Genomic DNA, 72,089 nt, shown 5'->3' on the forward strand with positions numbered 1-72,089 from the left:
TAAACAGAACCTTGAGTTCCTAAAAAGAATATAAATGATCACAACTAACTGGATGAGGTTCTTCCCCTCCTTTTTTCACTGTTTTCAGTTTGCCCAAAGGAAAATTACTACAAAAGGTCACTGCACTAGAAGAAAATAGCTCACGGTGTTCAACCCAACAACCTTGCCATTTAAAATCGAACAAGCTTTAATAGTAATCCCACTGCAAGCCTTAGCTCTAATCTTGCTGCCACTATTGCTGTTGATTTTCCTTTTTTTATTGTTCTTTGATTTCCATTTTGGTTATTTAATGAAAGGATGATGAATTCCTGACCTTCAGCTCATGCACTGCCAGGCCTGGCACTTGATAATGTACTATGATGCAATACTGTACCCTCAGGGTCTTCATCTGTTGTATATTAACCTTCTAAGTGGAACCCATTTGAAGAATATAAATCGATTGCATTCCACTACTGTACTATCACCTTTTTCTAACTTGGTTACTGATTAAGTGTTTGGAGCTAATGAGGAACCAAACATTCTACTTGCTTACAGGATTCTTTCACAGAAGTGGGAAATTTTCAAAGTTGTCAATACATGACATAACTTACCCCGTGTGATACTTTTACTTTCCAGAAGGTTTACAATGATTCATCTGATGGTGGCTCCCTTCTTTTTTATATGTTTTATAAGTTAAACCTAAAATAAAGATTTTTAAACACCTGCTTTTGCCTTTGCTTGTTTATTCATAAGCCATAAAGGACTGCAGTGATCAGTTAATACGACATAGGCCAAAGGATTTCCTAGAAGGAAGGCTGTTTTGAACAAAAGTGTATCTTTTAGAAAAAACATTCCATTTTTGTTTTAAACTTTCAGTTGATGGAAAATAGATCCCAATTTTTGGTAAGTTGTTACAATGTTTAATTACCTTCACAGTTAACAATTCACAATTTATTTTGAGTCTGATTTGTCTAGGTTCAACTTCCACTCATTTTTCATTGTATTATACCTTTGCCTGCTAGATTAAAGAGCTCCGGTCTACCCAATTTCTGTTTCCCATGTAAGTAATTGTAGGCTAATCATGTTACCCCATAATTTTTTCTGATATAAAATAATAAATTCAGCTCCTTGAATCTTGCATTAGAAAGGAATGTTTTCCACTGTTTTCTTGTGGCTCTTCTGTGAATTCTTTACAATTTCTCAACTTCCTTTCAAAAATGTGCACACCAGCACTGACATTGTATCCTCCTATGTAGACAGCGCCAAAAGCCGAATTAAGCTATTTCAACTTCAACTACGCAATTGACACAGCTTAAGTTACATAGATTAATTCAAGCTTTGCCCTGCTGTGTACATGATATCTGTACTGGGGAGTTATTTCAAAATATCTCCCCTTATGTCAAAATAACAAGGCGAGCAGCCACACTACCATCCTGTTATTTCAAAATAAGGTGCTTGTTATTTCAAAATAATAATCCTGCTTATGAAGAGGAACTTATTTCAAAATAGTTATTTTGGGAGTTATTATTTTGAAATAATGTATTTTGAAATAACCCTGGTAGTGTAGACATAGCCTAACTGTTTGCCTTTGTTCACAGAAAGACTTACAAATATGGAACAAGCTTCCAAGTCACACTTCAACTATTCAGGTTTTGTCCACCTGTTGAAGAGTGATTGGCTTCGAAAGAGTAATCATTGTTCTCCTATATGCCAACAGCAAATACTACACCTTGGAACCCATCAGACAACTGGAATGAGGATGAGACATGGTGTCTCATTTTTGAAAGCAGGAAAACAAAATGTACATTTTATTCAGGATTTTACATCAGGTAATATGGTTTAGAATTAGTCACCGAGCCCCATCTCAGAGCCAGCACTCTATACCCCCTGCTGCAACTCAAGCCTCAGCCCTGACCCCACTCCCAGAGCTAGCATCTATACCACCTGCTACATCCTGAACCTCCTCCTGCACCTCAGGCACCTCTCCCAGCTCTGATCACCATCACAAAGCCAGCACCCCCTCCTGCATGCCTGACCCCTTTCCCAACATTCCCTTCTGCACCTCTGAACCACTCCAACCACCCTCCCAGAGCCAGCACTCAACCCTAGCTTTGAGCCCCATTCCAGAGCCAGCACTCCATATCCCCTCTTGCACCCCATATCCATATCCCCTCCTGAGCCCAAAGCCCCTGCTGCAGGCCAGTAAAAGAGAGGGTGGGAGGGGAGAGCAAGCAACAGAGGGTGGGGGGGCATGGAGTGAACAATGTGCGGTTTTGGTGAAAGGGAGGGGTATTGGGGAAGGGACGTGGTAGATCTTGGGTTCCACTTACATTTCAAAAGTGATCTTGAGCATAAAAAAATTGGGGACCACTGGTGTACAACTTTAGTGCAGTGCTGTTGTGCATATGTATTATGATACTGCACCATGTGTGCAGCCTTCGAGTCCCTTCCCTTCTCCTCACTGCATCAATTTCCCCCAAACAACCAAGGGAAATGGTGGTTTTTCCATCTCTTGATGTCTCCCAGTAAAGACCAAATGCCTTTCCAAAACGTGCGCTGGTTCACAACTCGCTACTGTTCCATATAGGAGGCCTCTGATATGCAGAGGGTCATATTCAATGACCTAAGCATAGCTTAGGGCTTTAAAGTCTGCAAAACTGTGCAAAACTGAGTGTGGCACAGTGAGAAGCCTCTGATATTTCCATGTGTAGCCTGCTTGATCCCTAGAACTGACACTGAGTGATTTGGGGGAAGATACACGGGGAACAGCTCAAGTATACAAAGGGGCTAGCCAGGGGCTAGTCATTAGCCCTGAAGGGCAGGTACAGGTATGGCAGTGACATCACAAGGGCCTTTTACAGCACTTCCACTTATTGGTTAAAGGGGGTTGGGAGGTAGTGACCTCACAGAGAATCCTGACAACGGTTGGGTAGGACAGGCTGCAGGACAGGAGCCATCTCAGAGCCCTCAGGGCTTTGCCACAGACAGTCTACTTCCTGAGGAGTGAATGAATTCAGGATCATGTATGTGCACACAAGGAGGAGCCCCTTTGGAGTTTTCTCCTTTCCTGCTACCAATTGAGCAAGATGACAGATGACACCATAGATAAGCTTTGAATAGAAACTAACAGTCGTTAGTTCGAATTAACTTTGATAGGCGCTACACAGGCAAACTGCTAGTTTGAACTTAATTCGAACTAGCGGAGCACTTAATTCAAACTAGGTAAACCTCATTCTACGAGGACTAACACCTAGTTCAAATTAACTAGTTTGAATTAAGGGCTGTGTAGCCACTTAATTCGAACTAGTAGGAGGCTAGCCCTTCCCAGCTTGACCTGGTGGCCACTCTGGACACAACCAGGGAAACTCGTCTGCCCCCCTCCCGGCCCCGGAGCCCTTAAAGAGGCACGGTCTGGCTACAGTGCCCTGGCCAGGTAAAAGCCTGTCAGCACCCAGACAGCAGACCCTGCACCTGGCACGGCACGAGCCAGCCACCCACTGCCACTCAGCCCTCCACCTCTTCCCGGGAACAGGCTGGCGGCTCCCAGGAGCCTGCCTGGGGCCGCAAGAGACAGGCGCCCGCCTGGTCTAGTGAGGAGATTGTGGACCTCATCCAGGTTTGGGGGGAGGCTTCCAACGTCCACGACCTCCACACTAGGCACAGGAAAGTGGCCGTCTAGGGAAGGATAGCTGCCACCCTGGCCACCAAAGGCCAAATGCGAACCCAGGAGCAGGTTTGCATGAAAATCAAGGTGGTCCACTTAGATCCCCGACCCTGAGCCCTGAGCTTAGAACATAAGAACAGCTGTGCTGGGTCAGACCAAAGGTCCATCTAGCCCAGTGGCCTGTCTGCCGACAGCGGCCCACGCTAGGTACCCTGGAGGGGATGGACCGAAGACAATAACCAAGCCATTTGTCTCATGCCATCCATCTCCAGCCTTCCACAAACTGAGGCCAGGGACACCTTTTCTACCCCCTGGCTAATACCACTCCATGGACCCAACCTCCATGACTTTATCTAATTTCTCTTTAAACTCTTTTATAGTTCTAGCCTTCACAGCCTCCTGTGGCAAGTAGTTCCACAGGCTGACTATTTGCTTTGTGAAGAAGAACTGTCTGTTATTAGTTTGAAGCCTGCTACCCATTCATTTCATTTGGTGTCCTCTAGTCCTTATATTATGGGAACTAATGAAGAACTTTTCTTTATGCACCCTCTCCACACCACTCATGCTTTTATAGACCTCTATCATATCCTCCCTCAGCCTCCTCTTTTCTAAGCTGAAAAGTCCCAGTCTCTTCATATGGGACCTGTTTCAAACCCCTGATCATTTTAGTTGCCCTTTTCTGAACCCTTTCCAAGGCCAAAATATCTTTTCTGGGGTGAGCAGATCACATCTGTACACAGTACTGAAGATATGGGGTACCACAGTTTGATACTTCCCCTCCTCCTTCTTCCCCTGGCTTCCCCCTCCCCTCTCCCACCCTCTCTCTTCCCATCTCTCACCTCCTTTTCCCAGTCTCCCCAGAGGTTAATCCCCCCCCCTCCCAGTTTAGTTTCTATTTTTGGACACACGTGTCCTTTATTTTGTACATCAGGAAGGGGGGCTAGGGAGGGGTAAGTAGAAGGAGGTGAGGAAGAAATGGGGTACAAGCCCCCGATGGGGAGGACCGGGGTGGCTCTGCGGGCTCCTCGGGGTGGAAACTCTCCTGCAGCCCCCCGATTGATCCTTCCGGATGGCAGCCTGCGGCAAGTTCAGCTGCGCTGATGGCCGAGTGCTGTGATATGCTGAGTTTGGGCACTCAGGGCACTCCAAGCCAGGACTGCTTTGCTGTCCCTCATCGAGGTAGACAAGCAAGCAGGGGACCCTGAGAACTGTCTGTCCGGGGTGGAGGTCGGGTCCCTTTAAGCACAGCCATTGGCTAGCCTGAGACAGCAGCTCCATGCTCTAAGTCCTAACCTGATGCCCTGCCGGCACTGCTTCCAGCCAGCCTTAACGTTGGTTCAGGGTCCGCTCAATGTGGACATGCTAGTTCGAATTAGCAAAATGCTAATTCGAACTAGTTTTTAGGTCTAGATGCACTAGTTCGAATTAGCTTAGTTCGAATTAACTACAGGCAGTCCCTGAGTTACGCAGATCCTGCAGTTACGAACGGGGATTTTCTCGCCCCGGAGGACTGGAGCGGCGGGACGCCTGGTCCCGCTGCCCGCCTCCTCTGGGGCGAGAAAAGTTGCTCCCCATCTCCCTGGTCTGCTGGGGGAGCCAGCAGACCAGGGAGACGCTGAGCAAAGCCGCAGAGGACCCGGGCCGGACCACAGCGCTGATCTGGAAGCGCCGTGGTCCGACCCGGGTCCTCCACCACTTTGCTCCGCGTCTCCCTGGTCTGCTGGGGGGGGGGGGAACGCAGCTAGTGCCCCCCCCCCAGCAGACCAGGGAGACGTGGAGCAAAGCCCAGGGCCTGTGGTAGAGCAGGTGGGGCGCTGCCGGTTGGTCCCGCAGCACCATTCCTTGGCGCTACTGGACCAACCCGGCAGCACCTCAGCTGCTCTGCCCCAGGAGTCCTGATTCAGCCGCTGCTGATCAGTTTCAGCAGCAGCTGAATCAGGACACCTGGGGCAGAGCAGCTGGGGTGCTGCTGGGTTGGTCCAGTAGCGCCGAGGAGTGGCCGCGCTACTGGACCAACCCAGCAGCACCCGAACTGCTCTGCCCCAGGCGTCCCCAAGTCAGCCGCTGCTGAAACTGACCAGCGGTTGACTACAGGAAGCCCGAGGCAGAGCTGCTCTGCCCCGGGCTTCCTGGAATCAGCTGCTGATCAGTTTCAGCAGCAGCTGACTTGGGGACGCCTGGGATTCTTAAGTTGAATCTGGTGTCCAGATTCAGCCGCTGTTGAAACTGATCAGTTTCAGCAGCAGCTGAATCTGGATGCCAGTTCCGACTTACATACAGATTCAACTTAAGAACAAACCTACAGTCCCTATCTTGTACGTAACCCGGGGACTGCATGTAATTCGAATTAAGTTAGTTCGAACTAGTGCTGTAGTGTAGACATACCCCCTGTGATTATGTAGCTCAAAATGAAAATATTACTTTGTAGGAGCAGCGTGATCCATTCATAGGGTCACTGAACCAAAATCTCCAGGAAGTGCTACATGCCACTTGGTATCTCATAGTCAAGCAGTTTAGAAGGCTGGGTGACCACTTTATAACACAGTCCAAGAGCATACTTCCAGATGAGCAGAGTCATTTCATTCTGCAAAGGGAGAGGGATTGAGGAAAGATGCTTTGGGGATGGCATCCCTCTCTCTGTGTGACTATCTGATTTTCATCCTCTGTAAATGAAGAAACTCCCTTTATTTCAGTGGGCTATGGATCAGGTCCTCTGTCCCTGAGATTAGAGGTTAACATCTCAATTAAAGCCATGAACCACCAAAACACACACATGCCTATAATTAAGCACATGAGTAGTCCTCTGCTTAAAGTTAGACATTTGCTTGAGTGCTCTGCTGAATGCTAGATCAGAGCCTAATCAATTACGAGTGAGGTACAGCAAGGAGAACATCTATGGCACTGCTGTGATACTTTTCTGCAAAGCTGGGAAAACAAAACAGCATACCCTCAGTTCATGCTATCAATGGGAAGGTTACCTCCATACAAGAAAAAAATGCAGTTAAATTTTACATTTCACAGGAAATTGGTGAAAATTAACCCAAAGCCAGATAATCCACAACTGCAGATTTACAGAAGTGTCCCTAAATATAATCTATGAGACCATACAGTCCATGCCTCTTTATAGTCCTGGTGTTCATGAACATCAAACTAGATTTATAATATTTGTTTAATTTATCTTGCAAGTAGCTAAAGGAAAAGGCTGCTAAATAGCTTAGTATTAATCACACACAGCACACATCAGTTGAGATGTGATTTAGAAAATTTGTCCTTTTTATATCTTTACACATGTAATTTACTAGCTACACAAAACACATCAAAATGCTATACTCATTAACCACGCTACTCATTAGATTCCCATAATTTATTATGTACTCTACTATTTCCCATTAGATAAACTGATATCCTTTATGGTCTTTATGCAAAGCTGAAAGTCAATAATGATCAATTTAATAGTGCATTGTAAAGTAGCTAAGCACTTTATGATGACCCTTGGTTTTGGTACTCCATTGCCCTTTAAACATGTGGTAAAGAATAAACCAAAGTCCAGTTATAAGCATAGTATGGAAAATACCTTGAACATAGATGCATGGTGTGTTAGATCATGGTTAGTGTATTCTGCATGACACAAAAGCTTTCATGCTCTCTTTTAGCAATCTCACAGTGCAGGAAATACAGAGAATTAGTATTTCAAAATGAAATTGCATTTTCAAAGTTAAATTGCAATTACAAACTTTGGAGAAAGTAAATCACTCACAAGATAATAAATAGCCACGTGAAGTCAGAGGGACAAATTTTCCTCTCAATTTCATACTTGTAAGTCTAGGTTGATTCTATTGAAGTATTAAGCCAATGGAGGCACAATTCTGATCTTCTTGAAGTTTCTAGCTATTTTACCATTGCTGTTAGTGGGCAATAGTAGCAGGCTTTAACGCTGGCATAATTAAATGTAGCTAGCACTGATTAATAGTCAGAACACTTCCAACGCAGAGAAACTCAAAAATACCCATAATTTTTTAGACTTCACTTTTCCAAATTTGTCCATCTAAAAAAACAGATGAACTTAATGTATCATAACATTTCTTACTAGCTCGTCATATTCAGAGGAAGAAGATGCCACAAATATGTACTTTCTCATGTGCTACTTCCATTCAGTCATGGGAGAAAATAGATACTATAGTATCAGAGGTTATTTTGAAGGAATATGGCGTGGTGTGGCTATTTATTTTTCTTTCAAGTTCTCAAACACCTGAGATGAGAATCGTTGTCCTAGATGACAGCTTGGCATCCAATGTCCAAAAATATTTTCCCTGTTATTTTGCCTTATCTTTCCAATGCTTCTTTTATCTTCATCATCTGTATTCAGAAAAGCAAACAGAGATCTGCAAAGAGTGGGAAGAGAAAAGAAGATGGAAAAAGTAACTGAAACAAGGGAAAGTTTGCTGTCATTTGATTGAATCAAAATGAAATTAGTATTCTCTGTGAATGCAAATGAAAGCTTTGCAGCCACTGTGGTGCTAACTGTATAATTACATGTTCTCAGAACCAAGTAGATTGCAGTTATCAGTAACAGTTGGGGAAAATGGCAACGATCAGGAAATGTCATTTAATTGTTACGTTTGCAGTCTCCTTTGCAGACAGAGTGACTAGAAAGATTTAACCTTCTTCACTACTTCCTTTTTCTTTTCTCTCCATCCATCCCCTTCTGCAATTGTTTTTTGGCCTTCCTCATACCTTTTTCTTCAATGCACTTCTGTTTCTCTTCCCTTTCTTCCCTTCAGGAACATCGAGACTACAGAGCTTTTCCGGGATACTGGAAGTATCCCGGAAAAGCTCTGCTGCATTCAAGGAATGCATTTGCTTTTCTGAAAAAAAAATCGGAAAAACAGACGCGTTCTTTCAGCATCCCCATAAATCTTGTTTTACAAGGAAGAAGGGATATTCTGAAACAGGGGGGGGGGGGTTCGACATTTGGCCCTGCGTAGATGAGCCAAATGTTGGGAAAGCCTCTTTTGGAAGAAAAGTAGAAAAAGATATACAAATTGCAGTTCGCAATTTGAGTATCTTTTTCTGACTTTTCTTTATAGTGTAGACATAGACTTCTTCACATTTACTTGGTTTCCTTCAATACCTCTTCCTGCTTCTTTCCATCTTTTTCAGCCTCATCCTTTGTTGCTTTCCCTCTTTCTTCCCAACCCCCTTCTTAGATTTTAGCTTCCTTGTATCTTCTATATTGCCAAAAAAGAGTGTTTCATAAACATAAAGCAGCTACACTGAAGGGGTATGTCCACACTAGCCCCCTAGTTCAAACTAGGAAGACTAATGTAGGCATTCAAAGTTGCAAATGAAGCCCGGGATTTAAATATCCCAGGCTTTATATGCATCTTCCTGTCCGGGCGCCATTTTTAAATTCCCTTAGTCTGAACTAACTGCCCACGGCTACACGCGGCAGTCAAATGTTAACTCGAACTAAGTCCTTAGTTCGAGTTAACTGTTACACCTCATTCCACGAGGTGTAACAGTTAATTCGAACTAAGGACTTAGTTCGAATTAACGTTTCACTGCCACGTGTAGCCGCGTGGCAGTGAGTTCGGGCTAGTGAAATTTCAAAATGGCGAACGGATGAAAACATGCAAATAAAGCCCGAGATATTTAAATCCCGGGTTTCATTTGCAACTCCGGTCACCTCATTTGCCTACCTAGCTTGAATTAACAAGCTAGTGTAGACATACCCTAGGTAACTAAATGATCAGGCCTGCTGGCAGGAGGGGAAAAAGGGGTCCACTGATTCAAAATGGGCCAGGGCTACTGATGACTTTTGTTGCTACTACTGCAGTAGCAGTAGCCCAAGGTTCAGGCCCTTAAATTGTCACTGGCATCCCACTCTAGGAAGCATTGAAGTCTTCCTGTGGGAGATTAGCCCCAGCACTCCTTTCCACCTGAGGACGCTGCCCCTTCTGTGGGTTCAGAGCAGCCTTCCTCTCACCTTGCCCAAGGGTGATCACCTTACAATATATTTTAGAAATGTGCAGGTTTTTATGTCTATCTGTCTTGTGGGTCTATCCATCTGTGAGTCTATTTGTTCAAGAACTCCTCGTAAAAGGTAAGCACTAGAACCACCCCATTTGGCATGCAGCTTCCTCTTACCAAACTTAAAGCAAGGTCAGGGTTTGATTGTGTCAGGACAATGGAGAATGCATGGAATTTGATTGTTTCTCATACAATGGAAAGAGATGGGTCTCATAGGAGGGAGTTATACTGCAGAATGACCTTGGGGGGCTGAAAGAGGCCAGAGATGGGAGCTTGGACAGCTACAGCCCCATTGAGCCAGTAGGTAGCCGGGATGGAAAAAGGAACAGCTATTTACTATATACTTCAGAAAATTTGTCTATTTGTGTGTGTGTTTGTCTATGTGTTTGCCTATCCCCCAGCTGGGGTACATGCACCCCTCCCTCGGCTGTGCCCACTGCAGCTTTAGCTGCCATGGACAGGTGCTTCTCACTTGGCCCCAAGCTACTGCAGTAAGAGAGGGCTGGGGTTGTCCTCTCTCCCCAGGGCAGACTGCACACTGAACCTCTCATCTTCAGCTCCATCCCAGAGCAGTGATTTAAATGAAGAAAGACAAAACTGATTTGAGTTAAGGATCTGAGGAACTCCGGGTAAATCTTCTAGTATGTAAATATTTAGGAATAACTTCCATAAATTCTCCATTGTTTTTGATATTCAGAGCATTTGAAAACCACAGTTGGTGTTTTCCTTTATGCCAGGCAACAAATATCCTTCTCAGTCTATTGAGAATCAAATTGCAGGTAACATGCACAAAACTTACAAGTAATAGAAAGTTTCCTTTGCACTGAAAACGGCTAACAGGATCATACATTCAAAATGCTAAGATAAAGAGACATTCTATGTAAGTCAAAACGAATGAGAAAACATACAGCAAAATGGACAACTACAGCTTGTAACAGCATTGCAATAAGTATTTAACTAAAAGTATGGAACAAAAAACAGGACTATGAAGCACTTTAAAGACTAACAAGATGGTTTCTTAGGTGATGAGCTTTCGTGGGCCAGACCCACTTCCTCAGATCAAATAGTGGAAGAAAATTGTCAAACCATATATACCAAAGGATACAATTAAAAAAAAGTGAACATTTCTATCACTAACTAAAAGTATGTTTGACATGAGTTGCATAACTGTAGCAATTTCCAAGAGGTTTTTGGGCTCGCTTCCCTCTCCATTTGTCTAGTGGCGATGGTTAGTGTAGCACGCAGATTCTGCAACTTTCTAAAGAAATGCACAGACCAGTAACAAACTCTTCTGGGATCAATGCTGCCACAGTGCATGGAGTGGGATTTTCAGAAGTGTTCATCATCAGCTGCTTTCTGCTCCCCTTCAAATCAATGTGAGTTTCATCAAAGCTCCATCCACTAACTCATAGATAAAAGAGCATTGCAAAGAAGCAATGGAAGAGAGCCAACAAAAGCACTAAAGAACTGAAAATGTTTTCCCCTTCTTTCTGTCATAAGATGCAGAAGCAGCCAGGGAAGATTGCAGTTCATTCAACAATACCTAAGAATAGAGCCACTTGGTCTAACAGAACCCCATGTAATACAAAATGCATCAGCACATCTGATTAACAAGACAGGTAGCTGTGAACATATCATGCCAGCATGCTCTGTGCTCTGCGCTGGCTCCCTGCTGAATGCAGAATCAGTTCAGAGTCTTTACCTTGATAATCAAAGGCCTGCATGGAACTAACCCGAGCTACCTGAAAGAGCCCAGCTGCAACAATGCAAACGTTGGTCAAAATAAGGGACTCCTGAGGAAACTTTGTTGGGAATTGTTCGCTGAGGAAAAATGCTGGTTTATTGACACTGTTTGGGAGAGAGGACTTATTTTGACAATTTTCTAACTAAAAAATAAATAAATAAAGAGTTGAAATCATCCAAAGGTTTCGTTTTGATGACTTCTGTGGAAAATTTCCATTTTTGCAATTCAAAATTACTTTTTATTTAAAAACTCAAGCTAATAAGAGTAAAAGGTTAATTAAGAAAAAAGTCAAAGTTGAAACAAAATGTTCTGATTGGCCAATACCACTGCCTCCCATGCTCTACACATCCCTAGTCCCCCAGTCCCAAAATTAGTTTTTTGGCTCATGAAAATTTTCAGGATTGTGGCTTTTCTTTGTGAGTCAGAATAGGAACAAAATTTGCACCTAATGAAAGTTTTCATGGGCAGGGAAAACTGTTTCCCCATCACTCTAATAGTCATCACTTCCATGAGGCAGATCTTCACTACAGAACTCACTTCTGCAAGAGGAAAGCCAGCCATGAAACTAACCTCTTTAAGTGTGCATCTACACTGCACCATAGCCCAAAATAAGATGCAGTTTGAGCTATGCAAATTATGTATCATTACAAAATAGCTTATTTTATAATTTGGTGCTGTCTACAAGCACCAAAGTTTGAAATAAAGTACTATTCCAAAATGTCCCATACTCCTCATGAGGTGTCCAGTGCCACTGGAATAGCAAGCCCATTATATTTAAAAATAATGGGTTTGCTATGAAGACGTGGGATAGCTATTTTGTGATACTCCGGTATCCCAAAATAGAGTTGCGGTGTAGATATTGCCTAAGGGATAAATACAGAACTGGATACTTTGACTTGGGGAGGAATGTGTGTCTAGAACTTACTGTGGGACAGCTATGATCTAACCAGGCTATTTCTCCAGAAGGATGGGGAAAGAAAGATAAATGCATTTGTCATTTCTGGTTTGCTATACTGGAAAATATTCAGACACTCTAGCAACAGCAGCTAGATAAACGTGATCCACCTCTGTCTGCTTGTTTTTCCCACAGTCATATGAAACAGATAATATGGGATAGTACTACCTCATTAGGGGTGTGTCTAGACTACAGGGTTTTGTCAACAAAAGTGGACTTTTGTCGACAAAACTAAACCTGCATCTACAGTACCGCTGAGTTCTGTCGACATAACGTCGACAGAACTCAGCAGTTTTGTCAACGCTGGTAAACCTCATTTTACGAGTAATAACGCCTTTCATCGACAGAGTTCTGTCGACAGAAGGCATTATTGCATCTAAACTGTCCTTTGCGTCTACACTGCCATGTCGACAAAGCAGTTTGCTTTGTTGACAGAACTGGATGTAGTCTAGACGCTCTTTATCGACAGAAGCTTTGTCGACTGTATCTGTCGACAAAACTTCTGTCGACAAAAGCCTGTAGTCTAGACGTACCCTATGATATGTGATCATTGTGTACACATGAAGATAAAAATATTCTAAATCCTGGTCAGTGGGAAAAAGCTTCTTCCTCTACTCCAGATTCAGTTGACAATTCAACCTTAGACAATAATCACCACTGGTATTTCTGCAATTCTATATATTTCCAGGTTACCACCAATAGCCAAATGATTGTCTTCCTTCCCCTTTACTTTGAATTCAGGTCAGGTGAATACTAGCAGCATTTCATACAGTGTATCTGTAAAAGAAAACACTTTAAATAATTTGAGTTAGGCAGAACTGTTTCAGTCAGTTATGAAACCCTCCTATTTATCCAGAGGTTGTTTATGATTTTTCCTTCCTATCTGTAAACTGAATGCTCATCGTGAAATCTACTATATCCACTCTACCTCTCCTAGTTAAAAGTAGAACAACTTTCCTTCATATTTTAAAATTAAATTATTTCTAGATTGTATTATGCTTCCAATCTCTTTTTGTTAAGAAAATTACCTTTCATATTTTCATGCAGCATTCTGAAATCACACAAAAGAAATAAGTTCTCATATTTGAAAGCAATGATGGAAAAGGTAAAGAGATGGCTAGCAAAATATCAGAAGATCCTATTTGCATCAGATTTCTCCGCATGAATGCTCACAGTTCCAGCTGAAACTAAGTTTCTCCATAACAGGAAAGGTAATTAATTCAAAACAAAAGATACATTAGCCCATACATAAAATATAGAAGAGTAGTAATGGTTCAAATCCCTACATCATGCAGTTATAATTCTATAGTATTCTGTGTTAATATTATTAACAGTATTTTATTTTTAAATAATGTAGGTTGCTTCATTGCATCTAAATGATCAGTCCTTATGCAACAATAGAGTATGCTAGCAAAAACATTTAAAAATTCTTTAAAGGAATTTAATTTGTTTCCAAGAAAAAGAACAGCATTTAAGGTCTTAAAAAGAGAAATTTCTTTCTAATAGTTTTCCGTCTAAAGTGTAATGGGCAATTAGATGGTCAAGTAAGCAGCAGGAATTGAGCATGCTTCTGCTCAGGTAGCCCTGGAGAATGACATACAGTAACTGTTATCTTCAGCTTTTATGGTGTTATCCTAGAATAACTCAGTGAAAATGGATTGCCGCTGGCAAGTCATGACAGGAAAGAAGTCTTCCTGACATATTTTATGTATGGATGACATCATGTCTACGGATAACAGTCTTTACCATCCATCAAAATTATAGTACATAAATAACTGTGCTAAACACTGAGACATTCAACAAGGGCAAGTAGATAGTAATGAATATAAATTAGAAGCTAGAATTGTAGAAAATTCTGTGAGGCAGCTGATCTGCCACTGACTGACATTTTAATTAATAACTAAATGACTACAAAAATCAACATGGTATTTGTTAAATGGATTAAAAACTGACTAATAGGTCCCCAAAATGTAATTGTGAAAGAATAACAACAATCTAGCAGGACTCTTTCTAGTGAGGTCCTGTAGTAACAGTTCTTGTTCCTATGCTACTTAATATTTTTATCAATGATCAGGAAGAAAAAAAACCAATTACTGATAGGCTGCGTCTAGACTGGCATGATTTTACGGAAATACTTTTAACGGAAAAGTTCTTTCGTTAGAAGGATTTCCGCAAAAGCGTGTCTAGATTGCCACGGATGCTTTTGCACAAAAGCATCTGTAGCCAGTCTAGGCGCGATTTTCCGCAAGAAAGCCCCGATCACCATTTTAGCCATCGGGGCTTTTTTGCATAAAACAGTTCTTCTCTGTCTACACTGGCCCTCTTGAGCAAGTATTCTTATGCAAGAGGGCTTTTTCCCGAGCGGGAGCGTGAAAGTATTTGCGCAAGAAGCACTGATTTTGTATAGTACAAAGTCAGTGCTCTTACGCAAATTCAAGAGGCCAGTGTAGACAGCTGGCAAGCTTTCGCTCAAAAGCTCTTGCTTTTGCACAAAATCTTGCCAGTCTAGATGCACCCATAAAGTTTGCAGATAGTACAAAGATTGGAAGAGTGGTAAATAATGAAGAAGACATGGCATTAATACAGAGCAATCTGGATAGTTTGATAAACACAGAGTAAGCAAACAATATGGGTTTCAAGTACTGTCAAATGTGAAGTCTAGGAGCAAAGACTGCCGTCTCTACTTAAAGAATGGTGGACATATCCCAGAAGCAATGACTAAAAGAGATTTGGGAGTCATGATGGATAACCAGCAAATATGAGCTCTCAAAGGGCATGTCTACACTGGGAAACTATTTTGAAATTACTAAAATGGACTTAACTCCCAATTTAACAAAATCAAGATAGTGTGTCCCCATTTCAGGAAAGCATTGAAATTAGTTTGAATTATTCCAAAATAGCGCAGCCACATTGACTGGAGCCCGCCTTGGACTTAGAGCTCCCGGAAGCACTCAGATGAGGGCACTAGAGGGTATGTCTACACTACAAAGTTAATTCGAACTAACGGACGTTAGTTCGAATTAACTTTGATAGGCGCTACACTAGCGCTCCACTAGTTCGAACTTAATTCGAACTAGCGGAGCGCTTAGTTTGAACTAGGTAAATCTCATTCTACAAGGACTAAGCCTAGTTCGAACTTACTAGTTCAAATTAAGGGTTGTGTAGCCCCTTAATTCGAACTAGTGGGAGGCCAGCCCTCCCCAACTTTCTCTGGTGGCCACTCTGGCCAACACCAGGGAAACTAGTCTGCCCCCCTCCCGGCCCCAGACCCTGCACCTGGCATGGCTCGAGCCAGCCACCCGATGCCCCCTCTTCCCGGGACCAGGCTGGCGGCTCCCGGGAGCTTGCCAGGGACCGCAAGAGGCGGGCACCCGCCTGGTCTAGTGCGGACATCATGGACCTCATCCATGACCTCCGCACTAGGCACAGGAAAGTGGCCGTCTAGGGCAGGAGAGCATCCAGCCTGGCCACCCAGGAACAGGTGTGCATGAAAATCAAGGGGGTCCACTGAGACCCCCGACCCTGAGCCCTGAGCTTACAATGGCCATCCTGGGTCAGACCAAAGGTCCATCTAGCCCAGTAGCCTGTCTGCCGACAGCGGCCAACCCTGGGGACCCTGGAGGGGATGGACCGAAGACAGTGACCAAGCCATTTGTCTCATGCCATCCATCTCCAGCCTTCCACAAACTTTGGACAGAGACACCACTCCTACCCCCTGGCTAAGACCACTCCATGGACCCAACCTCCATGACTTGATCTCACTTCCCTTTAAACTCTGTTCTAGTTCTAGCCTTCACAGCCTCCTGCAGCAAGGAGTTCCACAGGTTGACTATTTGCTTTGTGAAGAACAACTTTCTGTTACTAGTTTCAAGCCTGCTACCCATTCCTTTCCTTTGGTGTCCTCTAGTCCTTCTTTATGGGAACTCATGAAGAACTTTTCTGTATGCACCCTCTCCACCCAACTCATGCTTTTAGAGACCTCTATCCTGTCCCCCCTCCGTCTCCTCTTTTCTAAGCTGAAAAGTCCCAGTCTCTTTAGCCTCTCTTCATATGGGACCTGTTCCCAACCCCTGATCATTGTAGTTGCCCTCCCCTCTCCCACCCTCTCTCTTCCCCTCTCCCACCTCCTTTTCCCAGTCTCCCCCAGTTTTGTTCAATAAAGAGAGATTCTATTTTTGACCACACATTTTCTTTATTTTGTACATCAGGAAGGGGGGCTAGGGAAGGGTAAGTGGAAGGAGGTGAGGGAGGAATGGGATACGAGCCCCCGATGGGGAGGACTGGGCTGGATCTGCGGGCTTCTGGGGGTGGAAGCTCTCCTGAAGCCCCCCAATTGCCCCCTCTCCCCAGATGGCAGCCTGCAGCAAGTGCAGCCGGGCTGATGGCCAAGTGCTGTGATGTGCCCAGTGTGGACACTCAGGGCTCTCCAAGCCAGGACTGCTTTGCAAGCAGGGCACCCCTGAGAACTGTCTGTCTGGGGTGGGGGTCGGGTCCCTTTAAGCACAGCCCTCGGCTAGCCTGAGACAGCAGCTCCACGCTTTAAGTCCTCATCTGATGCCCTGCCGGCACTGCTTCCAGCCATCCTTAACCTCGGTTCAGGGTCCACTCAATGTGGACATGCTAGTTCGAATTAGCAAAATGCTAATTTGAACTAGTTTTTAGGTCTAGATGCACTAGTTCGAATTAGCTTAGTTCAAATTAACTAATTCGAATTAAGTTAGTTTGAATTAGTGCTGTAGTGTAGACGTACCCTAGGAGGGCAGATATTTCCTATGGCTGCTTGGTCAGTCATGCTGTGTCACGTGCTTTCAGGGGCTCCTATCTATGGCTGGACACTATCACAAGCCACTCCTCCACTGCCTCCACCCTTCTGGGACACAAAAGGGAAGGAGTGGGCATGTGACTTTTTGTGGTCTGATTGCCGTTGCAGATGTCACAGCACTCACAGCATGGAGCCAGAGCTGCTGCAAAGCAGTGCTAGGTTCACAGGCCTCATGCTGCACCTCACGGCACAGAACTTCCACACAGCCTGCATGTTGTTCCAGCAGGACGAGAATAAGGACCTGCAGTACAAACCCCACCATGGACTGCAGGCCCTGCTCACTCAGGTCCTGGCTCTCCTGCTGCTGCAGATGCCCTTTAATCCCCTGGACACGGAGGAACACTGCTTCTAGCAGTGGGAAACGAGCACAGACTGTATGGGACAATCAGCAGGGGCTACAGAACTTCCGCATGCGGAAGTCCATCTTCCGGGAGTACTGCAAGTAGCTCACCCCAGCCCTCAGGCGACAGGACACCCGCATGTAATCCAACATCCCCGAGCAGAAGCACATGGGCATCAACCTGTGGAGACTTGCCACGCCAGACACCTACCTCTTTATCAGCTCAGTGTGGGGAAATCCAGCTGGGGACGTGCTCCTGCAGGTAGCCATGGCTATCAACCACATGCTGCTACAGAGGGTTGTCACTCTGGGGAATGTGGACAGCATCATGGATGGCTTGGCTGCCATGGGCTTCCCCAGCTGTGGGTGGAATGTAGACAGCACCAACATCCCCATCCTGGCCCCTGACCACCATGCCTCAGACTTGGTATTTCTCCACGGTGCTGCAGGCCCTTGTGGATCACCAAGGATGCCTCATGAACATCAGTGTCAGATGGTCAGAAAAGGCGCACAACACCCACATCTTCCGGAACTCCTACCTGTTCTGAAAGATGCACGCCAGCACTTTTTTCCCCAGCTGCACCATCAGAGTCGAGGAGGTGAACATACACATCATCATCCTTGGCGATGCAGCCTACCCTTGATCCCCTAGCTAATGAAGCCCTACACAGGCAACCTGGATCCCAGCAAGGAGCAGTTCAATGCCAGGCTGAGCAGGTGCCACATCGTTGTTGAATGTGCATTTGGCTGATTAAAGGAGAGGTTCAGGAGTCTCCTCACCTGCCTGGACCTCAGCAAGTGCAACATCCCCTGCTGTGTGCTCCTCAACTTTTGCAAAAGCAAAAGGGGGAGACTTTCCTGCTGGGGTGAGGGGCTGAGGCTAAATGTCTGGACAGGGAATTTGAGCAGCCAGATATCAGTGCCATCAGGAGAGCACATCAAGGGGCTGTGCTCATCAGAGAGGCCTTGAGGGAGAGTTTCATGTAAGGTCAATTGTGAAACTCTCCTCCATGCCTCTCCACAAGAGGCCCCTGCATTCCCTGTGTGTGTCTTTCCTCACCTACCCCTCTCTTTCTCAGCCTCCCTTCCTATCTCCCTCAGTCCCCTGCAGAGCTAACAATAAAGCCATCTCTTGGGGGGAAAACAGGACTCTTTATTGTGGGGGCCTAGAACAAGGGAGGGACTGGGAAAAGAACCTAGAATGGGAGAGAAGGGAGAAGGGCTCAGGGATGGGGATGGGAGAGGCACCTGTGTCCAGGTGGTCTGGAGGCTTTAGCTGTCCAAGGGGACCCACTGCCCCATGTTCTGGGGCCCTGGTGGTCCCTGGGGAAGTTAGAAGAAGAAGGCATTACTTAGGAAAGTGAAGAAAAAACCCTGCTGAAGCATGTTGGTATATGCCCAAATATATACTCTGCACAGCTCTCTACTCACCTAAGCAATGTCTCCCCCATCTGCACTCATATTTTTAGCAGTGTGGTGTTCTGCTGCCTCCCTCTGACATGGTGGTAGTAGGGGTCACCCCTCCTGCCATTGCCCAGTGCCAGGGCCCTGTAATCCATAGGATAGTTGGGGCAGCTGCTGCGGGGCCCCCAAAAGTGCGGGACATGGGACCAGCCACCCTGATTCATCCTATGACTGGGACAACATATCCCTTATCTTAAACACTGTGCTTGTCTGTTAAAATTATAAACTTTTTGTGCAGGGACTGTCATGCAATGGAACACCTAAATACATATAAATAATACAGTTATAGGACATTATTACACAGAAGACAGTTTCCCTCCCCTCCCCCCAAATCAGGAGGGATGAGAATGCAACACAACGTAGGACACTCCTTAGTTTTGAGAGATGTTAAGATCTATGGATCTGATTCTCCTCCCACTTATATCAGTCCAGAAGTCAGAGAAAGGTATTACCACAGGGGTTACTCATGATTTACACTAGAGATAAGAATCAAGTCCAATGTGAGGAAATTAAATGGTCCAATGCTTCCATTTTACATTTAGTCTTAAGCAATATCCATTCTGTTTTATGAATGCTTTTAGAAAAGAATGGGCCAGATCCTGTAGACCTGCCTCACTCAAAACCCATTGACATGAATGGAGATTTTGGCTGATTCCGGACTGTAGAATGTACCTTATTTCAAAAGCGTACTTACTTTCTCTATAATAACAGATATGAATCACTTGCAAATGAGTGCAAGTTCTTACCCATGCCCAATTGGGATTTACATTTTTTGCACGAAGTATTTTGGCCTGCTCCCAATTATAGGGCTTTGACCTCAGTTGTTTGCTTCCCTCTAAAATGAAGCAAATCCTCAATTTTTAAGCTGCAGCCACTGCAGACATGGAGAGACCAGTAAGCGAAACATAAACAATACGTTCAATGTACCAACATGGAACATTACTTTCTTCCCCAGTGTCTTTTTAATTGTTAAATTTAAAGTCTTTAGACTGAATATCCATAAAATGTAATGAGCTCCTCAGCTGGACTTCTGCTCTGCTCCTGTATAGTCTTATAGTTTTTAAAATGCAGCTATTTTTGTTTTGTGATATGTTGCACATTCCCAGGTCCTTTATGTCCTATACTCATTTTCCACCCACAAAGGGGTCCTCGTGCTATTACTTTACTGACTCAGCTAGGGACAAATTCACCCCAGGATAAAAAATGAACTTTCCAAATTTTTTCTTGAGTTTTCAGAGCATTGACCTGTGATTACTATACAATTGACTTTGCTTAGTCTCCTTTGACCAGTTCAGCCCTGCGCTGATATCAGATCAGGCACAGGGACAGAGAGCTTCTCTTGAAGGCTGTTTTAATTTGCAGCCTAGCCAAAACCACCCCTTTGAGTCTCTGGGCATACAAATGCCAAATATCCCCATCCTTCAGCAGCCCCTGCACACTCCAGCTGTGCATCCTGAAGTGGACAGTGTAGAGCCAGCTGTATCAGTTCTTCATATGTCTTGAAGGCCCCCTGATCCAAAGATATTCCCTGGGCATAGTACTTGTGGTCACCTTGCACCTGTACAGTGAGTGTACAGTGGTCATAAACCAGGTCTGAATGGTCATCTATGCTGTCCACAGACAGCATATCCTGTCAGGGCAAATGTAAGTTATAGAGGAACTTGTATATTCCACCTGTAGGCACCAAGAACCCAGCTATCCCAGGCACATTTCCCTTCCTCCACATCCAACTATACCACCTCTTTCAGTGGCAGGAGGAATTTACTGTGACACACCCATTGTGGATATGGTGACTCCTTTTCTTCACCTGTTTGAAGTTCTGTAGCTCCTGGTGATCCACCCACAAGGGAAGGTAGGAGGGGACCAGAAGTGAAATTTTTTAAAGGAGGCTAGAATGTGGGGATGGTGCTCTGTCTGGTGAAATGGGTTGGAGGAGAATTTGTATATAGTCTGGGACTACTAAAAGAATGGTGCTAGTTCTGAATTTGGACATGCTTTCTGAAAAGATATCACAGAATGTCAAGCATTTATGAGGATCCTGGTGGACAGATATGGCAGCAGGTACAGTGACACCATCACCAACAGCCCAACAGCAGGTATTATTAACAGAAATGATAAGTTTGACAAAAGCACAACTGCTAACAATGTAAAACTCAATAAATGTGCTGACGAAATATTTTTACAAAGGGGTTTGCAATGTCACCTTCTTGGTTGAAAGGCTTTTATTTTGCATTTTTAGACAAGTGTAGATATTTAGATGCATTTGAACATGGCAGAGTGAATGTAATTGTTCTACTTGTATCTTAGCCTAACTGCAACAGTTTGACATCATCGCAGAAATGCAATGTCTCACTAAAACCATATTATCAACTAATTTATACCAACTAGTTACAATTTACCCCAAGGGGAAGATCATGGCTACTGAAATCCAGATTAATAGATTACATATAAATCAAAACTCAATCAATAGAGCCAGCAATACACAGATTCCTCTTCTTAACACAACCAATATTAGCCCCTGAAATGTTAAAATAAAACTTCTGGAAATTGAAACCATATAACATAAATAATTATTATTTATTATTGAACTGGGCAGTTCATAAATTTCAGATAACTCCAGGACCGTTAAGTGGCCTGGAGCTCTCCCTTTATAAAATAATATGCTGCTCTACCTGTGTAAAAATAGCATTGGATGAACCTCAAAAGTGAGGGTAAGTATACAAAACTTATTCCAAAATCTTCAGGCTGTCACCCATATCCTTTGGCCCAGAGGCAGCTTTCAGGCTCCCTCAAATTTGCTCCATCACTTACCCCTCTCGTTTCAGTGCAAGAGAAGGTGTTGCAGGTGAAAGGCCACATTTACCAGCTGTGCACCAGTGATGAAATGAACCCTTCCATTTGAATCTCTGAAAGGATCAATAGCACATGCTACCTGCCTGCAGAAGTACTGATTTTGACTGACAACCCAGACGCATTTTCTTTGAAAAGGTTTGAATGCACTGAACAGAGGGACTGAAAAAACTATATATTCTAGCTGGGAACATGACCTCCAGGCTGTTTTGCTGGTATGCTGAAAGCGGCAGTACATCTGGGTAATCTTTTCTGCTGCTTCTTTTCATTCTTTTGTTTAGTTCATTAAATAAGAATGATGTGCATAATACATATAAAATAGACCCCAAAAAGGATATGCTGAGTCTGAGCACTCATTTTATTAATCTATTAATCTTGGCCATGCAGAAGTGGAGATTAAACATAACCTCACAGATCATTAAATAAAATATTGAAGTGTATGCGTGCTAAAGGACAGACCAGAGAGACCCATGTTATACCTTTCTCTAGCTCCTTGCTTCCAGTCTTATTTTCATACGCTCTCACATTCACTCCATTAACTGCTCATCCTACTGTTACATGGTGAAGTAGATTTTGGAGAGGTAAACAATAAGATAGGCTTTGAAAAAGTTAAAAAATGATAGCTGCACATGTTAAGATATAGAATGTTAGCGGCACATGTTTTTGTGAGTTGCAACAACACACACAGGTTACGGCTAAACTACAAATTTTTGTCAGAAAAAGGTACGCAAAATGCGCTCCTCATTTTGCATACCTTTTTTTGATTCTTTCATCAGAAGAGGTTTTTCAGACATTTGGCCCACCTAGACTGGGTCAAATGTTGAGAAAAAAACCTCTTTCAGAAGCCCCCTTCTTCCTCGTAGAACATGGAATATGGGGGGCTTCTGAAAGAGTGTCTTCCCTGGACACAGCAGAGTTTTTTCAGGATACCACCTGCAAGAAAGTACTGCAGAAAGGGATCTACGGGTCATAGTGGACCACAAACTAAATGAGTCAACAGTGTGACGCTGTTACAAAAAAAGCAAACATGATTCTAGGATGCATTAACAGGAGTGTTGTGAGGAAGACACAAGAAATCATTCTTCTGCTCTACTCTTAGCTGATCATGCCTCAGTTGGAGTATTGTGTCCAGTTCTGGGCACCACATTTCAAGAAAGATGTGAGGAAATTGGAGAAAATCCAGAGAAGAGCAAAAAGAATTATTAATAGTCCAGAGAACATGAGCTATGAGGGAAGACTGAAAGAATTGGGCTTGTTTAGTTTGGAAAGGAGAAGATTGAAAAGGGACATGATAGCAGTTTTCAGCTATCTAAAAGGGTGTCACAAGGAGGAGGGAGAAAAATTGTTCTCCTTGGCCTCTGAGGATAGGACAAGAAGCCATTGGCTTAAACTGCAGCAAGGGAGGTTTAGGCTGGACATTAGGGCTCTGTCTACGCTGGCACCCTTTTCCGTAAAAGGGATGCTAATGAGACACTTTGGAATTGCAAATTCCGCAGGGGATTTAAATATCCCCCGCGGAATTTGCAATTCCAAAGTGTCTCATTAGCATCCCTTTTATGGAAAAGGGTGCCAGTGTAGACACAGCCTAGGGGAAACTTCCTAACTGTCAGGGTGGTTAAACTGTCAAGGTGGAATAAGTTGCCTAGGAAGATTGTGGAATCTCCATCTCTGGAGATATTTAAGAGCAGGTTAGATAGACATCTATGAGGGATGATCTAGATGGTACTGGGTCCTGCTGTGAGGGCAGGGGACTGGACTCGATGACCTCTCAAGGTCCCTTCCAGTTCTCATTTTCTATGATTAAGTGATCCCTCTCCTGTCATCCATTTCCAGCCTCTGACAAACAGAGGCAAGGCACACCATTCCTACCCATCCTAGCTAATAGCCATTGATGAATCTAACCTCTGTGAATGTATCTAGTTCTTTTTTGCACCCTGTTAAAGTCCTGATCTTCACAACATCTTCTGGCAAGGAATTCCATAGGTTGACTGTGTGTTGCATGAAGAACAACTTGCTTTTGTTTGCTTTAAATCAGCTATCTATCAATTTCATTTGGTGACCTTAGGTCCCCTGGTTGTCCTCTTGAAATCTTGAGCTCCACTGGTTGTCCTGACTGTCTTCTCATGCTTTTCCTATCTCTCTATATGCTAATAGTGTATTCTTCAGAAGATCCTTTTCATCTGCTCCCATTTTCTGTGGAGGTTATGATTCCTTCTCTTCTCCCTCTACACTGTCTCTTTGTAATCTCCACCAAACCCACACATTTAATTATCATCTCTATGCTGACTGTTCATATCTAACTCTTTACTCCAAACCTATCTTCTTCTGTTCAAGTTAAAATCTCTCTCAGATCTCTGCATGGGTATATAGTGGTCAGCTAAAGGCCAGCATTGCTAAAACAGTTATTAATATTCCCTCCTCCTATCCTATTCTTCCCTATAGAAACAGAACCCCTCATCCCATCATTTCACCTGTCATTCAGGCCTATATATTGGGCATAATTGTCAACTCTTGAATTTTCACACCCAGGTTACCTCTAAGTCTTGTGAACTCCTTCTGCATGACATCTCTAAGATGCAGCCTTTTTAAAATCAGTCCAAACAACTAACACTCTTGTCCAGGCTTTCATCTTGCATGTTAATTACTGCAATGCAATCTCGCATGATTCACGTACATTCCCAATGTTGCTGCAAGGATCATTTTCCTAGCCTGTCAATGTTAGCCATTTCATCCCTCTCTCTGCATTCCTCCACTGGCTCTCCCTCTTGCATCAAACATAAGATGCTGATCTTGACTTTCAAGGATCTTCTATTAAAATACAGAGCCACAGTGGTCCCGGACCGGAGTAAGCCGGGACTGAGACAGGCTTGCTCAGTCAGGCTCATGCCACATCCAGCAGCCCCTGTCCATGGCCAGCCCTGGCTGCAGTGAACAGAGGCTGCTCTGGAAGCAGCCTCTGTACGCAGCCAGTCCTAGCCACTGTGAACAGAGGATGCTCCAGCAGCAACCTCTGTTCATGGCAGCCCAAGTTGGCTGCAAACAGGGGCTGATGCCAGAGCAGCTTCTGCCTGAGGCCAGCCCAGGCAGCTGCGAACAAGGGCTGCTGCTGGAGCAGGGACAGGGACTGGGGCAGCCTGTATTGGGCAGATTCCCCTATCTCCCTGCCTCCCTCTGCTGCCTCTGGTCAGTTTCAGCAGCGGCTGAATCAGGACGCCTGGGGCAGAGCAGCTGGGGCACTGCTGGGTTGCTCCAGTAGCGCTGAGGAGCCGCGCTACTGGAGCAACCCAGCAGCACCCCAGCTGCTCTGCCCCAGGCGTCCCCAAGTCAGCCGCTGCTGAAACTGACCAGCGGCTGACTACAGGAAGCCCGAGGCAGAGTTGCTCTGCCCCAGGCTTCCTGGAATCAGCCACTGATCAGTTTCAGCAGCAGCTGACTTGGGGACGCCTGGGTTTCTTAAGTTGAATCTGTATGTAAGTCAGAACTGGTGTCCAGATTCAGCCGCGGTTGAAACTGTTCAGTTTCATCAGCGGCTGACGCCAGTTCCGACTTACATACAGATTCAACTTAAGAACAAACCTACAGTCCCTATCTTGTACGTAACCCGGGGACTGCCTGTATTACACATCAGTAGTACCTGGAGGTCCCTACTGAGACAGTGGCCCTGTTGTGATGGTTGTTGGAGAGACATGAAGTAAGGGACTGTGCCTGCCTAAAAGAGCTTACAATCTCAAGAGAAAAGACAGAATGTGGAAGGAAATAAGATATGTTCTTTTTGCAGCTAGGGAGCTGAGACTCAGCTAGACTGTCATTTACCCAATGTCATACACAGAATCTGTATCACAGTCAAGACTTGAACCTAGATCTTTGAAGTCCTATTTAGCAGTTTTACCATAAGATGAACTTGCAGACATTCAGATAAGGTCTTCGTTCTAATCTAGTTCAAAATCCTGCTCTATAATACGTGCATACAATATGTTCAAGATACAGTGTGTGGTGGTAGCTTGAACATATTGTATGCATTTAATATACAGTGCAAATGAGTTTTTGAATCAGTGATTTTTTTTGTTTATTTGAAAAAACATGTTCTTATCAGCCTCCTACCACCTGCTTTATATGTGTATCTCTGTGTCCTATACTGGAAAATGTGCTGTTGTGCAATGAAATGGGAATTAATTTGTATAACTGCCCACTAATTTAAAGGGAGAGGGAAATAGCCTTCAAATTACTACTTTCACAAGCAGGAATAGTTTGTGCACCTACATTTAAAAAAATTCAACTTTCCATTCTTTTGTATAAAGTGTGAAGTTTGGGGTCTGGAGAACATAAAATACATTGTTTGCATAATTGAACTGTAAATGACAACTTCATTTAACACATGGATTCTTTGCAGTTTCTGCCCAAAGATCACACACATGGTGAAGAAAAAAAGTAGCATATGGCATGTATGGAAATTTTTGTTTAATACCTGATATGCATGATCAAGACTATTGTTTACAAAGTGACAGGTATAAGCAATTGAGAATAAATCATTCAGAGTACATTTGGCCGTGCTGGTTGTGTAGAAGCCATTTTTAGAAAGTTGTTCTTATTTAACCATGCTTGCATATTGCTGATAGTTACCTAAGGGAAAAAATGGCTAAGATTTCTTGCTGACGATCTAAGGGATATGAATAAGGATGTTGGCAGATGGCTTACAGATATAATTCTGAAATACCTTATACTGACAAATAACAGTATGTATAATTAGTACTATACAGATGGTATGCAAAATGTTCTTCTGAATCTTAGCACAGACCATTTTTTTGACAAATATTGTTTTAGGAGTTGAGCTTGGAAAATGCTGCAACTCCATTAAGGATTGATCTAATTGTTACCTGAGTGCTAGCACAATGTGCACAAAGCATCTTGGAGCAGAGACTGTCTTTTCATTCTGTGTTTGTACAGTTTGTACCATTGAGGGCATAGTCTCTCTCCTTTCCCACATTAAATAATCTACTGGGATTTTTATGTTGGATCCCACTGGTGAGCCTTACTGATAAGTTTTTGACCAGGCTGATGTCAATGCCCCCCATTGACATATAGAATCATAGAAGAGAAGGGTAGGAAGAGATCTCTGAAGGTAATCTAGTCCTGCTGACCTGGGAGACGGGGAGCAAAGCTGCGGAGCACGCCTGCAGCGGGACAGCCCAAGCGCGCCTGGGCTGTCCCGCTGCAGGCGTGCTCCAAGGCTTTGCTCCCCGTCTCCCTGCAGACCAGGGAGACAAGGAGCAGCTTTTCTCGCCCTGGAGGACGGGGGCGGCGGACCGCGGCGCATCTGGGCGTCCCGCCGCTCCCGTCCTCCGGGGCGAGAAAAGCCCCGTTCGTAACTGTGGATCCAACATAAGTCGGATCCGCGTAACTCGGGGACTGCCTGTATAAATAAACTAACAAACTATGCACCAAAAGAACCTTTCTCCTTATGAAAAGAATGAACAAGTCAAAGCAAAAAAATCAGTGATTCTAAGCCTGGAATTTGTTTTGTGAACATATTTTCATTTACTTGTGCTCTGCAGAACATCTCCTTCCTCCTCTCCTTTCCAGAAGAAGGCACCTTAAAGTTAGCACTCAGCTTCTCTGATGAGGAGAATGTTGAATTTATCTAGTCGGCAGATTGTTTTGTTTAGTGACCCCACTCCTCTCCTTTTCTTGCTCATATTATCTAACATGGTTAGAAAACATAACACTTACAAATATGAGAGGAATGTGACAAAATGCCATCTTCTCAGGAATACAGGAAGGAAAAACAAAAGGAAACAATGGAAACTAGTTATTTACCAGCCAGAGGCAAAAAGAGATGCAGCCAGCAGCAGATAAGTGTAAAATGACCGTGTAAGGGTTCTAGGTACTTATATCTGGCAATTTCAAGGGAGAACCATTGACAGATATGCTTGAGAAATGTTCTTGCCAAAGAGCCATTGACCCGCTACTGGGGTGGATTAATAGGAATCAGGCAGTCACGCAGGATAGTAAGGGTACAATTACACAGCAGTGTTATTTCAGAATGCCTGACGTTATTCTGAAATAACATAGTCCACATCAACATTACAACAGGTTATTTTGACATAAGGTTAAAATAATGTTGAGCTGGAAGCCTTCTTACTCCGATTCCTGTAACCCTCATTGTACGAGTAGTAAAGGAAGTTGGAGGAGCGTGCTCTTTTTTGGACTTCCTGCTGTGTAGACCATGCCAAAAGCTGAAATAAGCTATTTCGACTTCAGCTACACAGTTTCATAGCTCAAGTTGTGTAGCTTATTTCAGTTTTAACCGTGCTGTGTAGACGTGCCCTTAATCTTTGTTTTGTGTACCGTCACAGTTTATACAATAAGAGTAAGTGCCCAGTTAGTATTTATCTGAAATTTCACTCTATGCCAGCACCCGTCCCAGGAACATGGAAACAAAGGGTATATAAAAATATTCAAGAGCCCAGAATCAATCCAACACAAATAGAAACTCCAGCATAAAACCAAGGAAGATAGTTGCTATTCTGTACACAGGAACACAAGACTTTATCACATAGAATTAGGGTGGTGATACATTCTAACAAGATCAATATATTGAGACTACGTGATTACAAAAAAAATGTGTTTTACTCTAAGATACTCAACTCACATAAGATACTCAACTCTAAGATACTCAACTCATAGTAAAATCCGTGGGGAAACAAGGCTGTATACTTTTTACTTCAGTGTAGCTAGACTTCATCAACTTTGGCCAGTGGGGGGTGGGAGTATATTAAGGTGATCTTACTTCACTACATGGACATGAGAAGTTCCTCAGGTCCTTGCCCGGTCAGGGTTTTGCAGAGAGATGTCTGTCTTGAATTAGTTACCTTGCTGTACAACACTCTTTTTTTAAAGTAGCAAAGGCATAGTCTCAGCAGAGAGACAGATTGTGTAATGTATACACAAGCCCACGCATGGAGATACATAGAGCTGCACTGATGCTGTGGGTAGAGGTTGTGCCTAGCACACAGGAAGATGGTGCATCCTGCACCAATGTCTCAGCACACTGTCCTTTAAACATCTGCCTAAGTAGCACAGATAGGGCATGGGGTCTGACCTTGTCTTTTTCTGGAGATGCATAGAGAGAATAGCTTCCAGACTCCACAGGAATGCAGGAGAGGGGCTGGAGTAAAGATCCTTTTGGAGGGGGAAATGCAGGAGAGGGGCTGGGAAAGATTGTTGCAGGGTGGGGGGGGGGAGGAAGCAGAGTGGAAAGAGACGAAGAGAGAATGTTCTCTTCTTCCCACCACACATGCACACACACACACTCAAAGGGCAAGATAGAATCTAACTCATAAGTGCTGGTTCCTTTTTGGCTATGGGTAAACATTTGGGAAAAAACACCAAGGCTATGTCTACACTGCCAGGTTATTTTGAAATAAGTTATTTCAAAATAATAACTCCCAAAATAACTATTTCAAAATAAGCTTATTCCTCTTCACAAGCAGGAGTTATTATTTCAAAATGACAGGCTTGGCAGTGTGGACACTCACTTTGTTATTTCAAAATAAGGGGAGTTATTTCAAAATAATTCCACAGTGTAGATATACCCCGACAGTCCTATTCCCCTTTCTCTCTGCAAGGACATGCAGAGTTTGTCACAGGCTAAAGAGGAAATTTCTCTCTGGGGAAGTCTTTTGGGGGAACCCCTTATTCAACTGTTAGTTGCATATCCTTGCCTACCCGCCATCCCCACACCTCTTTAAGTAAGACGCTCATATAGAATCTCACATGCCCTGTAAATGTTCACAGTTAGGGTGCATCTACACAGCAGGGCTTAACTCGAAATAGGCTACGTAAATTGAGCTACATCAATGGAACAGCTTATTTCAAAATTGGGAGCTTCTACTGAGGACTTATTTTGAAACAGAGCACTCTTCCTCCGACTTCCCTTACTCCTCATACAATGAGGCTTTGAAAGTAGGAATAAGAGATCCTCTGGAAAAGGGTTTATTTTCTGGAGAATCACATCTAGACTGGCGCTTTTCTCCGGCTTATCCCCAAGCCGGAAAAAAGCGGCAGCCATGCAAATGCAAATGCCGCGGGGGATATTTAAATCCTCCGCGGGTTTGCAATTGCGATGTGTCTCATTAGCATCCCTTTTCCGGAAAGGGATGCCAATGTAGACACAGCCAGAGGGTTGCAGGAGTTAGAGTAAGAAGTCCTCCAGCTTGACAGTATTTTGACAGTATTTCGAAATAACTGCTGGCTGTGTAGATGCGGACTAAGTTATTTTGAAATAATGTTGCTGTGTAGACATACCCTTAGAACGGGACCTCATTCTGATATAGTATCCTTGTTGTTGAACAAGTTCCCTTTCCGATATTCTATATTACCCTTCATCTCTGCCTGTTTGGTGTTCCTAGAACCTGTTCACCCCAACCCCCAGTTTACTCTAATTCATGATCATATTAAGAACAAAGCTGAATTAAAACATGTACTGAGACTCTTGAGATTCAGTTTGTTTGATGGTGTGTTGAATGTATCCAGGTGAACTAAGATCTCGTTCTTTAAAAGCATTAAAGGGATAATTATGATATACTGCACTATAAAAATTAAGTACTCCAGGAAAATCTCCCTTCTTCACTGCTTATTCAATAAGCACGAGTGTTTTCTTTCCCACATTTCTTTTTTTTTTTTAAGAATAGCTCTTTTTAAAACCTAATATGAAAATATCATACTCTTTAAATATGTATTCATTTGCATGTGTCCTATCTAGAACAGCAAGTGATTGAAATGGTAAGGAAAGCATTGTAGCACTATCCCCTAGCATCGTACCCTAGAATAAATACTGTATTTACAATTGTTTCTGCAGCATCTCAAATGTGTGTCAGGTACTTGCAGTGCAAACAAACCATCATTTTGGCCCTCCCCCTCCAGATTATCATCTAGTTTTGGAAGGGATGCAATTAGTGGGGTAAAAAGCAGTAGAAAGTGGCTGGAGAAGACAGGACAAAGTGCACAGCAGTTTCTCAGTTCAGGCAGGCACACTCTTTGGTAGTTCAGTCAGTATCTTGCGTTTCATCACTGGTTGCTATTGTGCAAGTCATAAGGAGGGGTATAAATGAGAAGAGTGGCCAGTCAAACCACCCTTCTGTAAGCATTACATGTATAGGGGACAAGAGAAAGGGACAGAGATGACCCTGGATGAGATAGAAAAACTGGGCATGAAATTAACATCCTTGGTTGTGTAGAAAAGTGGGTGACAGAGGAATTAACTCAAAAGCAACTAGACTGATATGCTGGCAGGTTTGCAGTTATGGGACTATTCAGCCAACCATGAGAATTTAAATTCCGTGGTCAGATCCATGGGTGAGGAAGATAATTTTAGCTGCCACAGTTTGAAAGGGATCTGTGTGGGTATCAGGGAAGCCAGAGGAAGGAAAGTTACATTCATTAAAATGAAAGATGATTATGGCACAGATTTGCAGTCAGTAAAGAGAGGAATGGTGGATCTTCAAAAAAGTTGGAAAGAACAAACAACAGACTTGGCCAAGCCCTAGATGTGTAGGCAGATAGAAAGGGGAGTGTATTATCATCTTCAAATTACAAGCCTGTGTGACGGAGAGGGCAATGGTGTTATGGAGGCCAATTTTAATAACATGAGTGAATTTAAATGTTTTTTAACTGAGTTATACTACTTAGTGATTTGAATACTTGTTAAACTTTATGCAAAGTTAACTCAGCAAATTGAGACCTTTTTTCCTCTTTGTAAATTGTGTAGACAGACGGACTTTTCCTGATTTTATATTAAAAATATCCTGTTGTCAGTGAACTGATTGCTTACAAATTGTTATCAACTATTTCCACATCCACCTAAAATGGATATTATTTAGTCACTAAAGCTCTTTCCAGCACTTGGATCAGCACTGGAGAGGGATTTGGGCACTTGCATGAGTCCCATTAACTTCCTTCCTTCCCCAGTGGATAGCCACAGTGCATGGGACCTACAGAACAGGCATAGAGACAATTTTGCATCACCTCCAGGGGAGCTCCTGGCCCTGCAGCAGCTGGGAGGTGGAGTAACAGTAGGAACAGTGCTTGGAATTGGCGTGGGGGGCAAACTTTAAACACTTTTACCAAAGCTGCTGTTCCCACATTATGGCAGGGTACGTCTACACTACAACGTTAATTCGAACTAACTTAGTTCGAATTAGTTAATTAGGGCTGTGCTTAAAGGGTCCCGACTCCCACCCCGGACAGACAGTTCTCAGGGGTGCCCCGCTTGCAAAGCAGTCCTGGCTTGGAGGGCCCGGAGTACCCACACTGGGCACATCACAGCACTCGGCCATCAGACCGGCTGCACTTGCCGCAGGCTGCCATCTGGGGAGAGAGGGCAATCGGGGGGCTGCAGGAGAGGTTTCACCCCAAAAGCCCGCAGAGCCAGCCCAGTCCTCCCCATTGGGGGCTCGTACCCCATTCCTCCCTCACCTCCTTCCACTTACCCTTCCCTAGCCCCTTTTCTTGATGTACAAAATAAAGGACAATTTTTTAAAAAATGGAATCTGTCTTTATTGAACAAAACTCAAGGAGACTGGGAAAAGGAGGTGGGAGAGGGGAATAGAGAGGCTGGGAGAGGGGAGGGCAACTACGATGATCAAGGGTTGGAAACAGTTCCCATATGAAGAGAGGCTAAAGAGACTGGGACTTTTCAGCTTAGAAAAGAGGAGACGGAGGGGGGACAGGATAGAAGTCTCTAAAAGCAGGAGTTGGATGGAGAGGATGCATACAGAAAAGTTCTTCATTAGTTCCCATAAAGAAGGACTAGAAGACACCAAAGGAAAGGAATGGGTAGCAGGCTTCAAATTAGTAACAGAAAGTTGTTCTTCACAAAGCAAAGAGTCAACCTGTGGAACTCCTTGCTGCAGGAGGCTGTGAAGGCTACAACTAGAACAGAGTTTAAAGGGAAGTGAGATCAAGTCATGGAGGTTGGGTCCATGGAGTGCTATTAGCCAGGGGGTAGGAGTGGTGTCCCTGCCCAAGGTTTGTGGAAGGCTGGAGAGGGATGGCACGAGACAAATGGCTTGGTCACTGTCTTCGGTCCATCCCCTCCAGGGTCCCTAGGGTTGGCTGCTGTCGGCAGACAGGCTACTGGGCTAGATGGACCTTTGGTCTGACCCAGGACGGCCATTGTCAGCTCAGGGCTCAGGGTCGGGGGTCTCAGTGGACCCCCTTGATTCTCTTGCACACCTGCTCCTGGGTGGCCAGGCTGGCAGCTCTCCTGCCCTAACCGGCCACTTTCCTGTGCCTAGTGTGGAGATCGTGGACGAGGTCCACGACGTCTGCACCAGCCCAGGCGGGTGCCCGCCTCTTGCGGTCCCGGGCAAGCTCCCGGGAGCCGCCAGCCTGGTCCCGGGAAGAGGGGGAGGGTTGGGGGGCATCGGGTGGGTGGCTCGATCCGTGCCAGGTGCAGGGTCTGCTAGCTGGGTGCTGGCAGGTTGCACCTGGCACGAGCACGGTAGCCAGCCCGTGCCCCTTTAAGGAGTCCGGGGCTGGGAGGGAGGCAGACGAGTTTCCCTGGTGTTGGCCAGAGTAGCCACCAGGGAAACCTGGGGAGGGCTAGCCTCCCACTAGTTCAAATTAAGGGTCTACACAGCCCTTAATTCGAACTAGTAAGTTCGAACTAAGCTTAAACCTCGTGGAATGAGGATTACCTAGTTCGAACTAAGCACTCCGTTAGTTCGAATTAAATTCGAACTAACGGAGCACTAGTGTAGCGCCTATGAAAGTTAGTTCGAACTAACATCCATTAGTTCGAACTAACTTTGTAGTGTAGACATACCCGCAGACCTCTTTCTGACCGTACTAATTATGGAGCAGTAGGATGAGCAAGACAGCATGGAAGGCTATATGGCTGAAGCAAACCATTATAAAAGCGGGTCTCTTCTGGTACAGGGGCCAGTGAGGCTGGGGCAGGTGGCTCCCCCCAACTTCTTCTGAAGGGTGTACCAGCCCCCTACATCAAAAACAGCCCATAACCACAACAAGTGTGACTGCAGAGCATACAAAGTAGTGTGAGTTGAATATTGCAGAACAATTATCCCCTTCCAACAGCTGTTATTCTGAGTTGCTGCTTAGCTTGATATGGTTCATCATCCATTTTCCTCACTCTTCACATGGCAGTTTGGGAAACAGTTGTGTATTATTTTTTGCCAGGCACTTTCCAGATATTCAAGAAGAGATTGTCTCTCTGAGAAGCAAATACTCTCAGGACAGACTGACATATAGCCAGGGCTTAAGAAAAGGGGAAACAGAAGAATTTGATTTAATACACAAACCAGCTGGATTTACTAAAGGCAGCACTACACTAAAGGATCTTTCAGAGGAAGTTAACTGCAAACAGGAGGAAAACCTATATAGATTTCATACAAGAGAATGAGTAGATGCTATTTGTGATTCATTATTAATCATTCATTTTTGCTTGGTTCAACACGCTAAATCCCACAGATCCAACAATATCCCTCAATTTATGACCAGTCATGTGGAATTAAATCTTTTGAGGGCAGTGGCAGAACTCTCAGATGACTTCGTTGGAGCTAGGAATCCATCTTGCTGTGAACAGTCAAAGTGAAAGATCTGTGAATGTCAAAGAGGTTGAAAACTGTTCACCTAAACTCTCTGGCAAACAATTCCTAACAAAAACATTGTGAGTAGATTCCAATTTCTGCCAGTTTCTGAAGAGAACAACTACATTCAGGCCTTCCGATGTGTGTGGGGGTGGAGGGCAGAGGGGCCAATTGCCTCATGATCCAGCGATTCTAAAGATCCCAGAGCTTTTGGCTGCTGCCACTGCTACTGCAGGAGCAGCAGCACCCAGAGCACTGTACCTTTTGAATGACAGGTAGAGCACTGCACAGCACTACATGCTCCAGACAGTCCTGAAGGCTTTGGGGAGCGGGCAACGTGGCATGCTCTAGGCAGTTCTGAGGGCTGGCTGCTGTGGTCCCACCGGAGATCTTCTGGAAGTGCAGAGCCAACCCCCATCCCCCTTGCCCAGGGGACCAGCATGGCTGTCAACTCCCCTGACTACATTAATTAGAATATTTGCAATGAATAATTCAGCCAGGTCTACTGATACAAACCACTTTATGCAGCCTGCTAGAGAGGGCCATAGTCTCTCTCTCACACACGCACATACGCACACACACACTGGGGGTATGTCTACACTACCCTCCTAGTTCGAACTAGGAAGCCTAGTGGTGTAGAAAGAACAATTCTTCCTTCTGACTCCCAAAGTACTCATGCTGTCTCATGTGGACAGTGATTTGTTGACAGGGCTAGTGACAGACCTCACCAGGCCCTGGGCAATGTGTGGGGAATGGGGGAGGCCACTCCAGGCATCTTGAAGGGGTAGGGCTAGGGACAGCCAGCCTTCAGCACTGACCAGACCAAATCACAACACCCCCAGCTCTGAGCACTATGCATCGCTCTGGTAACAATATAAAGGGCCTGGGGTTCTAGCAACTGCTGCTGCCACTGTAGCAGTGGTGGCAGTGGCAGCCAGGAGTCCAGGCCCTTTTAAATCATTGGAATCCAGGGCAACTGCCACCTCTCCTCCCTCGCCCCCCACCCCCTGCAACCACCACGCTTGGCTGCATCCCTGTTTGTAGATATTCAGCTGTCCTTTCAGGCTTAAGGCTCAGCTTATCTCATAACTAAAATCATATTTAGAACAATGCGTACCAGTCAGTAGATTTCATTTCATACTGTATCACTGCAGAACCTATGCTGGCTCCCATCATTAATTCAATTTCCCATCTCCTGATAGTGCCAGGACTCAGCAGTGTAATTCTTGCTCCTCTTCCTGACGTACCCACAATGTGTAACTGAGCTATGTCCATTTATACTAGCTGAAGATATGGCTAATCGTGAAAAGAAAGTAGACATATTATTCATGTGTTTTTCTATTTAAATGTGGTGCGGCCTCGTAGCTGTAACCATGGAGGTGGTAACATCTCTTTGTGGAACAGTGTATTAACACACGTCACTGAAAATGCCTATACTTAGTCTGAAAAAAATATGAAGAGGTATACATTGATAATGTAGCACCACATGGATTTGCACAGCTTGCTGTGTGGGTGCAGTGAGCTTGGAGGAGAACATTATTGTCTCTTAAAGGATATATTTTGGGGGAAATTGTGTAGAAATTGGTGTATTCCAAATGCAAAAAAAAAAATCTCTCCAACTGTACAATCTCTAGGGATATAAAAATGATTTACCAGTATCCAGATATTTTTTTCAGATTCATATATTCCCCAATGCTACTTTAGTTTGTCAAGCCATAAGCTGTGGCATGCTGTTTATACTGTGTAGTTTTATAGCTCTTTCCAGAGGACAATCTCACAATGTTATTCAAACTTTCTCGAAACACTAAACACTAGATTTACCTCTTCAGCTTCACTCGTGGAAACCCAGATTACAAACCTAGCATTTACAAATCCACCAGAAAGAATGGCTCAGTAATGTACTTTGTCTACTACAACTCAGATTTGCTGGGATGATCCAGGTATTAACTAAAACAGATGTTAAGGTGTTTACCTTCAGAAGCCACTCAGAAGATAGTCTAGCCTGAGCCCCTTCGCCCCACCAGGCCCAGTCCTGCCCCTGGTGAAGGCCAGGCCAGGCCACAGCTGCAGCATGCCAGGCCAGACTTGGCCCTGCTTCTGTCCTCCGGGGAAGGCTGGGCTATGGCGAGTAAAGCCTGGCTCTCCACATGGCTAGAGAAAACTGGGCTGGCAGTGGGTGGAGCTTAGCTCCAGGAGCGGGCGGGGGGGGGCTTTACCCACCCATGCCTACCCCATCCCGGGCATGCTATATATATAAACTTTGCTTGCATTTCATTTAAGAACTGCATGTTGTGTCCCTTGCAGCTGTGCCTTTCTTATTTTTAATAGATCTTTACTTCAAGCTTCCCTTCTTATCCTTCATTACTTCTTCCATCAAATCCACATAGTTTCCAGCTTCATGGCATATAGATGTTCAGAGGGTAACGGTTTACCGAGTGCTCAGCAATATTCAGTGACAACAGTGAGAGCCATTTAAATATCTGAAATGGCAGCATCGAAAGTTTCAGGGTGAGTAGATGCGAGTGAGACATTCCTGTCCTGGTCTATTAAAGCCAACCACTTGAAGGAAGTTGGTTTTGTTGTTGGTGTTGGTGGATACCAAAGGCTGGGTTCTCATTTCATTATAGCAGTGTCCATCAGAAATATCTCCACTTCAGCCAATGAATTGTAATGATGTCAGAATCTGACTGCTCATGGCTATTTGTGGTCAGTCTTCAGCACTCCATTGGTAGAATCAGTTTGAAGAAATGGAATCATTTGCACATACATTAAATGTGCACTCTCAGGCAAACCCCATCTGAATGTTGCAGACTACATATTTTAAACCCTTGCTCTTATTGCAACATATACCCCTCAATGTTACTGTTTTATATGCATATATATTTCAAATCTCTGTTTTGTTATGTTAATGCTTCTTAATTGCAAAGACTATTTGTGGTTAAAAGCACAAGTATTGATGGTATATAGGCACAAACTAATAAATCCTGAAACAGTTAGTCTTTGTAAAGCCAATAGGTCCAGATGTTTACTTCAGTTTTTCCATGGTGTTACCAACTGACATGTGTGGCTTTTCCAGATAGAAAAGGATAGAGAAGGCTAAGATGGAAAAGAAGTAGCTCACATAGCAATCAGAATTTTCAAAATGACAGTTATCTCACACTGAAAAATAGATACGTACTGATACACAGTAAAAGTGCATTTCAAACTGCACTTCAGCTATGAGAAAAGGGTTACATTTAATGAGGTATACAGAACCCATTGCAAGCTGAACATCTATTTTATCATCAGAATGGGGCCAAGGGCATTATACAGTTGTAATCACACTATTTCTCGAATACACTTTGACATGGAAAAACACTATTCTGCTAGAATGAAAGGCTATTTGTGCCACTAAGGGCCAGTTTGAAACTAAGACCATCAATTGTACTGATTTGTGTCAAATGTGTAGTGGATTAAATGACATGACTGTCCTCTTGAAACTTGCCCAGGGAATGAGCTCCTCTGGCAAGCTATTTGGACAAAGAGTAATTTAAATATTTGGGGAAAATGTTTCACACAAATATGCTAACAATCTCTTACTAATGACCTGATTCAAAGTGAAGTGCAGTAGGCAAAAGAGAGAAAATCAGTTTTACCCAGGATTGTTTTACTATTAGTCAATAGAAAAGAGATGATAATGCAGAATGTCAAAGGCGCAAGATAATATGGAAAGAAATCTTTTAAGGATGTACTGTGTGCTAGAAGTAGCTTTACTTCTTTCAGGCCTCAGGGTCCAGAGAAGCACTTAAGAACATGTTTAATTCTAGGTTACTAGGACTACTCTGGGTCAGATACTTAAAAAGAAAGTGAGAATAACTTTAAATTAAAGCACTACAATAAGATCTAATAAATATATCCAATCAAAGGCTTTTCGTGATACAAAGAATCAATGAATATTTGCAAGTCAATCAGCCTTGAGCTTGCTTGGCAAAATATACATATACCAATATGCTCGGGATCAAAGAACTAAAATAAATCTTTCAGGCTTAGGCAGATTATTATTGTTGTGATTAGATCGAAAGCATTAATGAGTCAAAAATATATTATTACCATAATGACATGAAAACTGGGTAAAAATTGCTGTTGATGTACACAAAAAACAGAAACTGACAAATAAAATGCTATTCTGTATTATAGATCATTGGTTCCTGTAGGAGTCACAGGGTCCCCGTCACCTTATTAGCTACTGTGTTACTTGATTACAAAGCTAGGAGAGTTTTGTTGCTGAAATCTGCCCCAATCTCTGTCACTAATTAGGACTAGTTGCAGACTGCAGATAAAACGGAGGCGGAGGAAAGTCTGCCTCCACAGATGAGTTCTCAAAGCTCCAGTATCATGTTTCCATGCCAACAAATACCATATAAAAGATATTAAAGTAACAGCATTTTGGAAGAGAAAGTGCTATTCATTTTAGTTCACCTGCCCTTTGGCAATATTGACATAAGATTGTTTATTTATGTGTGCATCAAAAAAAGTTTAAGAAAGCACAAAAGTTTCCAGCTTAACTAACAAAAGCTCTGTATATGCCATTCAGACACAGGGTATAAATTGCCTGGACTCCTAAGTCCTGAGACACTGAGGAGCCCAAGTCCCAATGGCTTTCCATGAGACACAGGCCATGGCCCAGATTTTTAAAGGTATTTAGGCATTGCTCCATTTAGTATTTCATGGCCTGATTGATTTAGGAGCCTAAGGTATGTCAACACTGCAAAAACAAAAACAACCACACGATGCTTGTCAGCAAGTCCCAGAGATAGGGTCACCTAGCTAGGGCTCGCACAGTTGGGCTAAAACCAGCAGTGTAGACATCACTAAAGGCTGTGAAATGTTTTGTATGCTGAGTGATATAATTAGGTTGACCTAACCCCCATGGTAAACACAGCTAGAGGGACGGAAGAACTCTCAGAGGTGGTATAACTACATCTCTAGAAAAAACCCTTCTGTCAGTGTATGAAGTGTCTACTCTACAGTGCTACAGCAGCAGAGCTGCAGCACCCTATCTATGCTGTAGTGTAGAGATACCCTCAGCCAACTATGAGCCTAAGTCTCATTAAAAATCAAGGCCTAAGTCACTAGCTGAGCAGAGAATGCCACGATATCTTTAAAAATCTCAGACTAGCAGCCTAAGTCCCTTTTGAAAATAAAACGTGTTTTTGAAACGTTAATCCAAGACCTTTCCACCAATGATACAGAAGAATTCATGTATTTAAGAACTTTAATTTACACATTAGTGGAGTTACTATTTCATAAAGCAGTCCTGTTACACTGTAGCTATGGACATGATCTGGTGATAACAAACTGTTATCTTGTGTACACATATACACATGAATATAGCATAGCATCAGTATTACCTAAATCAGTGATAGAAATGTAGCCGTGTTAGTCTGGTGTAGCTGAATCAAAAAACAGGATTATGTAGCAGTTTAAAGACTAACAAGATGGTTTATTAGGTGATGAGCTTTCGTGGGCCAGACCCACTTCCTCAGTCAGTGACTCCTAAACTGCAGGTCATGCACTCAAAGTGGTTTGTGATGCCATGACTGGCATAATAGTTGATGGCTCCCGGGGCCAAATCCCAAACCCTACTGCCCAGGGTCAAAACCAAAGCCCGAGCTCTACTGACCAGGGCCAAAGCTCAACAGCTTCAGTCCTGGACAGCAGAAGACAGGCCTCAGTTTCAGCTCTGGGTGCCCAGGCTCAGATTACAGGCTCTCTGCTTTGGGCTGAAACCTTGCACTTTGTGGGGGCTCAGGCTTTGGTCCCCCTCCTGGGGTCATGTAGTAATTTTTGTTGTCAGAAGGGGAATGTGATGAAGTGAAGTCTGAGTGAGGTAAGGACACATTTTCTTAAAATGTAACATGGTTTTAGAGTGCTCATGTAGCAAGATCATCTCCTCTAGAACCTGCTAGGGACAGCACTATGCCCAAAACGTTCACTGTCAATTTCTATTCCTCCAGTCCTTCCAAACCACAGTCAGAAGCTGTTCATCTAATGTGAGAGTGGCAATCATTACACTATATATTTACACACACACACACACACACACACACACACACACACACACACACACACAATTTTAGCTCCTGAAGTCTCTTCTGATGTTCTAAAGAAATTCATATCAACCCTCTAACGGAGCTGTTCTATTTAATAAACATCCCTTTGTTTCAAACAAGAACATTTCATTTCATTCCATCCCTACTGATTTTCAATGTGTCTTGCACACCTCTTGGATCATGGTACACTAACAAATAGCATGTACAGGCAGTCCCCGAGTTACGCGGATCCGACTTATGTCGGATCCGCAGTTACGAACAGGGCTTTTCTCGTCCCGGAGGACGGGAGCGGCGGGACGCCCAGATGCGCCGCGGTCCGCCGCCCCCATCCTCCGGGGCGAGAAAAGCTGCTCCCCATCTCCCTGGTCTTCAGGGAGACGGGGAGCAAAGCCTTGGAACACGCCCGCAGCGGGACAGCCCAGGTGCGCTTGAGCTGTCCCCCTGCGGGCGTGCTCCGTGGCTTTGCTCCCCGTCTCCTGACCAGCAGACCAGGGAGATGGGGAGCAAAGCCTCGGAGCACGCCCGCAGGGGACAGCTCAAGCGCGCCCGGGCTGTTCCGCTGCGGGCATGCTCCGCGGCTTTGCTCCCCATCTCCCTGGTCTGCTGGTCAGACCAGGGAGATGGGGAGCAAAGCCGCGGAGCATGCCAGCAGCGGGACAGCCGCGACGCGCCTGGACTGTCCCGCTGCCCGCGTGCTCTGCGGCTTTGCTCCGCGTCTCCCAGGTCAGCAGGGAGACGGGGAGCAAAGCCTTGGAGCACGCCTGCAGCGGGACAGCCCAGGCGCGCCGTGAAGGACTTGGGCGGTCCTGCCACCCCCGTCTCCCTGGTCTGCTGAGGGGGGGGGGAGCAGCTAGTGCCCCCCCCCCAGCAGACCAGGCTTTTCTTGCCTACCCCTGGGGTAGAGCAGCTGGGAGCTGCCGGGTTGGTCCCGCAGCGCTGCTCCGGACCAACCCGGCAGCACCCCAGCTGCTCTGCCCCAGGCATCCTGATTCAGCCACTGATGGTCAGTTTCAGCAGCGGCTGAATCAGGACGCCTAGGGCAGAGCAGCTGGGGTGCTCTTGGGTTGCTCCAGTAGCGCCAAGGAGCTGCGCTACTGGAGCAACCCAGCAGCACCCCAGCTGCTCTGCCCCAGGCGTCCCCAAGTCAGCTGCTGCTGAAACTGACCAGCGGCTGACTACAGGAAGCCCGAGGCAGAGTTGCTCTGCCCCAGGCTTCCTGGAATCAGCCGCTGATCAGTTTCAGCAGCAGCTGACTTGGGGACGCCTGGGGTTCTTAATTTGAATCTGTATGTAAGTCAGAACAGGCATCCAGATTCAGCCGCGGTTGAAACTGATCAGTTTCAGCAGCGGCTGACGCCAGTTCCGACTTACATACAGATTCAACTTAAGAACAAACTTACAGTCCCTATCTTGTACGTAACCCGGGGACTGCCTGTATTTGTAATTTGCCTCTGAAATTTATATATGTCATCTACTGTTTCTTCCTTAATGGCTTCACCTCTGTCTAGTTAGGTCTTTGTTTAACAACCCAGTACCATGGACTGGTCATAAGTGCCTTTACAATTTAATCTACCTTAACAAATGAATATGGCACATTTCATTCAGCTGAGACAAAAACAGTAATGCTCTCTTGTTTTGTATTCACATCAGACAGAAGTGAATAGACAAAAATGTGCTAGAAGTATAAACAGGCTTTTGCATTTATGAACTAAGTGCTACAGCTTCCAAGGTAGCTTATTAATTAGGTGTAAAGGAGTCAATAAACAGCCAGTGTGCCCCTCATTTCCAGGCCGAGCGTAGCAGCCTCTTCAACTCTTATAAACAGCTAATCTGAGCCTGAGGTATAGTTTCCCTTTCTCATGACTCAGTTCTCCAGCTGGGTTGCTTAGAATTCCAATCCCCTTCTAGGGTAATAAAAAGAATCCAACAAACACAGTCTGATGACCTTATGCCAAGTCCTCAGCCTCACCCTGAGCTAAGCAGTCCTTACCCCCGCCTTCAGTTAGGAGGATTTTATATCTTTTCCTTGGAGGCAGGCAGGGGGGGCCCAAGTCTTCCCTCTCCTCTGAGTTCCAAACTAGGACCCTGTAATAAGAAGCTATGGTTTGCTACTTCAGACTCCCTGCTAGGGTTGCTTACTTTGTGTACACATAAAACGAAACACCCTTGTCCCACCCCTCCTTCAAAACCTCACCTCTGCCCCATCTCTTTCCCATGCCCCTGCCACTGCGCACTCCTTCCCTCCTCCCTCTCTCACTTGTTTCCTCATCTTCACTCACTTGTTTACTCACTCATTTTCTGGGGCAGGAGGTTGGGTTTTGGGAAGGAGCGAGTGCTCTGGCGGGGGACAAAGATGAAGGGTTTAGGGTAAAGGAGGGGGTTGCAGATTTTTCTTCATAGGTGGGGGAAGGCATTGTCTTGTAAGTTTTCTAGCTTTTTAAACACATTGACCAGCTCTCACCTGGATTGCTGTGATCTCTTTTCCAGTTACTTTGCTTTTCATTTCTCCCTCTCTTTTCTTTCTAAAATGCTGTGGGACCCAGACCCGGACCCAGACCAGGCCCCAAATGGTAGATTTCTATGTGGGCTCTGATAAGATCAAATCAACATAGGTTTATTACTGGCAGGTGTTGAGTATCATAGTCAGTCTTTGGACTTACACAGGGCCCAGACAAAGCAACACACTCAATCTTTCTGCTCTAAAAAGGGAGAAAAATACAAAAGCTATGGGATAAAACAAAGGAAATATTGGAGTCCTATGCCAAGCCTACCTACCCCAGTCTTTGGCTAGAATCTGGGTACAGTTAAGCCTGCTTTTAGGGAGCTAGCTCAAGAGGTCCGACTCCTACTCCTAATAAGTCCCAACTGAGCTGCACTTTCCCCTATTTAACACCCCCTTCCAGACTTAACACCTCTCACCGGGGTAGCAGTTTGGTGATGATTGATCCCACTGGCTCTCAATAACCCCGTCTCAGTGATTATGGGGTTTATAAAACACATCACAGCACTTCTAGAGTCAGCTTCCCAAAACAACATTGACCATATCTATATCTTCAGAGAGACAAACATCGAGCCAGAAAGAGTGCTTGTACTGTCTTCCACCATCTAAGAATAAACCTCATTATATGATGTTTAGCTTGTTATTCAACCAAGTGACAAAATTATAGCAATATTACATTTAAAATTTAACTGGAGATGTTACATGCTTGCATATAACATAATCACCATAAAATTTCAGAATGGTAGAAGATCTGTGCCATCAGTACTTACACAGTCACCTTGACATGTGAACGAATATAAAAAAACAGATTGTGCTGTAAACTGTGGGGAGAAAAAGAAAAGGAATATGTAAGAAACGCAAATAATGCCCAAAAATAATTCAGACTTTTTCTAAGGGTTCCCTACAGCTCACTGTATGATCTTTGCAGCAATCAACTGAATGTTTTCACAAGAACATGATGTTCTTCCAAAATGAATGACAATCTTTTAACTTTTTTTCTTAAATATAAACCTAAAACTTAAATATAACAATGCAGTAAGTTAGGGTATGTCTACACTACCCCACTAGTTCGAACTAGCGGGGTAATGTAGGCATACCGCACTTGCAAATGAAGCCCGGGAAATTCAAATCCCGGGCTTCATTTGCAAGTACGGTATGCCTACATTACCCTCCTAGTTCGAACTAGGAGGGTAGTGTAGACATACCCTTGGAGAGAGACTAAATATAAATTATCACAGAGGCTTTAAAACAGGCCTCTTTGGACATGGATGATTAATAATAAATAGTTCATTTGTGTTCATTATACAGTACTCTTACCATTGTATATTTTGGCCATTGGCAACTTGACTATTCCATACAAGTTATGCTTTCCAACAGCAGCCATTTATGTCACAGTAAGGAAGTCAGTTGTATCCCTATTTTAGGAAAGAAACTCCACCTTTATAATTGCAATTGTTTTCCTCCTGTAATTGCAGTGACATGACTGCCGTTTGGGGTGGATTTACAATTAAACATACTGTGCCCTGACATGGAGCCCCCTCAACAACATGGGGCCTCCAGGGCTAGGTAGTCCAACACCAGTTCTGATCGCTCTGTGGGGAGAGAGCAGCCCCTCTGCAGAGAGGGCTGTGGGTTGGGCAGGAGAGCAGGGGGGCTCTCCTGCAGGCTGCAGCCTCAGGACAGCCAGCAGGAGGTGGCAAGCAACACAAACATGGGCTGGAAGGCTTCAGAGGAGCAAGGTGCAGCCGCTGAGCTGGCCGGAAAATAACAGTGCTCTGAAGTGGAAAAGCGTCGCTTCTCTCCAGCCAGCTGTACGGCTACCCAGGTCTCTGCTGAAGCTTCCCAGCCTGTGTTCATGCTGCTGGCCGCCTCCTGATGAGTGATGGCTGCCCACAGAGTGGAGAGTGGGGTTGGCCACAGTTGTCGACGGTGGGGGTGGGGGGGTTTGGAGGATGGAGAGCCCGCAAGCTGCACAGCCAGCAGGAAAAAGCCACACTTTGAAGCAGGAAACCACCACTCATCTCCAGCAGTTGACTGCATGGCTGTGCTGCCACCTCATCCTGAGTCCTCCAGCCCCTGTAATATTGTGCTACTATTGGCTACCACCTGGTGAGTGGCTGCTGCCCATGAGCAAGGAGGAGAGTGGCTTGGGGCTGGAGAGCCCCGGGCAAGGGGCAGTCAGGTGGCTGATGGAACTGTGTCCCCGCCACCTTCGGGTAGACACATTGACCAAATTTCTTCAGAGGAAGTTAGCTTTTATTTTTCCATTCATCTAAACATTTTATTTTGCACATTTTTCACATTAACTTAATGCAAATTCCAGCTTTCATCTAGACTAGAAGTTCTCAAACTGTTCTCCGAGAACTCCATTCAGGTGGACTGAGGAAAGGTTATTATTTTATTTTTAAATAAATTGCTCTTATCCAAAGAACTTTACAATAGTTAGCTCATGGTACAAACAAGATTTGGAAAGGTCATTAAGAGGTCCACCGAAACCCTCAGCAAGCAGTCAGTGAAAATAAGTTAGACTCCAAAAACAAGCAAGGTACTTCTCGTTACTTATAATATAGTACTTTATTTAATGTACTTATAACTTATCATATAGGAGGAGGATGAAGAAAAAAGAATGAAAAATGGGAGAGACAGGAAGAGTGAATGTTCTTTTTCTTGTCTGGGTCCCAGGGGGAATCCCAAAAATGAAAGTGAGGGGCCCCACTAACTCTAAATCTGCCACTGCTGCTGTCATGTAATTTAGCCACCATTTGACCTCCTGCCAGCACTCTCATCCCCTTCCAGCAGTTTTTGCTCTTATGAAAATAAGGGGGGGGGTGCTCATTGCTCTAAATGAGAGTGGTGAACACATGGTATTCCCACTTCACACCCACCAAATAATGTATAGGTTCCAAACTCATTCCTCTCCTCGGGTCTGGCTTAATGAACAAGGGAACAAACAATAAACTCCAGCCCAAATCTACTTTTTGGAGAATATTGGGGACAACTTCCATGTGCAAATGCTGGAGGAACCAACTAGGACTCATGATCCTCTTGAACTGCTGCTCACAAACATGGTGGAATTAGAACATGGGGAAGTAGAAGCAGGTGGCAACCTGGGCAACAGTGACCACGAGATGGTTGAGTTCAGGATCCTGACCAAAGGAACAAAGGAGAGCAGCAGATTATGGATCTTACGGTGGGTCTACACTGCACTGTTTTTCTGGAATAACAAAACTACACTATGCAATTGTGTTATTTCAACAGAAAGTTGAAATAATGGATGGCTTTTTCTGACTGTGGTAAACGTCATTCCGCAAGAAATAAGCCCTTTTCCTAAAAAGCTTTTTTGGAAGAGGGTATGTGTAGATACTCCACTGCTGCTATGTGGAAATAACTCCTTACCAGGGCCATTCTAAAGTTATTCCTCCCCAGTGCCTGCTGGGGCTCTAAGTCAAGATAGCGCATCCACATTAGGGGAACCTGTCCCAGACTAATTTTGAGGCTTCCCTATAGTGTGGATGCTCTATTTCATAATAAGCTTTTCCAGAAGATATATTCTAAAAGAAGCTTGTAGTGTTGATGTACCCTCAGAATATAGAAAAGCAGACTTTGATTCCCTCAGGGACCTGATGGGCAGGACCCTCTAAAAGGCTAGTATAAGGGGGAAAGAAGTCCAGGAGAGCTATCTGTATTTTAAAGAAACGTTATTGAGAACACAGGAACAAACCATCCCACTGTACTGAAAGAATAGCAAATATGGCAGAAGACAGCTTGGCTTAACAGAGATGTTTTCAGTGAGCTTAAACGCAAAAAGGAAATTTACGAGAAGTAGAAACTTGGACAGATGACGAGGAAATGTATAAAAATATTGTTTGAGCAGATAGGGGTGTAATCAGGAAGGCCAAAGAGCAACTGGAATTCAAGCTAGCAAGAGGTGTAAAGGATAATAAGAGGGGTTTCTACAAGTGTGTTAGCAAGAAGAAGGTGGTCAGGGAAAGTGTGAGCCCCTTCGGGAATGGGGAAGGCCACATAGTAACTCTGGAAAAAGCTGAAATACTCAAAGCTTTTTTTTTTTGACTGGTCTTCAGAGCCAAAAATTCAGTTCTCAGACTGCTGCACTGGGCAGCACAATACGAGGAGGAGGTGGGCATCCCTCAGTGGTGAAAGTACAAGTTAAGGACTATTTAGAAAAGCTGGACACACACAGATCTCTGAGGATGAATCTAATATATCCAAGGGTGCTGAAATGGTTGGAAGATGTGATTGCAGAGCCATCTTTGAAAATTCATGGTGATCGGAGAGGTCCCTGATAATCAGGAGAAAAGCTTTCCTTCTAGTTTTTTATATAGAAAGAGTAGCCCTTTGTCACCTTAAAGACTAACAAGTATATAAAGATGTATATAGTGTATCATGAGCTTTTGTGGGCAAAACCCACTTCCTTAGGAAGGTGTAACAGCATCTCAGATAGTCAGATCTGGAAAAATCTGGCCCTCACATCGGGTCTCATCCCATTTAAACACTAAAGCACAGAGTTTTATATCCCTTATGAAACAGATTTAAATCATTTCAATCAATTCGATTCTTCATCTATAACAAATGGTAATGTATGAGTACCTCCATTCATGTTGTGTCCTTACTGAAGCCAGACAGAGAGTCAATGCAAATTTGGGTGTAAATGTCTTTCAAGGGAATTCCTTACCTATATCATTTTTATATATTTCATCCTTTCCTTCTTCATTAGTCAAAAATGTTCTACCTTTCTCATATATCATCTTGATGACTATCCACCAGTTATTTTCTAGTCATTCTGTTGTACTTTTTTACACTGTCCATGACATTCTGTGTTGATGCCTATTTTTAATACAATACTATACCCTGCAGACAGTTCTTGGGTTTGTAAACTGGGATATAAACCTGAGCACGTCTCCCTAGGGATTAAATGAGTTTGTTCCAAGATGCTCATATTTTACATCTGTTGCTCAAGATTATTATGCATTTCTAAATGACCTATTTCTTCACTTCAATGAGAAGTTTGCCTGAGTAGTGTTGCAATAACTCAGCTTACAAACATAGCCCAATTTTTAAATTAAGTGTAAACTATGAGAGAAAGTTCATAAAATGTCTCAATAAGCTACAAGAAGAAATGTGGATGACACACAGGAGGCATAATGCCCTGCTCTTATAATTCAAGGACTTATTAAGATCATGCCTGTTAAACAAGAGAAGGGTAGAACCAGAAATCCATGAACCAAAATCAGTGTGTCAGAAATCAAGCCTTATTGAGGGACAAAATAATGAGGGACTGGATCCTCAAGAGATTTTCAGAAGAAAATGAGTGGAGAGGAAGCAAAGGGGAAATCATTGCTGACTGAAAAAAGGGGCAGAAACAGACTGTAGGATCCACTGCGACGTTATTGGGTCTTCATTGTCCTGATCCTGCACCATACTCTGACCAATCTGGGCCTAGAGAGAGAGCCATGAAACATCATCATTTCGGTTATCTCCATCTGCACCCACCTACCACATAAGAGATGAGTCTGAAACACACAAGTGTCTTTTTCCTTCCCCACACTATTTCTTTCCTTTTCTATCTTTCTCCTTTTGGCTTCACAAACAAGACAGTTTTGCCTTCTGTCTAATAACTTAGGTGGCCAAAACTGTCTTGTTTGAGATACTACTGTAAATCTGTGACCCAATAGGCAGCTAAATGTCACTGCAAACATCCGTGTTTGGCTTGATTTCTGGACTCAGAAAATGGCTGAATCAGGGGGTACGTCTAGACTACAGGGTTTTGTCGACAAAGCTTCTGTCGACAAAGAGCGTCTAGACTACATTCAGTTCTGTCGACAAAGCAAGCTGCTTTGTCGACAAAACCCTGTAGTCTAGACACAACCCTAGATGCAATAACACCTTCTGTCGACAGAACTCTGTCGACAAAAGGCGTTATGCCTTGTAAAATGAGGTTTACCAGCGTCGACAGAACTCAGCAGTAGTGTAGACGCAGGTGTAGTTTTGTCGACAAAAGTCCACTTTTGTCGACAAAACTCTGTAGTCTAGACACACCAAGGCTTACAACAGTAACTTCAGCCATTCAAACTAAGATTTCCTCTTTTCCTGAAAAAGGACATCTATTACCGTCTGTAATTCCATCTAAGAAACTATCAAACAAGGGGTGTTTTTCTTTTCCTTTTCAGCTACAGTAACAGAGAACAAGTGCTGTTGAAATGGAAGCCTTACTTAATCCTTAATACTTCAGCTATTTTTCCTTCTTTGATAAAAGGTTGAAATAATTAATGGTGTACCAAGGCAGGCTGAGGTCTTTGTATTCCAAACCCCTAACCTGGTTTAAAACTGTTTAATGTTGAACAGTAGCAAGGTCATTTTAACACATTTGACACTTTGCCTATGTCTAGACTACATTCCTCTTTTGAAAGAGGAATGTAAATGAAGCAAATCGAAAGTGCAAATGCAATGCGGCTTTAAATATCCTGCACTTCATTTGCATATTCGTGTCTGAGCGCTTTTTTCGAAAAAGGGGTTTTCAAAAGCGAAAGTGCAGTCTAGATGGGGTTCTTTTGGGGGAAAAAACCCTTTTTCGAAAGACTCCGTACTCCTGAAAAACTGAGTACGGATTCTTTCGAAAAAGGGTATTTTTCTGAAAGAACCCCATCTAGACCATTTTCACTTTTGAAAAACCCTTTTTTGAAAAAGCTCTCGGATGCGAATATGCAAATGAAGTGCAGGATATTTAAAGCCGCGTTGCATTTGCACTTTCGATTTGCTTCATTTACATTCCTCTTTCAAAAGAGGGATGTAGTCTAGACATAGCCTTTGGGTCTATATGTTCCAACTACTTTAACACAACAGTCAATATAGTAGGATTCAACCCAGGGACATATTTTGCCTCTCTGTCAGTGATTTCTTTTATAAGGTTTCCTACTTACTTATTTTTCAGGTATTTATAAGTATTCTTTACTTTTTTTCACAAAGCTGGCTTCACTACACAATATACTCTGCTTTGGTGCTATGAAGTTTGCTTAAAGCCCCAGACTTTCATTTTTATTACCCAAAAGGTTATTATGGTCTTATGTTGGCTTCTGCAAAATGGATTTTTGACTGACTATTTTTTGACCTATTGTGCTAAAAACAATTTCATCTTAGTGGAGGATGTTTTTTAAAAAATCAATATTCTTGCCCATATATTTTATTCATAAATTCTCAAATAGTATTTAATTTAGGGAGAAAACCCACAATACTATGTCACTTATGTAGTGATGATGGAACATTTTTACTAATGGAGGTGCCAAAAGTCAGCTCCCTTAACCCTGTGCACCTCTTCACTTCCTCCCCCCCCCCCTCCCCAGCTGGGGCCGGGAGCAGGGCCATATCTCTGGAAGGGGGAAAACCTGTACAGGAGTAAGAGGGGGGAGGCTAGAGCCAGCAACTGGGACCAGTGCTTCAGCTCCAGCCCCTGCTGCCCTAGTTCCCATGCCTGTCCATTTATGCAAGGGAAAATATGCTTTTTTTTTAATTCAAAGGGTTTCTAATTGTCAAATTCCCACAAGAGGGCTCATCTTACTCATTAAAGGACACAACGTGGCATGAAGAAATCTTCTAATAGATAACATCCTGAAATTCTAGGAATTCTGTTGACTGCTGTGCTGTACGCTTTGAATCCATGCATTTATATGCATATGTGACAATTCTAGAACTATAAAACAAAGTTCCTCTGAACAATAGGGTGGAAAAATGCTAAAAATTATTTTGTGAAAAAAAATTGCCACTTTATTCTAGGCCACTGGTGGATTAGAAGTAGCCCTTTCAATTTTTGAATTTTTTACAAAATGACTACAATACATAGTAGGGGTGAAAACAAAAAGGGATACTACAGAAAATCTGGAAACATGATACATTTTAGAGAATGATAACTTTCCTATAGAATTTCTAAACCAAATTACTGAATTGGACAGTGAATGATATCCCTGTACTTGAATTCTATAACTGGTTCCAACATGCTATAAAAAATTACCATTTTCTAGCTGATTTTCACCAAGGCAAAACAGGCATAATTGATTTTTTCACATGATTTACTGAAATTGTAGAACTCTAAATGTCCCTGTTTTCTTAAATATTTGGAATTTTTTTCTTGTTAGGATGAGTTCTCATATTTCCTTCTAGTATTAAAAACAGTGCAAGTAGCAATGCCTATAGTTAAGGTTGCCCACCACTTTCTGCTGTAATATCATATACAGGCAGTCCCCGGGTTACGTACAAGATAGGGACTGTAGGTTTGTTCTTAAGTTGAATCTGTATGTAAGTCGGAACTGGCGTCCAGATTCAGCCGCTGCTGAAACTGATCAGTTTCAACAGCGGCTGAATCTGGACGCCAGTTCTGACTTACATACAGATTCAACTTAAGAACCCCAGGCATCCCCAAGTCAGCTGCTGCTGAAACTGATCAGCGGCTGATTCCAGGAAGCCCGGGGCAGGGGCTTCCTGTAGTCAGCCACTGGTCAGTTTCAGCAGCGGCTGACTTGGGGACGCCTGGGGCAGAGCAGCTGGGGTGCTGCCCGGTTGGTCCAGTAGCGCCCAGAGTGGCGCTACGGGACCAACTGGCAGCGCCCCAGCTGCTGTACCACAGGTGTCTGGAGCAAAGCCACGGAGCACGGGGGCAGCGGGACAGCCCAGACGCACCGTGGCTGTCCTGCTGCCCTCGGGCTCCGTGGCTTTGCTCTGCTTTGCTCCCCGTCCCCCTGGTCTGCAGACCAGGGGGACGGGGAGCAAAGCGGCGGAACACGCGGGCAGCGGACAGCCCAGACGCGTCTGGGCTGTCTGCTGCCCGCGTGCTCCGCGGCTTTGCTCTGCTTTGCCCACCCCCTCCCCCTGGTCTGCAGACCAGGGGGATGGGGGGGGGCAAAGCAGAGCCAAGCCGCGGAGCGCCCGGCCAGCTGACAGCCCAGACGCATCTGGGCTGTCAGCTGATCGCGCGCTCCACGGCTTGGCTCTGCTTTGCCCCCCCCCCCCCGTCCTCCTGGTCTGCAGACCAGGGGAAAGGGGGGGGGCAAAGCAGAGCCAAGCAGAGCCAAGCCGCGGAGCGCGTGATCAGCTGACAGCCCAGACGCGTCTGGGCTGTCAGCTGATCGCGCGCTCCGCAGCTTGGCTCTGCTTTGCCCTCCCCCCCCGTCCCGCTGGTCTGCAGACCAGGGAGAGGGGGGGGGGGCAAAGCAGAGCAAGCCTCGGAGCGCGTGGGCAGCGGACAGCCCTGTCCGCTGCCCACGTGTTCCGCCGCTTTGCTTCCTCTCCCTGGTCTGCTGGAGACCAGGGAGAGGAACGGCCCCATTCGTAACTGCGGATCCGACGTAAGTCGGATCCGCGTAACTCGGGGACTGCCTGTACTCAGTTGATTATAACTTGTCATACACAAATCATTCATTTTGGAGTTGTCAGTGCTGAACGTCTACTTCATTCTAATTTTTAAGATTTAAACAAAAACAACTCAGCAATATTAGGAGCAAGAATAGGAGTATCACCATGCCTCAGTGAATCACAACCAAGAATGCCAAATTCATAACAACCTGCTGAGAAAAAGGACAAACATATCCCAAAACTGGCGGTTATTCTTCCATAAGATACACCAGTTCATTAACAAAAGTAAACTTCTGTCTCTCCACACTCACTCACTCACAAAAAATCAGTATTCCGGTCCTGGCTTTCACACCCAGACACTAGACTTAATGATGAGTGGTTACTCAAAATCAATTTAATCAAAGTGTTGTTCTGATCCCAGAGGACCAGCCATATACCCAGGTCAATATGCAACTCAGATCTTACCCAATAATCACACCTTTGCTAATCAAGAAAGAAAGAAAGTTAGTTAGTTAGTTAGTTAGTTAGGGTACGTCTACACTAAAACGTTAATTTGAAATAACTTAGTTTGAATTAGTTAATTCGAACTAAGCTAATTTGAACTAATGGATCTAGACTAAAAAACTAGTTCGAATTAGTGTTTTGCTAATTCGAACTAGCATGTCCACATTAAGTGGACCCTGAACCAGGCTTAAGGATGGCCGGAAGCAGTGCCGGCAGGGCATCAGAGGAGGACTTAGAGCGTGGAGATGCTGTCTCAGGCTAGATGAGGGCTGCGCTTAAAGGGTCCCAACCCCCACCCCAGACAGACAGTTCTCAGGGGTGCCCCGCTTGCAAACCAGTCCTGGCTTGGAGTGCCCGGACTACCCACACTGGGCACATCACAGCACTCGGCCATCAGACCGGCTGCACTTGCCGCAGGCTGCCATCTGGGGAGAGGGGGCAATTGAGGGGCTGCAGGAGAGTTTCCACCCCCAGAAGCCAGAGGACAGGGTTATGCCAAGAGACAAAGGGAAAAGGCAGCAGCTAAGGAATGTGAGGGAGAGAGAGAACTAGGAACAGGTGACAGGCAGAGCAGGATGGAGACTGTGGGATAGCAGCAGGGGAGCAGGCAAATAGGAGCCAAAGAAGCTGCGAGGACAGGGAAGGAGTATCTGTCTGTGACCATTAGAGAACACTGTTCTGCAGAACCTTGACTGCTGAGACTCAGGAATAATGTGCTGTTTAGCAAATTGCTCTGAACCTCACTAGAAAAGTGTGTGATTCCATCCCGATGCTTAGTGGCAGATGCGCACAGAAGATAATAATAGTCTTGTACTGAGACTAGCTCTGCTGTTGGCTCAAATGGTAAAGAACAGTGCTAGGATCTTTAGAGCCCACTCCACTGACAACCCAGGTTGGTTCCATATGAATTTTTTTTTTAAATCTTAGGAAATTGAATTATTACTATACATGTTAAAATAATGTTAAAGTTGTGAAGTCAAGCATTCCAAAAAAGTTAGGAAATGCCTGAATTTAGATTGCCTATAAAACCATGTGCCTGTGCATTATGATATAGTATTTCATTACATAGGGTGTGTCTAGACTTCCTGGCTCCGTCGACAGAGCAATGTAGATGAGTGTACTCAGCAAAGGGAAATGAAGCAGTGATTTAAATAATCGCCATTTCAGTTACATCAAAATGGCCACCGTGCTGTGCCGATCAGCTGATTGTCGGCACAGCGTGCTAGTCTGAATGGGGATCAGCCGACCGCAGATCCCTTTGTCGTCATATCCTTTATGCCTCATGAAACGAGGCTTACAGGATCTGACGACAAAGGGTTCTGTGGTCGGCTGATCCCCTTCTAGACTACCGCACTATGCCGACAATCAGCTGATCGGCACAGCACAGTGGCCATTTTGATGTAAATGAAATGGCGATTATTTAAATCACTGCTTCATTTCCCTTTGCCGAGTACACTCATCTACATGGCTCTATCGACGGAGCCAGGAAGTCTAGACACACATTTTTTATGCAAATGAAGTGGTGATTATTTAAATCACCGCTTTGTTTCCCTTTGCCGAATACACTCATCTACATGGCTCCGTCGACAGAGCCATGTAGTCTAGACACAGCCACAGTCTCACACATTCATATAACATTTGATCACACTGCAAACTGGTCAGGTGACAGTGGGTTGGGATTGTTAGGATTAATATAGCTAAGGCCTAGATGCTAATACCCTTACATTTAGTAGCATCTTAACTAATACCTGGTTTAAAGAATTGTCAGTATGATTAATGTTGTCATAATTTTGACGTAGATAAACTGATATGCTATTATCCTAATTTTATTAGAGCTTAATGTACATGTTTAATACAAAATGACAATTCTTTACTAAAAACCTGAGCACACTCAGATTTTATGTTTAATATGGTATCTAAGTTTTAATGGCATTAAAATACTACTCTGTGAAGTATTTCTATGTATGATAGATAGACTAGAGATATCATTTGCATGCAATATACTTGGTATTCATCATTGGTCTATCTTTACCTTCACTTAGAAAGTTAATTCGCAATACTGTCTGGAATACTGCTGTCTATAAAGGCTATTTCCCATCCCTCATACTTTTCCTCAGTATTCCAATTTCATGAAGGATTTGGTAGCCCAAGACTTTTGTAACAAAAGTAATTTTATAACTGCAAATACAACGAGGAGTCCAGTGGCGCCTTAAAGGCAAAGGGTATGTCTACACTACAGTGTTATTTCAAAATATCTTATTAAGAAATAGTTATTTTGAAATATCTTACCGTATTTTCCGGGGTATAAGACGACTTTTTATGCTAAAAATCATCCCCCAAATATCGGGGGTCGTCTTATACGCCGGGTATACAGGCAGTCCCCGATTTGCAGGTACGAACGGGGCTTTTCTCGCCCCGGAGGACACAGACTGCGGGACCTCGCGGTCCCGCCGCCCATGTACTCCGGGGCGAGAAAAGCTGCTCCGCGTCTCCCTGGTCTGCAGGGAGCAAAGCCGAAGCGGTGGCAGGGTGCCGCGCTTCTGAGGCTTTGCTCTGGCAAAGCCTCAGAGGCGCGGGATTCCGACACTCTGCGGCTTTGCTCCCGGTGCCTCTGGTCTGCTGGGGACCGTCTCCAGCAGACCAGGGACACCGGGAGCAAAGCCACAGCCATGGCGGGGTCCCGTGCCTCTGAGGCTTTGCCAGAGCAAAGCCTCTGAAGCGCTGCACCCCTCCACCGCTTTGGCTTTGCTCCCGGTGCCCCTGGTCTGCTGGGAACCGTCTCCAGCAGGCCAGGGACACCGGGAGCAAAGCCAGGGAGGCGGAGGGGCGCTGGGGCGCTGCCGGTTGGCCTGTTAAGGGGGGGTAGTCTTATACGGCGAGTATAAGATGAAAACCTATCTTTTAACTAGAAAATTAGGGGGTCGTCTTATACGCCCAGTCGCCTTATACGCCGGAAAATACGGTATTTTGAAATAACACGTCTACACACAAAATGCAATTTGAAATAGTGTTTTGATATTTCGAAATAGTGCATCCACACTGATTGGATGTTTAATTGCATTTAAGGCCAGCCGGAACCATTTCTGACAGGGCATCAGGTCAGGAGTTACCTTGTGTTGCTGCTGCCTGAGGCTATCTGAGGCTCGTGCTTAAGGGACCCCCCCTGGAAAGTCGGTTCTCAGATTTCCCTGCTTGCTTGCCTACCTCGCAGAGGGACAGCAAAGTATTTGTTCTCTGCGTGCTCTGGTTGCCCTCACTCAGGACACCACAGCACTCTGCAGCATGGAGCCAGAGCTGCCCCTGGGCACTCTGCTGCTCTTAGATATGTTGCTGCAAGTCTAGCAGCACTTTCTGCAGGCTGTCTCACAGGATCTGCAGAAACTCAGCCCCCAGGCCTTCTTCCAGACTCTCCTGGGGTATGTGGAGGAGCAGCTGCAGCTCCTGGATGCCAGCATGCCCTGCCACATCTGGCATCTGGAGACCAGCACTGACTGGTGGGACCACATCATTGTGGAGTGCTGAGGAGTCCAACAATGGACCCAGAACTTCAGGATGAAGAAGGACACCTTCCTGGAGCTCTGCGAGTGGCTCACTCCTGCTTTGAGGTGACAGGACACACACATGAGGTCTGCCATTCACCTCCACAAGTGTATGGCCATCGCCCTCTGGAAGCTCTCTATGCTGGATAGCTACCAATCCATGGGAAACCAGTTCAGTGTGGGGAGATCCATCTTCGGAGCCGTGCTCATGCAGGTATGGCAATTTCCAGCTACTGTGCCAGGAGGGGGGTTTCAAGGAGGGAATGGGCTGCCCTAGAGAAAAGTGGGGGGGAGGGGATGCAAGTCCCCTCCCCAGAAGGGTTTGTTCTGTCCTGCCCACACTAAGGACTGCCCGCAGTGGCCAGGATTGCAGGGGGGGTTGCTCCTGGGTAGTGGAGGAACAGGGCAGTGGTGGGGAGGGGGCACTCTCAGCCGCCCTGGCACCCCAGTGACTCAGTTTTATGTGTCCCTGTGCAGGTGGTCAGGGTCATCAACCGAGTCCTGATCGGTAGAGTCATCTGCCTTGCCAATATGGACGCAGTCATCGAGGGGTTTGGCGCCCTGGGCTTCCCCAACTTCAGTGGGGCTATCGATGGGACACACTTCCCAATCCATGCCCCAGACCACCAGGCCTCCGTGTACATCAACTGGAAGGGATACATTTCTGTGATCCTGCAGACCGTGTCTGACCACCAGGGCCACTTTGTGGACATTAATGTAGGCTTGTCGGGCAAAGCACACAACGCGTGTGTTTACTGCAACTCTTCCGTGTACCAGAGGCTGCATGCCGGGACTTTCTTCCCTGACTGCCACATCAGGGTCAGAGACATGGACATGCCTGTCTGCCTGGTGTGGGATGTGGCCTATCCCCTACAATCCTGGCTGATGAAGCCATACACTGGACTCCTCAACCCTTCCCGGCAGGCATTTAATGCCAGGCTCAGCAGGGCCCACATCATGGTCGAGGGTGCCTTTGGGTGGCTGAAGGCCCGTTTTAGATGCCTTCTCACCTACCTGGACCTCTCTCAGTGGAATAGTCCGCACATGGTGGCAGCGTGCTGTGTGCTGCACAATGTGTGTGAGCAAAAGTGGGAGGCTTTCATGTCAGGCTGGGTGGCAGATGCTGAGCACTTGGCCAGCCTGTACATGCAACCCCGCATGGTTTCCATGTGGGAGGCCCATTGAGGGACTGTCCATATCCGGGAGGCCCTGCAGGAGAGCTTCCACCCAGAGGATCAGTAACAGTCTTTATGGTCTGCCCCCCTGGGGGCTTTTGCTTCATTCCTCCCTCATGTCCTTCCACTTACTCCTCCTTAACCCCCCCCCCTTCCTGATGGAAAATAAAATACATGTGTTTTGATTAAACCAAACTCTGTTTATTCAACAAAATTGGGGGGGGGGGGCAATGAAACTCAAGTGAGACTGGGGAAAGAAGGTGGGAGAGAGGAGGAGAGAGGATGGAAGAGGGGTGGGGGAAACCTGGGAGGAGGGAGCTGGAAGGGGAAAGAAAGGGGAACAAGGGGGTGGAGAAGCTCAGGTCTCAGGGTTGGGCAGGGTTGGCCACACTGTCTCCCAGCACTGCAGGTGAGGGGGCCTCAGCGTCCCCTGGGCATGGGAAAGGTGTGGAGGGAGAAGCAGAAGGGGGAGAAGGAGTGGGAGGAGGAGCAGTAGCTGAGGAGGCAGCAGGGGCTAGAGCAGCAGACCAAGGTCTGCAGATGGGCACAGATGGCACATCCTTGGGCAAGCTGCTCCCACCAGCTCTCACACCAGAGCTGCAGGTCTTCTTCAACCCAGTGGTCGAGGGTGCGGTGCAGGGCTCCCAGGTGATGCTGCTGGTAGTCCTCCATTGCACGGGTGGGCCTGCGGAGCCCTCAGGTGCAGGAGGATGGGTGGTGTGGTGCGCCCTGCACTCGCATCTGGTCCAGCTGTGGAGAACAAGGACAAATGGTCAGTCATCCCTGAGAACACAGTGCGTGAAGCCCAGCCCCCCTCTGCAAGGCAAGGATGACAGTTCTCTGCACCATCAGAGCCGATGTGCTTGCACATAGGCCATATTCGGGATGTCCTACTATCCCAGGGAGTGGGTGCTGCCCCGAGACTGCACCCATGCCCCTGTGCTATATATCAGTGTGGGTGTGTGTGGGGGAGATGTCCCATGCCTCTGTGTAGAGGGGGCTTGTGGAGGGAGGGCGTCCTGCTGTGTCCCATCCCGGGGTCAGGAGCATGTCATGTCTCTCCACACATGATTGTGGCTAACAGGCCAAGGCCCTTGTGCGGCATCCAGCTGGGGCCATGTGCCCAGGAGTGGCATGGCACATGCACGGGTTGCTGCGTGATCCATGGCCAGTAAGGCCCATGTGCGCAGTCCCTGGTCTCCCTCCTTTCCCCTCCCCCCGCACTCTCCCACATAAGGGGTCAGTGATGGCACTCACATGTTGTTGCTTCCCCAGCTTCGGACGACGCCTGGGACAGGTCCGCAGGGATGGTTCAGTGGTCCTGGCTGAGTGGCATAGTGACGCTGGCCTCCTCTGGCTCTTGGCCCTCCTCTTCCTCATCAGTGCCATCATCAGGGCCCTCTGCCCCAGGGTCGATGACCACCTGGGGGGCACAGACCGTCCCGCCCCCCCGGGATGCGGTCCGGGGCATCGAAGTAGGGGCACCCGTCTGTGTCTGCCCCTGGTTGGGAGCTGCCCCCTGTGGCCCTGGCATAGACCTGCCGCAGTTCTTTTATCTTCATCCACACCTGTTCCTGGGTGCGGATGTGGCCTCTGTCGGCCATGCTGACAGCCATCCAGCCATAGATGGCTGCGTTCCTGCGTCTAGTGCAGAGATCATGAAGATGGTGGCATCACTTCAATAAGGTCCATGACCTCCGCACTAGACCAGGAAGGTGCCTGTCTCTTTCAGCCCCTGGCAGGGTCTTGGCTGTTGGAGGAGTGCTCCCGGGGACTGCTGGAGGGCTGGCTGGCACTGGCTGGCTGGCTCATTTCAGGGCCACTGGGTCAGGGGCAGCAGCAGAGTGGCTCAGGTGCTAGCCACAAAAGGCTCTGGGCCAGACTCTGGACCTTTAAGAGCTCCAGAGGAGAGAGGGGAGGAGAAGAGTTTTCCTGGTGTCTGCCAGAGTAGCCAGCAGGGCACCCTGGGAAAGGCTGGAGGCCCCATATTTCAAAATAGCCCCTATTCCTTGTCTACACAGCGCCTATTTTGAAATAGCTATTTTGGAATAGGCGCTATTCCTCGTAGAATGAGGTTTACCAATTTCAAAATAAGCCCTCTGCTATTTCAAAATAATTTCCAAGTAGTGGTTTGGCTGTGTAGATGCTAGCAAAGTTATTTTGAAATAACAGCTGTTTATTTGGGCATAAACTTTCATAGGTAAACTTTTCATTGGACGAAAATTTATGACCAAATAAAACTTTAATGTGCCACAGGACTCCTCATTGTTTTTGCAGATACAGACTAACACAGTTACCCTCTGAGAATTGTAATTACAGTTATTCACAGTTTGTATACCCTTTCCTGCAATGGTAAAAAAGAAAATCTGATATGCCATAAATTGCTATGTTACAGCTGTGGAAACTGCTTGTGTTCCACAGAGACATTTCAGTTTAGCTTTATTCTATCTAGAGACTGAACGATTTCAGGATAACTATTTGGATGGTTACACTCCATTACTTTCAAAGTAACTGAATCTATGTGGTCCACATGAATGTACTGACACTTTGGAGACATATGGAAAATGTAGATGTTAAAATGAGTTCCACAGCAGATGAAGCACATTGAAGGTGTTTCTTTTTCTCTCCTTTTGAAAAAAGGGAACACAGAGAGAGTATCCTAAACTACTAGCCTTCATGAGAGGCAATAAATAAAAGCCATGGCAGTCAACTACAAGAGGAACAGTTTGCCAAGGTACAAACAGCACCAAGAAATTCTTCATGTGAAAAGAAAAGAAAAGAAAAGAAAAGAAAAGAAAAGAAAAGAAAAGAAAAGAAAAGAAAAGAAAAGAAAAGAAAAGAAAAGAAAAGAAAAGAAAAGAAAAGAAAAGAAAAGAAAAGCATTTATGGCAAAAGGGATTAGATTCGTAAAGAATGGTTGTTACCTTGGATGTGCATCGAGCTTACACCAAAAACTACAAAATAGCTGAGCAATTCTTTGTCCAGAGCACCCTTCCGCCCTCCCTCCCCCAAAAAAACCCTGAAAAATCTCAATACCACAGTACTTAGAATTTACTATTCATCGTTTTGAGATTCTCTTCCGCTGGGTAGCTGGGACCACATACTCAGATAGATAGATCCTTGTTAGCTACTTTTTAGAAATGTGTATACATAACTGAGGGTATGTCTATACTACCCCGCTAGTTCGAACTAGCGGGGTAATGTAGGCATACTGCACTTGCAAATGAAGCCCGGGATTTGAATTTCCCGGGCTTCATTTGCATAAGCGGGGAGCCGCCATTTTTAAATCCCCGCTGCTTCGAACCCCATGCAGCGCGGCTACACGGGGCTCGAACTAGGTAGTTCGGACTAGGCTGCCTATTCCGAACTACCGGTACACCTCATTTCACGAGGAGTAACGGTAGTTCGGAATAGGAACCTAGTCCGAACTACCTAGTTCGAGCCCCGTGTAGCCGCGCTGCATGGGGTTCGAAGCAGCGGGGATTTAAAAATGGCGGCTCCCCGCTTATGCAAATGAAGCCCAGGAAATTCAAATCCCGGGCTTCATTTGCAAGTGCGGTATGCCTACATTACCCCGCTAGTTCGAACTAGGAGGGTAGTGTAGACATACCCTAAGATATTTGATACCAATATGTTTTGTTTTTAACTGTATCTTTGCACAAAGAAATCCAGTATCATCCTGTCATCAACATATCTTTGGAAACAGGGCCTGCTGCAGTAACAAGAGAACCCTCCGCCCCCCCCCCCCCCGTCTTTCTTTCTCTCACACACACACATACACACACCTATCTACCTCTCTCTTCTGCTCAGTATTTCCAATAATCTAAATTGCATACCATCAGACATGCAGAAGGACCTACAGTCAGCAGTGCCTTACAAAGAGAAATTATGAACAGCAAGGCTCTGTTCTTTCTGCCAAGAAATTTCCCTTTCTTCACTTGTAGGCAAATTCTTCTTCTGGTATGACACAGACAGTACGAGACAACAATCCGCCCTATCCAAGGATCCTATAGACATTTTCCCCGCTGGGCAGGTAGATCACAAGTCATAAATATAGTTTAAAGGGTGAATCCTAATTAAGGGGCTGAGCCCAGCAGGCATTGGGCATTTCTTAAGAGATGCTAACTATCCTGAATTCCTGTTGAAGTCAATGGGAGATGATAACACTCAGTACCACCTTGCAGGATCAGACCATTTATCTATCCTGGCTTCCTCCCAACTATTAAATATCTGAACAAAATTCTTCATAAAAAAAAGTTTGTGACTTCTCAGACTCCAGCCTTTTCTCCTGCTCCTCCCCACCTCATCCTGATGAAAACAAACCACTCAACTCCATGAAAAATTATTTTCTTGTGGCAGCTGATCCCCACGTCAAATACTCCCCTTTAATATTAGAAGTCACTAAAACAATTATTTGCAATCCAGGGGAGTTTATCCATCAAATTAAAACAATTTGAAAACATGCCCATGCACACGCATACACACACACAGAGTCAGCCTAAATTAGAACTATCAGTATCCCTGACTGAGCGTAAATTATCATTTCAACTGACTTTCACTTATATTTTGGGGGGTGAAAACATATCTCCTGCTCTGATTTAAATGTGACTATTTTTTAGTTTACTTATTTTACTTATTTTTCCTTTTCAAATGTGTTTATGTTAGTTTTAGGTAGTTATTCATATTGTAGGCTATATGTGCAATTCCTAACTTGAAAACCTGCATTACTAAACTAGTTTCAGAAGACATAGTTGCCAAGGTCTGTCTCTACATTTCTAAAGCAAATGAAATATAAAAACAAATTTTAGATTAAGCTACCAGTCTTCATAGACAAATTGTATTAGAACCTTGACACAGCAGAACAATGAAGTTGCCATTCAAAAAACCACAATAAAAATCATTACATTTTTCTGCTAGCATCTTAGGGCCCAAAACTGTCATCATTGTGTTGTTAGACAAACTAATTGTCAGGATGACTAGAGCTTCTTGTATGGATTTTTAAAAAGTATTCTTCAAATCTGGAAAAATAATGAATCCATTTCTTGTGCAGCTAAAATTCCCATTGACCTCAAAAAGCATTTAAGGTCTGAGAGGAATACCAAGTAAGGAATTTCAATAGGACACCATACAGGGCAACCCACAGGAGGGAGATAGAGTGGCATTAAAGCTCCATCAGGTGCCCTTGTAAATCTTTCTCTAAGGCACAGCCCACCGAGTAAGTATATAAGAAGCAAGACCTCTCAAACCTGTAGTTCCTAGATCCACTTAGGTAGAAGTTATTCACATAGACAACTTCTTCTTCTTCTACCACCAAGGACTGGTCTCTAGTCAACAGCAGCACTGCTGCTTTGGCTGAGTCCCACCTCAGCTGCACAGCAAGAGTGACAAAGGAGAACAAAATGGAGGCCACAGAGCTCAGTCAATTTCTTCCAGATCCAAAACCTTCTGGGGCACATTCTATTAGGAATCACACTGAAGCAAAGCTACCAAAGAGTGGAGGAAAGAAAAAGGCACAGAACTGGGACTCTCCCCCCTTCCATTTGGGAAAAGAGTCCTTTCTCCCCCTCCCCTCCCAAGTTTAGGCAAATGCTTAGATGTAGATTGAAATAGACTCATGAGTAGGGTCTGTGTGGTACAAAGAGAATATAGGCCAAATTCAGCCTCAGCTCATGCCTACAGAATTAATGAAAATGTCATGGAGTTGAGTTGGCTTATACCGATGGGCTGTGACTCCATAAACCACTTGCAATTATTTATTAACGTATTCACTCATTCCTAAATAACTGACAAGTGGGTTGGGCTATAGTTACTCTTTTTTCATGACAGCTTTATTTTAAATGACCACTGCACAGAAACATCTCTAGTCCTTATTTTATTTTGGATCATATATCCTCTAGTATTTTTAGAATAACAATAAGTAAGACATAACAACATGTTAATATATGCAAAGTTTGTTCTGTTTTACTTCACTATTGAAAATATACACTAAACTATGGGAATTATGCAAAAATAAAAATCAGGATGCAACACTAATCACATCTCTTTATAGATTAAAATCCTAAATGAATTGTGAGAAACAGAAGTTTAATGAGTAGAAGAAGGTATGAGATGTGTAGCAGTTACACTGAATCCAGGAATGGTAAATATATAAATTCAAGCTGAGTTAATTGATTCACAATGTAATATAGAAGCAAAATAAATGAGTTACCTGGATGTTATATTTTGTGGGGATGAGTAGGATGGTATCATCTTGAATACATAGTATAATAAGATTAAGAAATATTTTCAAAGTTCACAGGAATGGCAAGAACACAAAAATGTATGCAAGCTCCATGCAAAAAAAAGAGGGTTTGCAGTAATAAAAGTGAAGGATTTTTTGGACAATGCCTTAATATAAATAAGACTAATAAAATGCTATTTTGTAAGGAACACTAAGTCACTCTTCAGGATTAAAGGGGTTTTTAGTTTCTATATATATGACAAATACTCCCTATACATCTCTGCTCCGATTAACAGATATTTGTCTCTGAAAACCAGAGTAATGATTTTTTTTCCAAAGTATAAATATGAAAAGTCTGATTCTGTACCCGGGTGAATTTATTCCACTATTAGGGGTGGCTAAACTGGAATAAATTGCCTAGGGTGGTGGAATCCCCATCACCAAAGATTTTTAAGAGCAGGTTAGATAAACTCCTACCAGGGATCGATTTACATAATCCTTAGTCATGCTATGAGTATATGAGAGTGGACTATGACCTCTCAGAGTCCCTTTGGGCACGTCTACACAGCAGGGCCAAAGCCAAAATAAGCTATGCAACTTGAGCTACGTCAATTGAGTAGCTTAAGTCAAAATAGCTTATTTCAGTTTTTGGCACTGTCTACACAGCAGGAAGTTCAAGAAAGCACACACTTCCTCTGATTCCCCTTATTCCTCATAAAATGAGGGTTACAGGAGTCAGAGTAAGAAGTCCTCCAGCTTGACATTATTTTGACATTATGTCGAAATAACTGCTTGTGGTGTAGACATGGATTATGTTATTTCAGAATATTGTCAGTTATTCTGAGATAACACTGCTGTGTAGACATACCTTTCCAATCCCATGCTTCTATGTCAGTATTGCTCATACTGTACAGCTAGGTCTGAAGATGCAACATCTCTAATGGAACATCTATGTAGACTTAAACATTACAAATGCAAATTCATATAAAAATCATTTTTCTCCTTGGCTTAACAGAAAAGACCTGCAAAGAAGGCACTATAATTCCCTTTCAACTACTTAGGCTGTTGAGCTGTCCTTCTCACAGTGACATGTTATGAACCTCTGGGTATGTCAGATTAGACAGCCTGCTCACCACTTCCTCCATCTATAAAATAGAAATTATAATAATTACCAACATCATTGGAGTGTTTTGAGACTCAGTTTATTCATGGTTGCAAATCAGAGATCCTCAGATGGTCGGTTGCTATAGAAGAATGCTTATTACACTGCTCTTGGTGTTAGTGAGGTCATGAGCAGTAACAAAAGAAACAAAGAAGCTTACATGCTGATAAATAAATGGGAGGAAACAGTGTGCATCTATGTGAATTTGAAACTGCATTTGCAATGCTCAAGTGTACAGGCACCTTTCTGCTTTATTTGGAGCCTAATCCTCCTCCTATTGAAGCTAATGGTGAAAAAAAAATCAGACACAAACTGAAGTGTAGTATATTTTGTGCAGCTATAACAGAAGCTCAAAAACTTAACTTCCCGATGATATGAACAATATTAACTCATGGGCAACCATCTAAACTCCCAGCCTCCCTAGCTCTGGATCACAGGGAGGTTGAACACTCGGAGCATCAACACTCCACCCCCAGTATGCTTACAGTAGGCATTTTGAGGGCGGAGTATGGGAGGGGCCAGGCTGGTGGTTTGGGAAGGCTATTCCGTCCCCCGCCTAGGATACCAGATGCCCATGGTTACAGACTAACATGACTACCCCTCTGAGACTTTTAGACATATAGTTAAGAGAAAGATGGGCTTGTGAACAGCAAAGTGTTCTACCAAACAATGCACAAATTCCACAAGGCTTAAAGCTTTTAGTCCTAGCTTGTGGTAAATGGGAGGACTCATTCATGTACTAATGGCCTTCCGTTGTTTTTCTGGTGGCTCTAAGGAGGGAGAAACCACACCACAGGTCGCCGGCCTTTTGCCTCTGTACCCTGTGCTTTCTGCTTCCTTTTCCCCAAACAGAGTGGCTCTACTTACTGCTTCTTTCTGCAGCACTGCTGGCAGTCTACATAGTAACAGGAGTATTGCAGGGAACAGCTCTGTGGGGCCCAGCCTAGTCTAGGAGGAGGAGAGGAATAAACACCACAGCAGTTAGTGGCAGCATATGCAGAAGCCTAGATAAAAGTACCATTTTAAGAAAAGGTTAAACTTCGTAGAATATTTGCAAAATATTTCACATCCACAAACACACAAAAGTCCGTCAGCCAGTGATAAATGTTCTATGAATCAGCTGAATTAGATTAATCTTTCAGTTGTGTTAAGTATCATCCTGTATGAAACGGTTTAGTGCCAGATTGGTGAAAAGCTGAAAAGGTCAACTAATCTTTCTTGGCCTATTCCACAGCACATTACTAACCTTTAGAAATCTCCCAGAATGCACTCCTTTCTGAAAACTGTGAAATAGCTTTCCAAAGTGAACTGCAATTATTGGTTTGTAACAATTGTCGAGTGAACTCTGGACAAACCTGCACTGGTTCTTTAAACCAGTTAAATCCAATGAACTAACCAGTTTAAGGCAGAAATATAGGCATTGCCATATTGAACCGGAACTTAGTTCCTTCTGGTCCAGTATCCTGTCTCTTACAATGGCTAGTACCAGATGCTTTAGAGGAAGATGTAAGAAACTCACATTGGGTATCATGCCTATCTCTAATAGAGATTGGCTTTAACCGTGAAGCATTCAGCTTCCAATGTTCATAGAATCATAAATTAGGATTGGAAGAGACATCAGGAGGTCTACTGAGGTCTAATATTGTTGATATTAAACAACAGAATAAACAAATAAAATAATTGAATTGGTTCAAACAAAATGCTTTAATTACACATTGCTTGGTTCTTTAGTAAGGAAGGAAAGTGTGGGCAAGTTGAACGCAGTAAGAGAATTAGTTTCAAGGGTGGGAAGTAGGGGAACTTGGAAAGGATGCAAAAGCAAGATTGGGGTCCTAACCAGGATGCAGATTAAATGCAACCTCTGTCTAGACTACTTCTTTAAGAGAGAGAAATACCAGTATGCAAGGTTCCCTCTAAGCTGCACCGCAACACAGCCGAGCAGCTACTTAATGAGTTCCACCCAGGGGCTCAGGGCTGCTGTGCATAGAGCTTGCTGGCTGAGTGAAGGCACTTCTCTCTCAGCTACAATAGTAGCTCCTTGCTGAAGACAGAGCAGCAAGTTTCTCCTAGGTGGTAGAAAGGGGACATGTCCCTACTGGCTGGGAGAGATTCACTGCTCTGTCTTCAGTAGGGTGCTGCTGCTGTAGTTACGGGAGAAGTGCTCTTCCCCCAGCCAGACATCTCCATGCACAGCAACCCTGAATCTCTGGGTGGTGCTCACTAAGTGGGTGTGTGGCCATGCTGCCACACAGCTTAGAGGGAACCTTGCCCGTATGTAAAGAAGGACAAGGTGTTTAGGAGCTGCATTAAATCCAAGCCTAACTAATATGGAAGATTGAAATAAGGAGTGATTACATCAGAATACAGATAATCTAAATTATAATGAGTAGTCCTGTGGCACCTTAGAGACTAACTAAAATATATAGAATCATTGTTAGTCTCAAAGGGTACATCTATACAGCAACATTATTTCAAAATAACTAGTGTTATTTCAAAATAACTTAGTCCACATCTACACAGCAAGCAGTTATTTCAAAATAATGTTGAAATACTGTCAAGCTGGAGGATTTCTTACTCGGACTCCTGTAATTCTCCTTGTAGGAGGAGTAAGGGAAGTCAGAGGAAAAGTGCTTTATTCTGAAATAAGTGCTTTGTTGATGCTCCCAGTTTTGAAATAAGCTACACAATTGACACAGCTCAATTTGCGTAGCTTATTTTGAGTTAAGACTTGCTGTGTAGGCACACCCTGAAGTGCCACAGGACTACTCATTGTTTTTAAAGTTACAGACTAACACGGCTACCCCTCTGTGACTAAACTAGAGTGTCTTCTTTAAAGTAAGAGCTAAAGTAAAATAATGAACAACAGAAAATAAGAGATACAAGGAAAAATTGGACTTCAGTGGCCATTGCATGTGAGTACAAGGGTACGTCTAGGCAGTAGAGCTATTTTGAGATACTGGAGGTATCCCAAAATAGTTATTCCGCATCTTTTACACATGCTCATTATTTCGAAATAGATTTCAAAATAGATTTTGAAATATCAGACATGATATTCCAGCATCCCTATAACCCTCATTCCATGAGGGATAAGGGATGTCTTGAAATAGTACATTATTTTGAAATGTGATGCTGGGTAGACAGCAACAAAGTTTGACATAAGCTATTTTGAAATACATTCAAAATAAGCTGTGCAATTTGTGTAGCATAAACTTCATAACTTATTCAGAGATAAGGATGCTGTCCAGATGCACCCCATGTGAGGAACTAAATTTGGCACTCACAATTTATAGAGAGGCTTGTTTGCTTGTTCCTCAGTGTTTCCACCCTTCTCCCTTATTTCTTTTGCAATGGATAGTTGCCCACATAACTGATTGCCAAGCATTATTCCAGGTGTCAGGCATACAAGCTTATCACCTGTGAACTTGTTATGTTACAGGTCAAATATATATTTTATCTGCTTATTATTTCTTAAATATGACCATGGTAACACAATCATTCATATAATAGTTTTGTGCAAAATATGCTTTTCAAAAGTATGCATTTAAATATTCTCTAGTGACATCTTACCATGGTATCACAGTGTCTCAAGAACAGTCAAATAAATCTTGAAGGCAAGGTACTGTAACTGCAAAACTAAGGGAGTGAGTTTTACTCTGATTTACCCCTTGTGTAGTCATTTCTATCTGTAGAAAGTTATTATAAAACACCACCATAAGTGGAAGGGAGTGGAGAACTGGCTGGGTTTTACACTCACTTGCACAGATCTGTCTGCACACATTAAAAGGTCAGGGAAATCAGACCTATAAATATGCTTTTTAAAATATCCCTAAATTTGTTAGTAAGGGTAAAATGTTTATCATTATGTGGGGTTCTCTTACCGCTTTTAAATTTACTATTCCCTATCTCACAAACAGACTGGCTACAAACTTCTGTGAAGTGCTGTGTGAAAGATACCAAAAAGAAATTGTATTTGTCCTAAACTTTCCTTTGTTTATAGCCTCTTGTCTCTCAAACATGCTGGCAATACCATGAATTCACTGGACCTTGAAATTAGAAAGGCTGAATTATGTGCCTTGCCCTTACTGTAGTTTGATCTCCTGCATCTGGTACTACAGTAAAGTTTATGATAAAGTTCAAGCACCTGTGTGTGCCTGAGCCCTCTATAACAGTAAGTCTTCTGAATTATTTTTTCCCAGATGGTAAGTTTTCCAAAAAAATAGTTTTTTTCAGGGCAGCAAAACTATTTGTGAATTTGGGTAAAATTCAACTTAAGAGTTTTTGCCAAAATGCTACGGGTGGGAAAGGAGGGAAATCAGAAATCCCAAAATGAGCCATTTTGACATTTTGTTTCAAATCAACATTCTCAATATAAATTGTCAATTTGGATTGGTCACCAAACAAAAAAATCAGTCGCTCCATTCTACTTATGAATGGGTATATAGGTTAAGCAATGTGTTGTAAATCCTGATAAAATATTAAGTAACTATTCCTGTTATTAAACAAGCAAATGGGAACAAGTCAGACAATTTAAAAACCAAATATCCCTAAATTTGTTTTATGGGATATATGATTTTCCTCCTGTTTACAGTAAGGTATATCAATTGAGATCTATCAACTAATATCATTGGGGGAAAAAAGAATATTTTAATTTTGTTTTCATCACAAAACAGGATAAAAAGTCAAAATATCAATGGCTTTATAGGAACAAAAAGTTCTGGAAATTTCTAATTTGGAAATATCAAATGAAAAATGTTAACAGTTTTGATCAAAAGAAAATGTTTCATTTTGTAATGTTGATTCAAAACAAAATATTTCATTAAGAAACACTGATAATTTAGACTATTTCTAAATGTCAACAAATTAATTTCAAATGTTTTTATGGAACTTTCCAATCAACCTATTAATAGTTTCACCCAAATTGACATTTTCTTATAGAAAATACCATTTTTACAACATCTAAATTGAGTAAAATTTCTGACAAGTTCTAGGCCACATAATTATCACTCAACTCCAGTATAGAGTTACTGTTAGTATGCCACTCTACAAATCCAGTCCTGGAATACTATTGTTCCTTATCTTGAGGTATCAGTTTATGAAGCTAAGCAGTGCTTCCCTAGTCTGATTATTTTAGCATCACATTCAGGCACAGATCTCATAAAAGCTTTCCTGGTACGGATTAACCATAATACATTCATACCTTTCCTTCACACATTCTAGCTGCGTCTAGATTGGCATGATTTTCCAGAAATGCTTTTAACGGAAAAGTTTTCCATTAAAAGCATTTTTGGAATAGAGCATCTAGATTGGCACGGATGCTTTTCCGCAAACGCACTTTTTGCGGAAAAGCGTCCGTGCCAATCTAGACGCGCTTTTCCGCAAAAAAGCCCCGATCGACATTTTCGCGATCGAGGCTTTTTTACGGAGAACAAATCTGAGCTGTCTACACTGGCCCTTTTGCGCAAAAGCAGGAGGGGAGCAGAATAGTATTTCCGCAAGAAGCACTGATTTCTTACAGTAGGAAGTTAGTGCTTTTGTGGAAATTCAAGCGGCCAGTGTAGACAGCTGGCAAGTTTTTCCGGAAAAGCGGCTTATTTTCTGGAAAAACTGGCCAGTCTATACACAGCCTAAGGGTGCATCTACACTGCACCATAACTCAAAATAAGATATGCAATTTGAGCTACGCAAATTGCATATCTTATTTTGATGATATTTCAAAATAGCTTATTTTATTATTTGGTGCTATCTACACAGTACCAAATTTTGAAATAAAGCACTATTCCGAAAAATATCTTACTCATAGAATGAGGCTCATAGGGATGTCAGAATAGAGAGCCCAAAAATAATGGGCTTGCTGTGAAGGCACAGGATAGCTATTTCAGGATACTCTGGTATCCCAAAATAGTGTTGCAGTGTAAACATACCCTAAAAAACAAAAACAATTTAAAAATACAGTGTTTGTCTAAGACAGTGTTTTTTTCAGTCCAGCACCTTATTTGTATAGTACTGTAAATATATGCAGTTCCTTCCTGTGTCAAATCAGGTGAAAAAAACATTGGCTCTCAGTTTATTCACATTGTTTAGAGAATTATGGTCATGTTTGTTCCTGCTTTCTTCACAAGAATAGACCTGCTTGTTTCAAATCATAAGCCATGATCTGAATTGAATGGGACTCTTTTGATCAACTTCAATGGTTTAGAAATGTAACAAGCACAAAAATCAACAAATCTGCCCTATTGGCTAAAGATGAGTTAAATAGTTCCAACACTTCAGTCAACATTCTAAATATTTTTACTCTACTGTCTTCATTTTTGTATACTTCTGAAGTTCTTCACTGGAAGAAGAAGGGGCATTATAATGCGAAAACTGCTGTTCTTTAGGCACATCTGAACCAACCGATATTAGGACCTACCGTGCACCCTGTGAGGAAAGTACTTGGCAAAATACTTGGCCTATTTCTGGAGGCTCAAGAGGTTCTAATAGTTTGGAAAAGCTTTGGATAAGCATCCATATGCTTACAGACAGGCTCCTCATACTCCCATAAACTTAGTAGCCTCTCACTCTTTAGCTTATACATGCTAATTAACTTGAGACAGCAGGGAATGACATAATATACGCTAGATCCCTATGCATAGGTTATTTATAAACAGGCTAACAACAAATTAGAATTAGTGAGATTTTTGGAACTAGTTAACTTATCAAGAATTTGTACCTGATCAGAATTAACCTTGCAATGAGTGGGCAAAGAGCACACTCTGAGTGACATATAATGGACTGGTCCCATAGAAGGTTCAGTTGTCTTCCACCCACTGCCAAAGGATGCACCTGCCATATAGACTGTGTGCGCTTTCCTGGAACAGAAGGAAACATCAGCTAAGGAAATCAAGGAAAAGGCTCAAAGAAGAGTGAAAGCACTCTCTCAGGTGCATGGGGAGTGTGGGCAGAAGCACTGGGTACATGACTGTATGCTGTCTCTCTTTTTCTTTCCCTGCCTATACCACGGCAAGGAGACAGCAGCTCACAATGCGGGATTGATTGCCAAAGATAGCAAGTGACTGCACTTCTAGTCTCTCAGAACAGAGTT

The 72,089-nt window shown here is 44.1% G+C and overlaps 1 long non-coding RNA gene across 1 annotated transcript; it reads left to right on the forward strand.

Annotated features, from left to right (window-relative positions):
• Positions 1-2,906: 2,906 nt before the first annotated feature.
• LOC149525190 (uncharacterized) lies at positions 2,907-22,167 on the forward strand. Its single transcript, XR_016349059.1, has 3 exons — positions 2,907-3,002; positions 13,420-13,583; positions 21,824-22,167. It is a non-coding gene; the product is annotated as an uncharacterized LOC149525190 (long non-coding RNA).
• Positions 22,168-72,089: the final 49,922 nt, after the last annotated feature.

Source organism: Pelodiscus sinensis, chromosome 3, assembly GCF_052426305.1.
Source record: "Pelodiscus sinensis isolate ZL-2025 chromosome 3, ASM5242630v1, whole genome shotgun sequence".
NCBI classification, from domain to species: domain Eukaryota; kingdom Metazoa; phylum Chordata; order Testudines; family Trionychidae; genus Pelodiscus; species Pelodiscus sinensis.